This window comes from Convolutriloba macropyga, chromosome 4 (assembly GCF_964194025.1).
Source record: "Convolutriloba macropyga chromosome 4, txConMacr16.3, whole genome shotgun sequence".
Classification (NCBI taxonomy): Eukaryota; Metazoa; Xenacoelomorpha; order Acoela; family Convolutidae; genus Convolutriloba; species Convolutriloba macropyga.
Genome location: NC_134471.1, coordinates 53070751 through 53131698, shown reverse-complemented (window position 1 = coordinate 53131698; position 60948 = coordinate 53070751). Strand labels below are relative to the sequence as shown.

Below are 60948 nucleotides of genomic sequence, written 5' to 3'. Positions count from 1 at the left end.
TATCCCCAACCAAGCGACCACAAAAAATTTGCCAGTGTTTTCCTCTCAAAATTAGAATTGCTCTGTTCGGCTTGTGACAATTTACTGGAGCCTAAAACAACCGGACGTTTTTCTTGTAAGAGTTTTCAGCTATTGGTTTTATGAGGCTTCTGTCGTAACAGTTGCATCTTTTGTCACACTAGACGGCTGAATAAGTGGGTTAGCATATAACTGTTTGTTTTGGTTTTTGTGAAAACATTTTGCTGTTTTTTTCCCATGTACAGTCGTTTTTTTGTATTTCGTTCATAGGTTACATCTTTGTAGCAAAATCTGATTCATTTGACCGTCAAAAATTGATAAGCCACAAAAAATTGATTTGATTTAACTTTTGGTTTTGAATTTTTCAACAAGCTTTGAATCGGGTGCCAATCATTCTATATAAACAGAGTAACCAAAAGGAAGACGCTAGGGATTGGTTTGAATTAGATTTTTGCGTTGATGGTCAAAGTTTGTTCACTTAGACTAGTTTGACTGCACCATTTGCTTCTCGTATTCCTCTTTCTTAGTTCCAAAAACCAGTTTGTCGTCCTCAGAGATGACACACCTGTAACCTCTTCGAGAGTTGACCATCAATACAACTCTGAAAAACTGATGAAAAATGAGTTCTTCAAGCCTTGAGAAAGTCTGCGCATTCTGTACACTCCTGGAGATGAGCTGATTGGGCATGTTATTTTCGCCTTGTCGTCAAATTCAATTTGATAGTATGCGTCTCATTAATCAGTTTTGCCAAAATATGAGGCCCCATGGAGATTTTGAAAAATGGTTTCCTTGTCTGGGATTGGTTAAACCTCATCCAAAACTTTGCCATTAATGATGATTTTAAGATTGACGATCAACCTTAGAGATCCATTTTGTTGCGGCAACACTACTGGTGATGCATTAGTGACAAGACCACGTTGCACGGTCTCCAAGATGCCCTGTTGTATCATTGTCTCAAATTCTCTTAAAGCTGTACTGTAAGGGTAGAGGTATCATTCTGGACTTGCAGAACAATGGTAGTGATCCCGGTATGAAACTCACATGAGCTTGGAACCTTTTTAATGCAAGTAATTTCTCATCGCACATTGTGTTAAAGCATTCTTCGAGTAATTTGACTCTTTCAGGTAGCCCAAATTCTTTGTCATACTGTACATCTGTTAGTTCTTGTTGCTTATAATTACATCCATTCCACTCAACATCACACAACATCACATATTACTGATCAAAAAGCGCCAGTTGATGGCCATTATAGGCCTCGCAAGTAACTGAGGTGTCACTATTTCAGTCCAGATGAATGATGGTATTACGATACTATCATCACCAATATCATTTGCCTTTTTTCTGGTCTCTTACTGTATTGCAATCGCATGTCGTCACGTACATGTTAAACAAATTTATAGTGTATTCACATCACGGTTTTGGAAGATGCTTGACCATCTATTACTTTCTTCCTCGTAGAAATGTTTGTGTGGCTCAGAATTACTTGATAGAGGCGGGGTTTTACTTCAGCACATTTTAACAGAGGCGCCACTTTTTTACAGGAGCTATTTTTCTTGTTCAAAGCCAGACATGGCTGGTAGCCTTGTGGCTTACCTTCAGATCTATTGCACAAATTACCACTGCCTTTATTACCAGTGAACGTTTACTTGGTTTTCAAAAGGTTTTTTTGAAGTTTTATCCAATTTCATCTTATATTTGTGGTTTCTTACTGTTGAAGAACTTGAAAAGCCAATGCCCGACTTCTGAGCTACGACTTCCCTCATTTCAAGAGACCTCGTTGGTCTATTTTTCATGAGGTCTAGTAGTATTCATTTTGCCTCATGGTCTACTGAGATACCATTTAATTTTACCAACTCCTCCATGGGGTTGTTCAGATTTAAGTGTGTCGAAGTTACAGTAGCGCGCTTCGTCTCTAGGGCACGCTAGCAAGTCGTCATTTAACTCTCCTACGCCTTGGGAAACGGCTAGGAGTCTAAATCATTCTGCCGTTATCAATCTCTCTATAGGAGAACTGTACTTTTTGATTGCTATTTGCATCTTTTTAAAAGGAGTAGCTTATAGCTTTTTATTGGTTATAGGGCTTCTAAGTTTTGGAAGTGCGTCTTTGCCACTGATACTATATGAGAGATATGTTACCTGTAAAACTTTCTTCTTTCTTTTCTCTGTGCAATTTTTCGCCACAAATGACATGATTCACGCGGTAAAGATTTAAGTATTCTGCAGATTCAAGATTTTCTTAGTTGGTTTTCTTTTCAAGGTTTTCTTGACTGTTGGGTTGTCTGGTGGACACCCTTGTCGTTATCTTGAGCACGTGTAACAAGAATTTTTACCTTATAAAACTTGAATTCAAAAAGGCTGAATTTACAAAACTTAACAGTTATTAATAGTCTGCATCAGTTTCAAATGTTACAGATCCGTCCGGCTATAGATTTGCTGATATGGGTCTATTTACACATAAAGAATGAACAAGTTTTTCTTTTTTCCGTATATGGCATATACTATTGCAGCTGTAGCACCTAATGCGGGCTTCTCCAGCCTGAGAACGCGTGATTGAAAAATACGGGGAGGATTGCCGAGTTCGGTTTACGATCATCATTAATGAAGGGAAGGCCAAATTCATCAACAATTTTTTGGTCTATGTACACTGATAAATTGAACAAATTTGGAGCAACGATTAGCTTCAAAATAGAAGACCTTATTCAAAAATATCACTTCACCAACATCATGTAGGAAAGTTTTCTTTATATATCGAACTTTCATTTTAAAGTCCTTAGTAGTGAGCTAATTAAAAAAATAGTAAACTTTGGATTAAATTTGATAATTGATAGGCACTTCAACAAAAATCTCAGAATTGTTGGCCTATAGTAACTTATTGGTTGCCTAACGGACGCTATTTGATGATAAAAGTTATTGAAATCTTGTAACTTTCAGAAAAAATTTTTCAATGATTAACGGAGCTGTAAATTTTTGAAACCTTGTGTACAAAGTCGTCATTTATATTCTATATTAAAGGTGATAATCGTTGGCATCATTGCGTACAAAGCGAATAATTTATTGTTTGCGATTTGCTTTTGCCTTGTCTTATTTGAGAAAAACGACTCAGAAGGTAATTTGCTAATAAAAAACTTGTCGATAACAAAGGATACGTTCAAACCGTCAACATCGTCGTTTATACGTTAACATGGATTCGCCTTCAACTCAGGATTTCATCGCAACGGAAACATTTTATAAGTGACACAAGAGCCATGTGAAAAAGTGACCATTAGATTATATATTAGAATGATTACGTAATATGTGGTGCATTTTTCATCAGCAGTAAATCAAAAAGTTCAGCTTGTTTTCAACGCTCAAGAAATGTTCTGAGTTTGTGTTTTGACGTTCAAAGTAATTCAAACATCGTGTGTAATGTAAACTCAAGTCAAATACTTTATCTATATTTATATCTGAAAAAGAAACGAGACAGTCTAAAAAATTACATATACAAGTCGATATTTTGAACGTTCCCTTTTAGAAGCGAAAATTATTAGCTCTCATTTTAAATAGAAAAAAACGATTCTGTAAAGCAAATGGGATCGTCTGGGTCGAAGAAGAAGAAAGTTGAAGCAGTCGGCCAAGTGAGCGCTTCGTACAAACGACACCATCACGAGGACATTGATCACACGGACTCAACATCAACTCAGCCGAAGAAAACAGAAAAACCCGCGAAGCCTAAACCAGAACCTGAACTCGAAATAGTAAAAAAAGATGAGCCAGAGAAACGGCAAAAAAGAGCGAAACCAAAAATAGAGAAAATTGAATATGATCCGGCAGTTGAAGTTGACTTTACGAACACTTCATTAGAAAATGTTTATGTGTTTGTCATGGAAAACGGTAAGGTTTTAACTATTTTTTTGATACATTTGATACATCTTTTTCATCGAAAAGGTCAATTTTAGAAATTGAAGTAAAGAACAAATTATTTAGTTTGTAGTTTATGTTACTGAAAATCAATCTAACTGTTTTTCTACAAAAAAAAGTTTTTTTAAGGCAATGGAAAATCTTCTATGCACAAATTTGGAGATCTGTAGTGAATCATTCTGTTCTGCAATTGACTTTTAAAGATAAAAGTAAATGGCATTAGTTTGCATTGAGAGACCCTTTCTTTTTTGTAACACTGTTTTTTGCGCACTTAACTATATTATTTGAAGAAAAATAAACAAAGGTGACGGAAGTAAAAATAACAACGATAATACATTCAAACAAAAATCAACTACCATTTTTTAAAGAAAATTAAAAAATTAAAAAAGTTGCTTCATAAGCAAATTAAGACTTAAAACAAGATTATTGCTCACTAAAACTCCGATAATGACAATCAAATGATGCTAAAAAGACATATTTCCAGTGAAAAACCATTGAAATAGAGAAAAATTTAGCTTATGTGAGATATGAGAATGGGGATAAACTGGCAGCGCCCAAATTTTTCAGCTTTGTAGAGCTGCAGTTTTTTAGAGCTCTAGACGGATCTTTTCCGTTTGTGCCAGCAGCTTAGTGGGCGAATATTATTTGCACCCCAGGCGCACGTGCCATATTTTCACATGATGATATACTATGTAATCGCACGTGTTCTATAACTTGGGGGTGCATAACGTAAAGGGGGAACAAACGGAAAAGATCCCTCTAGTCTTTAGGGCTCTAGAGTTTCTGAGTGTGCAATTTACAAACAATTTGGAGGAGGCTTAAATTAATTACCTATAAAGTTATTTTCTGGTGGAAGTTCGAAACATTTTCAGTTCCACTTTTTCAAAATCCCTCAAACTTTCTTCATCCTTTTTAGTCCGTGAGGCTATTTTTTTCCTAAGGTTGAGCTTATAATCAGCCAGCGACACCGAGATCAAATCGACAAAATATGGTGGGATATCATTTTAAATATCGTTAAACAGAAAACAACACAAAGTATTATATTGTACCGGATCATTGTCTTAGTACATGACAGCAATGAAACATAGGAAATTCCTTATGTATTTTCAAATTCGCATTCCTATGTTCATGTCATATTTTACACTTTACAATCTGCATTTTGTACCAGATATGACTCACTTCTGAAGTTCTTTTGAGTATGAACCTAGTCATCTCTGCTTTTAAAATGGCTAACGTTGATTTCCGACTGGCCTCTATTTATGTGCGCAATTGGAAATGCAGAAGAAAAAACAAATCGGGAAATTCGAAAGGTTTCTTGGCCAGTCAATCTTGTCATTCATTGCGCAGATGAGCATTTTTTATCACCAAAATCTATTGAATTTCCGATTTTAGACTCCTGCTGTCTGGTACTTGCTTCAATTAGGCTATCAACAGAGAGATGTTGTTCTGTATAGGGTCAGATTTTTGAAAAATTTTGAAATGGTTTTAACTATGTATGTTATGGTTGTATTAATTAAACATTGTACATTCTGTTTAATTAAATGGAACGACTGTTCAGTAATTCTGTATCATGCGCAATGGTTTACATGTGACTCATATTTCTGGTCAAATATTTGGCATTCGGCGTTTGACTATGGCCAGACGAAATGCATTCGGCATTGTTTCTAAGCACTATAAACTACATTTTTACGCTTGACTTAGTATGTTTTAGTTATGTTATATATTGTGATGTTATGAAACAGTAATTATATACATTAAGACGAATGTCCGGAGTGTTTTTTTTGAATTTAAACCTTTTAATATATTTTTCAGTGAACTATGATTCGAAGGTTTTTGACTTGAAACTTCAATTATTGATAAAAAGTCTTTTCAATTGTTTAAGTCTTTTATAGTCACATTATTTGGCTGAAACCATAATGGTACATAAAAAGGGAAAAAACAATATATCTTTTAACGTTTTTTTGGGCCTTAGAAACTAAAATTTAAAACTTTTGCCACATTGCTTGACTCACACATTTGAAACCTTAATTTCTTCGTTTAGTATTTGCATGTTGAGAATGCTATTGGATTGGGAGAAGTTATTAATCCAAAAATTAAATTCAAACTGTTGCGGCTGCTCAAGAATCTCAGCGGAACCGATATATCACAGCCTGGTTCTCGAAATTTACGCCGGCCTGCTTCTTCACTTGGTTCGATAGACTAACGATCTCGCAGATATAATTAGCCGCTCGGACGTATTAAAGGACTGTAACTTTAATTTTGTTGATTGAATTTAAGTGATAATCTATGCTTAAGTTTGTAAGGCTTCAACCAGTGTTAGTAATGTTGCTAACCTCTCGTTAAGTAATTTCAACTAACTTAGAACTCGCAAGATCTTAAGATCTAGCAAAACCTAGCAAAAAAGACTAAAGTTGTTAAAGAATCAAATTTTAGTCAATCTGAGAGCCAACTGCTCTTGGTAACAGTTTCTAATGGTTCTAAATACAATACGCTTTCACTAATCAAACAATTGGGTTAAAGTAAATAATAAAATATTTATCAATTATAACATCATCGCTACTTGTTTCTGATTGGTTGATCAAGAAAATGATTTAGGTCATTGTTTACATAGTAAATGTCAAATTACTGCAATATTTACTTTTGTTGACATAAGCACGGATGGTTATTACGTGGCTCTGAAGGCCTCGAATGTACGGTATTTCACCTTTAATGATCATCTTAAATATCACGAAATAAACAACTTAAGCAATTTAACAATAAATAACAAAATATCGAAAAATGCCAATTTTGCACCAAATAAGTGCTAATAGCCACACTTGTGGGTCTGATGCAATAACGTTCGTTGGGTCCATGAGTAGCTTAGAGGTAACCCTAACCGTCTGCCATAACCTCGGGTTGCTCGGGTTTTGCCTTCTCAAAATCGGGGGGGGGGGTTGTACCGATTTTCGGTCCCTACTTGTAAAATTTTTCATTTTTGACCATTTTTGAGTTTTGACAAATTCTAAGTTTTTTCAGTTTCAAAAGTTATTTCTTGCTGTCTGATGGTTTTTCTAGCTGACCCGAAGTGGCACCAACACAAACAAATAGAAAATTAAACAAGTCGGTCTAAATTAAAAACTAAGATGAAAAATCATGAAAAAACTCTGGTTACAACTTCTCAAACTGACCTTTCTAATTTCCTAAGCTTTATTTTTTTTCTGTATTTTTAAAACAGCACGCATAGTTCGCATCAAATGTTCGTGAATTGTAATTTCTCCTCATATAGCATTTAAGAGGGCTTTAATATATCAATGTTTAACCAATACATGCGATTTTTGAAGTTTGTCTTTTGAGAGCCAAAACGGAAATAAACAAAAGTGACCAAAAATTTCACAGGGGCAAAGAACAAAATTATAGAGTTCCTCAAATATCTGATGTCATTTTTTCTAGTTATTTTTAACGTTTTTAAGAGAATGAGCCTGTATGAGTCTGAATGTTCTATCGGGGTATAGTAAAGAGAGTTGTCCTCTCATTACAGTTGACCAATTTGGAGTCAGACTTTAAAGCTATTGAATAACACTCGTTTCATCAAATCTGATTAAGACTAACAAATTATTGAAGTTGGATCATGTTTCCTGACTAAAAAGCTGAACAAATTAGCACGATGGAAATTGACCTGAAGAAGAGCATTACGTAATGCTGAAATTAAGATGAAAACATTGATGAAGTTCTTTGGGGTTATTGAAATACTATGTTATTGAGACATTTTGTGACTCTGAACGTAATGAAAGTTCATATATTCACAATTTAAAGCCCTCAACAGGGAACTCAAACGTCTCTTATCTCACAGACTAATTCACGTCTCTTGTCAAATTAATGTTCTGCAATTATTGTTAATCATTATCGGATAGTAACGCTGCAATGATGAATATCAAGGTAAAATGGAAAATGGAAAAATGTGGACATTACACGGTCCCGGTTTGAGGCCCCAGAGTGAAGTGACCTCTGGTCAGACCATCTTTCCATCATCAGCAAAAAATCACGAAAGTGTGACTATAGAGTACTTCAATTTGCCAACGGCTGATTTGAGTTCACTTTGGCCCAATATCCCAACATCTCAACACCTAAGGGGGGGGGGGGGGCGAATAGAAAATTCGACCCAATACTCCTATAAGGCATCTATTAAGCGGGGGGGGGGTTGCACAGGGAGTGTTCCAACCTAATGAAGAGCTTTTTGTTTCAAGGCAATCTGAGGGAAGAGGAGGCATGGTCTATGAGAAATAACTTGAAGTGTTCAACAGAAGAAAGTTTACAATATCTCACTCAATTCACAAGAACCGTTAAAAATTGAAAAAAGCTTTTCTTTCCGTTCCCTTAAAAGGCAAAATTGCCAAAAAAACCTTAGATTAGTAAATTGGAATCATAAGTTTTATCATAAGTTTTTTTCAGAATCATCCAGCTGACAACATTTTTTGAAAGGAACAAAAAGGTATCTCTTTTGAAATTGTATGAAGTTTAATTTATAGTTACAAAGCTGTAGGCTGAGTGTAGATAGATTTGCGGTACTCTTGGTTTCCTTTTTTTTCGTGCTCTGACAATTTCGTTTTACTGTGCACAAAGCGGGAATCGAAATTTTTTTGAATAAAAATGGTGTAAAAGACAGTAATCAAAGATTGTAATATAAAAAAGTTGAACAATGTAAATCCATTAGTGAATTGCGAAATGGAAAAATTGACAAAACTAACAAATGAAGGCATGATTCAAAAAATCATATATATGGTTCGGAAGAAACATATCTTGTCAAAGTCAGGAAAAAATTTTAAAACTACTTAATTATTGACATCAAGCTCCTTTTGATGGTCGATTAAACCCGTTTTTGTTGAAAATAAGAGAGGGTACAAAAAAAACAAAAAAAAAACAAACTAAGGGAAAGGCAAGAGAACCAGTCATACAGTCAAAATTAGAAGTTTCAAAAATACTGTATCTAAAACACGTTGAAAACTTCATCGAAACCTTAAGCTATCCAATGGACAATTTGAATGAACTGATTTACGCCTTAATGGCTCATTATTTATGATAGACTTATTGGGTTACTATTTATAAAACTTAAAAAAATTTCAATGATGAGAAAGGTTTTAGAAAAAAAAACAAAATGAATATAGAAAACGTAAACAAATTAAGTTAATGCTTAAATTAGGGCAAATGCAAACTCTCAATAGTGCGAATAAGCATTGAGACAACAAATACGCCCGCAAATGCATGTCATAGGACCAGTCGTTAATGATGTTAAGCACAAAGTGCTCTGCTCAATTCTCCTATAGCTTTAGTTTGTTACTCCGCCGTAGCCGGTCCCCAGCCCGGATGAGAAAGGAGGAGGGAAACACACCCAGAACATACTGGAAAAGTCTCAAAAGTCGGTTTTTCAACGTGACTGGAGCCTTTTCCAACAATTTTCCAGCTATTATTTTACCTTAAAAACCTTATTAGTCTTGGTAAGGCCTTAGTACGGCACCTTATTGATCTTGATACGGCCTTAATACAGTAACTTAGAAAACTTATTACGGCCGTATTACGGACCGTAGTCAACTTTACAAGATCTTAGTACGGTTTTCATTCAAGAATTATACGGTGCGTACTACGGTCGTACCAAGTTTTCCAAGTATGGGTAACCTGGGAGGAACGAAATGTTACCGAGTGACAGATTTTTTTAAAAAAATCATATTATGGACTAAAAAAACACATGTAATACTTTTGTTAGCATTCAGGAATCAGTGAGCAGAAAGAACAACAAAACAGATGTCAAATTCACTTTAAAAATTAGATCAAATGCGAGATCGTTAAAAATATCGATCATGATATTCGAAAAAGCTTTTCAATACAATTTTTTCACTCTAATTTTTTTAGAAGAGAAAACTATTTGCTTGCCACTGTTCGTGGATAACAATCACCACTCTTGTCTGATTTTGGTCACTCCAATTTGGCTACAAAAATATGCGAACAGATCTTTAAAAAAGACAGTGCCCCAATACAATTCAAGCATCATCTACTATTTCATTTCTGCAGAGCTTCTGCTATCGAAGCTACTAAAAAAAGACTGGCAGAGTAAACAATTTAAAGCAGAATTGGAATAATTTGGAGCACTCTGAATGGGGAAAGACGAGGAAAATGAAAAATTGGGCCGCGTTCTTTTTTCTCGAGAAAGCAAAAAAATGGAAATACCTCATTATCAATCGATTATGTTGTTCAATTGCTTTTGAAAGATTCCATTTTTGCATCTGTCCGCAAAAGAATGTCGATCGGCCGAAATTGACTTAACAAAAACGCCGGGGTAGCATAAAGTTTCTAAATCCTAAATTCATTTGGAGGTTGTAACAATTAATTATTAACGAAATCAAAAGATTAACTATGTGTCTCTGAAATATTTTTTAAACAGCTTATTCAAACGGTTTATAAATACTTCACATTTATTGGTTAAAATAGGTCATGTCTTAACAATGTCCCTTGGTGACTTTTTAATGTTTATGAAGGCCAAATTCTCATTATAAAAAATGTTGATAAATTTACTGCCAATCCAAGTGTATCAAGCTATCTATTCTGAGTTGAAATTTGGGCCAAGTGTTTCACAGAAATCTGGGTACAAGTTTCGACCCAGCTTTCATAACCTAGTTGTTCAAAACCAGGTTCAGTTATAATAGTTATTATAAACACAAAAGTGAGCTCAATCTATTACTAAAATTAGCTGATGAAACCAGGAAATTGTTAGCTCAACTCTAAAATGATTATGTAAAGACTTAAACATCTAACGAGCGCACTTGAGATATTTGATAAAATAGCCCCAAGACAAAAAAAGATAGCAATTAAGATATGCACAAATTGAGTATTTTTGTCGTTAAAGTGGCGCAAATTAACCAAATTCCATCGGAAAAGAGGTCTCTTATGAGTAATTAACAGCAGGATATATGTTCTTCATTTTGACGATAAATGATCCTTGAAATACAGATAGAAAAGGCCTCAAATTAATCTTAATTAGACTGACTTTAAGGGAAATGAAAATTTTTGAAATGTCAAATTGATACTATTCCTTCGGGATAATTAACGAAATCAAATTGAATGAATGAGAGAATCAAATCTTTTCAAAATTTTTTCAAAATTTATAAAGTTCATTGCTATATTTATCCCGTCAGTGAAGTTTCATATTGCGCAGTGAAATTTTCATTTGAAGTACAGATTTTAGAATTGCTCCAATTTATTTCTCAATTTCACATCATTTTTCTCCACCTACTTAAACATGCTGAGAGATTTAAGTACCTGAAATACGCGTTGAAGAGCAACGTGTTCTGATTTCGTTTTTATTTCAGTAGGACTGAAATTTCTTTTAAGTTCTTTCAGAGCACATAAAGGAAGCGGTTTCTGTAGATTTGACTGTAGCTCTAAAATTTGGTAGCGAAATATTTTACAGTCTATGAGTGGCACAGAAATTCGAAAGAGAGTACATCCACACAAAAAAAAAAACACACGAAACTCATCAGAAAGTTACCAAATAATCACAGAGTCAGACGAAGCTTTGTCAATCTTGCCAAAATGAATGATGTATCATTTTTCATGACGTATGGCAAACGATGACATGTTTTGATTAAGTCTTGGTAAAATAGATAGTTTTCTTAGTTTTCTTGAAAAACGTTTTCTGGACAAAAATCAAACCAAGATACATCATTTTTTTTGCTGGATATTACAACTCATTGATTTTCAATTTTTTTACAATTCATCTGACAGAGAAAACTACTTGTTAAAAGACAGATATTCTGATTTCTTTGAATTCTGGGCATAGTAAAAAACAAACGAAATGCAATAGTTATGCATCAAGTTTGCAAACATTTCAGAAAACAACAAAGATTTCGTAGAGAGCAAAGTATCAAAGAAAATCACTGAAATAAAACATTTCATAGAAAAAATTTTCTATAGAAAATGGCATCTTCAAATAAAAAATAATTTTCTCAATTTTTATTAGCCAACAAAATATGTCTCATTTCAGTTTTCTCCGTTGATAAGTTTTAGTGCTAGTAAAGGATTAGCATTGATGATTGATGCTTCGTTTTTGATCACTTCAAAGAAATTTAAAAAAGTAAAGTGCTTGAGATCACTCCAGAAGGAAATTGTCAAATGCAGGAAGATCAATTGTTAGATTTTTCCTCTGTCCTATTTTTGAGCGTTTCCTATTCAGTGATCGGAATAGCAGTCAGTTTTTAGGAGATTAAAACATTAAGAGATCAGGTAATTGAATTTGGAAAAATTTACGATGCAGCTGTGTCAAAATGTGTATTTTCCTTTGACCTAGAAATTTTATGATGAACTATTTGTTTAATAGCCGCACAGCGATGGCTGGGGCTATTATTGGCCTTCTCTTGGTTTTTTACAATTCACAGAATTTGAATTGTATTAGGGCGCTGTCTTTTTTTAAGATCTGTTCACACATTTTCATGATTTTTGAAGTCAAATTGGAGCAGTGATTTTGATCACGCCGAAACAGGAAGTGGAGCGAAAAAACGAGTGGTTTTGCGGCGTGAAATTTTTTTGCTCTAAATATAAAGTAGAGTGAGAAAACGGTGTTTGAACAAAAATTCGCTTTCTCGCTAGTGGTTTTTTGTTCACATGTGGCAACTTCACTTTAATTTTAACTGCTTTTTTTATTTTTTGGACCGGATTTTTTCTAAATGGTTTTCCCAATCCATTCAGAGTCCGTTCTAAGTCTAGTTTTCTTTTAGAACAAACACTTCAAATCTGCTTTTTGTTCATTCGTTCATGCAAGTTCAACTGAAGTGCGTGTGTGACGTCATTTTTTGCCCTTAATGGAGCGAGATTTTTTTGTTCATTCGCGTGATTAAATTTTCGGACACACTTGACTTAACTCACTCTCAAAAATGACTTCCTCACTTTGAAATTGACTTTTATTTACTTTAATTCAAAGAGATAAGGTCAAATGAGTGTGTTTCACTCTAAATGAAGGTTATTTGAGAGCAGCTAATAGAGGCAGCAAAAATAAATTTATTCTGATTATTATTCAAAATATAACATATCAGCATTCAATGAAAAGACGAATTTTTTTGGTCTGTCTTTTTTACTATTTTTTTGGGACTGCAGATCCACGAAGCAATTGCGGCTATTTTCTTGCAATCTGTCAGCTATGTTTTCTAAATTGAAAAACCACTGCTAGAGTTTTTTTATTTTATCAGCATTGTTGCGAGGCGCCATTGAAATTATGTACAAAAATTTCAAAAATTCTTTTGTAATTATACAAAAAGGAGGTATCTATTGAGTGTTTTCTTTCTCAATCCACGTTTTTAATCTATTTTTATATTTGGAAAGACTCTTTTTCGCTAACCGATTTTAATAGATTAAAAAGTGTGAAAAAATTTAAAAAAACTACTGGCTTTAAAACCGTTCGAAGGGAGTTCTGATTACTTAATGTCTCCTGAAACTGATTAGTGCACTTTTCCCCAATTTTTTTAACGTGATAAAACCCAAGTGGTGGAAGGTAGCAACTGTCGGATTATGATACTTTCTATAAATTTAGGCTTTTTAAAAATCAAATTACAACTTTCTGGCAGCCTTCTCATGTTAAACCCTAATGCAAAGTGAAAGTTCAATTCTCAACACGTTGTGTTTTTCGGATGGAAATATCTCAATTAGTTGACCTTAACAATAATTGTTGAACAGTTCAGTGAAATTTTTTAAGGTCACGATTCGAGAAAAAATTTCTTTTTCAGTTAGGTCCCCATTTGAAACTCTACTTTCCATCACAAATATGTAAGAATTATAAAATGAACCCAGAATTATAAAATGAACCCAACCTACTAACTAGTCTGAGTAGATCGACTTGACTAACACACATGTGTATACAGACCAGGAATTGGTCTGCTATTGATTGGGAACACGTATATCAGTTTCATAATTTATGTTGATTGTGTATTGTCAAATTTATTATTTACTGACCAACATTATAGCCGAATGCACGTATAAACTTTTTTTGTGCGAAAACAGATTTAAATAACTAATATTTAAATTCTGTAATAAAGAGTCGAGAACCTTATATTAGTTATTTTTATCTGTTTTCGCACAAAAAAGGATTTATACGTGTATCCAGCTCTAATGTTGGTCAGCAAAAAAGATTGACAGTACACAATCAACATAAGTTATGAAGTTGATGCGTGGTCCCAATCAACTGCAGACCAATTCAGCTCTGATATATTTAATTGGGCATCACTGGATTAGTGGCTCTACATTCTTTGAATTAAATCAAATTAATTGGTGTGGAGTAAAAAAAGAAAACGACCCAAAATCAGATTGTCAATTCTCTTTCAGGGCGAGAAAAGCACTGTATACTTGAAGTTGCGGCTGAGCAGAGCTCGATGGCGAAACTTCCGAAAGACTCCGAGTTTCAGATCCGAGATATTTACAATTCAGTTTATTTCGAATCAGTCGCTGATAAACACAAAGTTTGTTTCATTCCCTGCGCACCTGTTACAAACGAGCACGAGAAAACAGCAATTCGAATCTTCAACAGATCTGAAACGCATGCAACTGTCCGAATGATACCAATCTCTTCAGTTAGCCGAAAATTGAATGTTGGAGTTTTATCCGAAATCTGTTTTGTTGGTGCAAAAGCAGATGTTTTTGCGGAGCCTAAACAGTACTGTTTAATTAAAGTTATGTCCGAAAAAGACGAAACAAAATTTGAACTAATGTCGGCGAATTCTAGTCAGCATTATCAAATTAATGAAGACTTTACTGATATTATTTGCATGGTTCCGCCTTACAAACCTTACCACGAGGCATCATTTATGGGGTTTTTATTAATGCTTCCTGAAAATCTTCTGAACAAGAAGCAAAACGAGCAGCTATACAAAGCTTTGAAGGAAGATTTCGGGGAAATCATTCGACTTATGCCAAGAGAAACAGTCGGCTTAATCAGACGGGTGGCGCTTTTTATTAATGAAGAGAGTGATCCGTGTGTGAATGGATTATGTTTTCACAGGGACAGAAGTTGGCTAGGTGAGTTTCCACTCGTTTTGCAATATAAATTAAATGTTTTCTTTAAAACGTCCTGTTGCATCCCAGTGGTTTGAAGATTTTCATCCATTAAGTTTTTCACATTGCTTGCCAACTTGTCTTATCAGCTCTTATCAAATTATGAGATAGATATGCTCTTCTCCCGAGCATTGGGAGATAATATCCCTGGAGAGCCACATAATCGCTCATACTAATACCAAAATTTGCAGGATATTTAGGGCAGGGTATCCCAACAAAACCGATGGGGCAAAACGAGTTATGCCACGTTAGAGTTTGAAGCTGTTTAAGCTCAATGAAATCAGAGAGAATGAGATTATTCGAATAGGATCAGCTTATCTTAGGAGATTCAAAAAGATTGAAAAATTAACAAACAATAGTAAAATATAGAAACCGAAAAAACATAAATTTTCTTAGGTTGTTTGGGAAAAAAAGACTACGTATTTGAAGAAGAGATTACTCTTTGCTTTGGTCCTGAAGGCGTGAATAGCTGCACTCATCATATTTGATATTTCTCGAAGGAAAATTTGTCTTGTTTGTACTGTTTTGTAGCTTATACGCTGGGTTGTTATCTGAATAGCCAATAAGAAAGCAATTTTAAGGCTTTCGCCAGGAACAGAGCATAGCCATTTTTAAGTGATCGCTTCTCGGTCCTGCTTGAGCTCAGTGGAATAAGAGAAAATAAGATTTTCAGAACAATATCAATTAACGTTAGCAGGTGCAAAAGCAGTGAAACCGAAAAGACATAATTTTTCTTAGGTTACTTTTGAAAAAGAGTTATCACATCACAAAGCAGGCAAAGTTGGGGCGTATCACGTGATCCCATTCCCAATTTATATGCAAAAAATGTATTCGCTTGAAATGGTTATAAAAGCTCTGTGGGTCAGCATATATTGGGAGATAAATATGTAACAAATATACAGCTCAAATGCGGTTCGCAGTCATTTTCTAAATTTTTAGCCGCAGTTGTCGTTAAAAACTGTAAACTTTGTTCTTTTTGTGAGTTTAAAAACAAAATTTAAGTTTGCAAGCACCAAGATTTCTCCTCAGCTCTTTTCAATGCTCCAACACTTGCACTAAAATTGTTGCCGCTAGGTAAGAATCGATCGGCCCAAAAGTTTTGTTAGATGTTATATCACTTATATAAGTTATATCACTAATATATAAGTTATGATATTGCTTTTCTCAGAAGATCAGTTAATATCGCATTTGTTGGTGTAAATTAAGCTGACATCTACACTTCCTCTGATGAAGTTATAATTTGCGTCAATGAACTTCTATCGATTGTGAAACACAGGATAAGTTGCAACATTTTCACAACTTTTGTTGTCCTCTCCGATAGATATGGGCGAACAGAGCTCGTACCCTAGCTTTCCGTGATGGCATCGCATGAAGAGTTCTCACTGATCAGCAGGTGGTAGTCCCTTGTACTCGGCCGGAGAGTATAAGTGACACGGTCCGTGGGTTTCTCATTTTCGAACTGATTGATCCTTTGATGTCGACCAGTTTGAATAAATTGCATCTCGTCAAACGTTTATGATCCATATTTTGCCTGAACTAGTTGCTGAGCAAGGTTAAATATCGAAAATAGAAGTTTTCATTTGTGTCTACTGAGTCCTATAAAGTTTACAAGCCAGCATTCTAAGCTCTTATACCGTTTTTTTGTATGCGTTTCTTGATATTTTCCTTCATTTGTTTGTAAACTTCTCATCGATAGAAACAATTCAAGTACTGGCCTGTCACCCAGTTTGACTGACCTTAATGATTTTTATAACTCATTAAGGATATTTTCCGTGTATGCCCCCCAGTAGGTTATGCAGCCGCAGTTACAGAGCTGTTGGTTGCTTTTGGTTACTATTAGTTAATTTTGGTATTTGAGTTTGAATATTGTTTTGCTAGTTCAACTTTTTGTTCAGCTTCAGTATTTGAAAATTTCGGACATTTCTCAAAATTTTCTGTTTCATTTTAGTCTATCTTTAAATTTAACTCACTTCGGTCACCTGTAATCTGACGCTCTTCTTTTACTTCGTAGAAGCCAGTGAGTAAGAAACTTCTGTTTCTTTGCAGTGGTCTTGAAGGCCTGAAGAGCTGCACTCATCATATTTGATATTTTTCGAAGGAAAATTTGTCTTGTTTGTAATGTTTTTTAGTTTATAGGCTGGGTTTATGTCTGAACAACCGATAAAAAAAGCATTTTTAAGGTTTTCGCTAGGAACTTAGATTTTTTGACTGGCATCACTATTTTTCCAAGATCGCTTTGTGGTTTGGTTTTGTAATAAAAATTTTTTAGAGGCTCTCTTGTATTTTGTTTTCTTAGTTTGAACGTTTTGAAAGTAAACTGTTTTGTCGACTACTTTGATCCAAAAATTTTTCGAGAACCTAGAGTCTATGAAAATGCATTTACTGCTCTTCAGCAACATCATTGTCCCCATGTGTTTTAGAAAAAGTAAACTCGGCAGCTGGTTGCTGGATTATGCAAAAAGTTTTTTAAGTATTCCAAAGTTGTGTTCTGATCCAATAGTAGTTGTCGAAATTTTGGTCTGCCATATTGGACAACATATTCTTTGAATTCTCGCAAATGTTGATTTTTGTACGATGGCTATTTAGGATAATTAGGATACGGTAATGCAACTATCCCAATGAGGTGGTACTGCAAGATGGAGGTTGAAACTGCTTAAGCTCAGAGGAATAGGAGAAAACAAGATTTCCAAAACAATATCAATTAACGTTAGGAGATTAAAAAGCAGTGAAAAAATCTCAAAGATTGGCCTTTTTTATATTCCAAATAAAAAACATAATTTTTACCGATTGAATTTAAAAACGCTTCGGACACTAAAAGTTAGGAGGTTTTGAGGTGCATCAGGTGATGCCCTTTAACATTGACATACAAAAATTTCAGTTGAAGCAGTAATTAAATTCCCATTGACCAACCAATATGAGAAAATAATTATGTTTACTTGACAGATATACATCTCAAACTTCATTCACATTTTTTTTTCTAAATTGTTAGCTGAATTTTTGTGATAAACTGGTACTCTATGTTTGCAAGCTCTAATAGTTTTTTTATGCTCCAATAACTAATGTTTCAGAATTAGATTTGAAGTTATGTACGCTCAATTTTTCTGATCATAATATGCATTGCTTGTCAGCCTGAGTTGATTTTTCTAATTGACCAACAATTGCCGGTGCGTAAATTATCTGTAACGTTGGAGGGAGGATTATTGAACGAAAAAAATTGCTGAGCGTAAGTAGATTTGAAAGGATGTTAATAAAAGTGACAGCAGCAAGTTTGAGGTAACTCTGAACGCTCAACAGTAATTGTCTATTTTTGTTGGTTCTCGCTTCATACCAGTTTATTACCCGGCTCGATAACCGTTTTGTTTGTTCTATATTTCTGTGTCTTCTCGTTTTGACCCCATCTATGTCCCGTTTTGCGACCAATATCTGCATCCTTATTGCACTTCTCCAAAAGTTGGTTTGCCAACTTGGTTCTTATTTTTCAGTGCTAATTCAATTGGCCTCTTTCAATTGAACTCTAGGAAGTTCAAGATTATCTGGGTTGGTGCCTATTTTTTGAACTAGTTTTGGTAACTGTTTTTCTATCCAAAATTTTTAATGGTGAAACTTATAAACTCTCAATTCCGTGTTTCAGAAATTGCCCTCATTAAATTAAAACAAAGAATCTTTATGATGTCAACCTTAACTCTGCTCAGAGAAACCCAAGACTTGGCCTCTGGAAAATCTCTGAATCAGGCCTGATGGGCTCTGGGGGTTCGGTACGGGCTTTGAGTCGCTCTTTCCTTTTTTTAAAATTTTCCCATGAAGTTCAAAAAGGATGATAGTTACAGATTGAACTAAATTCTTTTTATTTTTAGTGCTCCAAAACTACGATACACAATTTTTCTCGCAATGTAAATGTTTTAATAATGTTTTGCTAATTTATAAATAGGTTGCGATCTATTTCGGGGAACAGGATTAAGATTACTGAGAATATTTTTTCTTTATAAAAAGATTTGAAGCGATCTTGTGTTTGATAGTTTATATAATTAGAATCGTGACATTTAATTATTTGTTTATATTGATAGCGGTATGCTTACGTGTTGATAATCTATACTGTCACTTTTATCTCAACAACACTACCCTAAAAGGTACCCAAATTAGTATAGATAGTAAAATATAGTATCCCGAAGGATGAAACGATTTTTAACACAATTTTGAGGAAGTTAACGCTAGTTTAAGTTGATTTTGCGCTTTGCCAATCAATTCAGCTCAATAATTTCAAACTACTCCAAGCTGATTAAAGCCAAAATGCAAATTAGTACAAATTTTCTATTATTATCTCGAGAGCTTGAAATTAACAAGAAAAAATGAAATAGTCAAGAAGCTCTGCGCAATATTTCAATGTCACCTTTTCGATTTGATGAAAATGTTGATTTTAAGCAAGTTTTTTGGTGCCAATTTTGATGTTCCTAAGCTCGAATATTGATTTGGAGTTAATTTGTACTCTCCTGTAAATATCAACACACAAACCTAAATTGGCAAAAGTTGACACAAAAAAACTCAATTGAAGCGCCTTTATTCTGAAATATTTGACATATTGAAAAATAAAGTGATTGTTTGAAACAATTGTTTGCTTAAGTTTCTGTATAGTGTCCTCTGTCTGGTCGTATTTGGCCGGCCGTCTATGTTTCCCATCTTTTTTTAAATGATAATCCGCTCCGATACACTGTTTAAGTCATTGACTAATTTATCCAGTTAGCTCCTCTTGCAAATTTCGAAAAGGGCGGAATTCATCAGAATGGCTTGACACAAAAATGAACGCTAGGAATATTAAACTGAAAAAGAACAATGAATTCCAGGCTACACCAGAAAGTGAATACTTGGAACAATAACACGATGGAGTGCAAGTCAACAAATCATATTCAATAATGATTAGCGTTACAAAAATCATAGAACGAATCAAGAAAAAAATAGCATGATCAAATAATTTTTTGTTCCCATTGATTTGCTCGAGATCCAGGTAATTAAGCGACCTCCAAATTAACGATGTTGATGGGTGGACCAATTCCTTCACTTCATCTTCCAGCAAAATTGAAATTTTGACAGAAATTGATGGGGGTAAAATCGGATTGTACTGAGTGGTTTTTTTGAAGAGAGACGTATTTTTGGGGGATCAAATCTTTTCTCAGTTATTTGAAATATGGCTGATAAGTAATAGCAGTGACACTAACAAAAAATTCAACAAATGATTTCCCAGTGGACTAAAACTTGGGACACCTTGATAAGACATGTATGTTCTTGACACTTCTTGCATAACTTGAAACAAGTTGCCAAGATCTTGAAATACCAACATTTCATGCTAAATCTTGATAAGATCCTTGTAAGATCGTATAATGATAGACCAAGAAAAATTCTTGACAGCTCTTGACAAAAAAGGTATTAATGTTTCGTTATTTTTAAATTTATGCATAATAACCAATAGTGGCTGAGCTGGTTTAAAAACAAATGCCAGAATGACGGTTGGATTGATTGCACAAACATGATATGGCTCGGCTCATTTTTGAAGCTTCTTATTTTCATAAGTGCAAAATTTTCTAACCGTAAGCGTGTAGATAGTCGACTGTTTTCTCAGAGATTGCCAGTTTTTATAGATGAAGAAAATCTGGTAATCGATATGAACGTCGCTGTGTTGTTTTTACCGCAGCGATTGACCCAGAGTTTCTAAACAAACGGCATTCTAACATCAACAATTGCTCCAAGACTCTCACTTAACCAAATCTAGTGAGTTGCTAAATAGCTTTAACCTAAAATCGTGGACGATTTTAAGTTAAAGCTATTTAGCAGTTCACTAGATTGGGTTAAGTGAGAGTCCTGGAGCAATTCTTGATGTTAGAATGCCGTTTGTTTAGAAACTCTGGGTCAATCGCTGCGGTAAAAACAACACAGCGACGTTCATATCGATTACCAGATTTTCTTCATCTATAAAAACTGGCAATCTCCGTTTGTTGGTCTCCTGAAAACTGTGTGATAATTCTAGCTGTGTAATGTTTCCGACTAAATACCAGCAGCAAATGCTATCCTTAGGAGAGCTAATTTAGTTATTGTTCCAATCAAGCGGTTGCTTGCGTCAGACTTAGTTGAAGATATCGTTGTTTTACTGAATACGATCAAGCACGTTACCTAAAGCATATTGAGTTATTCCGCAGAAATTTGGATTATATTTAAAATATTTAAACAATCACACATAACGACATCTAAGTGCAATGTACGGAAATCTTTAATTAAGAAGAAAAAGAATCAGCAAACTAAATCCTTAGAATTGTTAAATTGAGCACTTTTGTTTTCTTTTGATAGGCTGGCCACCAACTTCAGGGGCTGACAAGGTTTTTTTAAAAATCCAAGCTAAAATAAGTGTTGCGAACTTTTTTACTGAGGCAATCTGTTGAATAAACCGCCGCATACTATAAGCTCACCAAAACAAAAATCAAGAGAATTGATAGGCACAAAAAAAATTGTTATGAGCATATTGTTCATTCATTTATCCTTGAAATTAAAAATTTTTTGCTAAATATGCAAAAATTACACCCTCGACAACTTACGTTCTTAAGGCGAAATAAAGCGTTCTTTTATAGAAAATTGTCCATCAAATCAAGACAATCCATGCTTTACTATATTCTAATTCTTAATATGTACTAATTAGAACAAATTGAGGAACGGTCTATAGCATAGAATGAATCATTTTAATATGATGGACAATTTTTAATAAAAAAGTTTTTTTTCGCCTTTAGACATAGGTTGCTGTGAAAGCAAATGGTGTAAAGTTGTATATTTTCCACAGATTTTTCAATTTCTAGGATCACTTTAAGAACAATAAACTCATAAAATTTTTTGTCATCCATCCGTTACATTAACTTTTGTTTCTGATGAGCTGACAGTATGCAGTTATCTATTCAAGAGATTGTCTCAAGGAAAAAAAATGGATTACATATTTTAGTTTTAGTTAAAAAAAATCCTGTATCTGTTAACCTATTGTCCATTGTAAGATTCTAAACTTTTTGACCAGCCTATCAAAAGAAAACCAAAATGCTCAGATAGCACAATTCAAAAGATTTAATTTGCTCAATTTCGCACAATAACTCAATAAGCATCAGGTAACATGCTTTATTGTCTTCAACAAAACAACGATAACTTCAACTAAGTCTGACGCAAACACCCGAAAAATTGGAAAAAGATTAAAAACACCTTGTAAGCCTCTGAACTTGTTGGCCAGCCTATCAAAAGAGAACAAAAGTGCTCAATTTAACAGTTCAAAGGATTTAGTTTGCTGATTCTTTTTCTTCTTAATTGAAGATTTCCCGTACATTGCTCATAGATGTCGTTACGTGTGATTGTTTAAACACTTTAACTATAATCCAAATTTCTGCGGAATAACTCAATATGCATTAGGTAACGTGCTTGATTATATTCAGTAAAACAACGATAACTTCAACTAAGTCTGACGCAAACAACAGCTTGATTGGAACAATAATTAATTTAGCTCTCCTAAGGATAGCAGTTGCGGATGGTACTTAATCTGAAATTATAAAAAACTGAAATTATCACACCGATAATAAGAAATCAACAAACTGCATTTTGAAATCAACAATTGCTTCAAGACTTCCACTTAACCAAATCAACTAAACTGCTAAAAAACATTAACTTAATATCATCCACAATTCAGAAACCCGCGCTCAACTGTTTCGGCGATAACAACAGGGCGACTATTCACATTGATTATCAGACTTTCTTCATCTACAAAACTCACAAACACTGTGAAAACATTCAACTATCTACTTGCCCACCTATAGAAAATTCCGCATTGTGCTTATTAAAAAAGAGGCTTCAAAAGTGAGCCAAACAATACTTTGTTTGTACAAACAAAACAACCGTCTTACTAGCATAAGTTTTTAAATCTTCTCAGTAATTTTTAGTTATTTTGCATCAATTCAAGAATGACAAAACCTTAAGACCATAGAGTGTTGAATATCAACAAGTTGTTTGTGAATGCTGATCAAGGTGGCCAAAAATCTCTGTTATACTAATAAAAAAAATACTAGGCGCATTTCCGCATTTCTGGGGTTCTGGTTTACACAGTGTATATCAAGTGGTAGGTCCTGTTGCCCAATTAATCAGTGACTGGTTTATGGCCCAATTTCATACTACAATCACTGGTATACAAAAGATTCAAATTGAGCTCTTTTCATTACTACCCCAAAATTATCTTTTTTACCTCTCATCAGGTGCCCCAACCACAACCATTTTAGATGTACACATATCTTAGCAATTTTTTGGCTGGACTGTAATCTTCTTTTGATGCGAGAGCTTTGGATCCGCAAAATGAGGCGTGTACAAAACGATGTTCCAAATCGTAAAAATTTTACATTTGACCAAACAAAGGTGCAACTCAAAACACTTAGTTTTTCACTACGGTTTTAGTTAGCACAAAAAATAACATTGCGCAAAACACCAGCTTTTCTTAACTGCTAACCCACATAGAACGCAATCAATTAACAGGGCAGCAATGCTAAAATCATTGATAACAAAATCCAAATTTGTTAAATTTCTTTGTCGAAATTTTAGCTTTTTATCCGATCTTATTACCAATTCTTAGGAATTCTCAGTAATTGGTTCTCTTATTGATTTATTTTATTTAACGTTTTTGCCTGATTTTTTTGAATCATACCCAAACTCTTATTTGCAAATCGCTAAAAGCTACAGGTTCAAAATGAATAACAGAAATCACTGGCCAAACTATTAAAAATGAATCCTCCTTGTGGCTTTTTTTAATGACAATATTTCGTTAAGGCAGGAGTTCTATTATAGAGATGGTCATGATCGCAGTCAGTTTTGTTACAATGTTATTTATAACAGTTTGCATCAGATCTCCAAAGCATCAGTTTGCAAAAATCACCAATTCCAACTCTGAACCCTTATTAAGCTTCTGAATAAATCGAATTATTTTCAAAAGCAAAGAGAATTAGCTGTGGAGAAAATCACTCTCCACAACATAGTAGAGAATCAACATGGGAGTTTTTTTCGAATTAATGCTGCCCTTACCGAGCATTCGAGCATTTGGTTATCACGCGGATACTGACGATTCCTAGACTGATTTCCAAAATTTTGGAGAGGCAAGAATATTACATCGGTAGTTGTCGACATCCTCAAGGTCATTTTCTTTGCACTATTTACAGTTCAGCCTGCCTCCCTCTTACAGTTAGGTTGTCTTGCGACTAAAGTAACTCCTCCTTATGGCGTTTTTATGACAATATCTCGTTAAAACAAGAGTTCTAGAAAAAAAGATGTTGATGATCACAGTCAACTTTATAGCAATGTTAGTAATAATAACAGTTTGCGCCAAACATCTTCCAAATACCACCAAGTTCCAATTGTGAACTCCTATTAAGCCTCTGAATAAATCGAATTATTTTCAAAAACAAAGAGAATTAGCTGTGGAGAAAATCAAGTGGACTTCAGACGAACTATCTAGTCCACGCCATAGTAGAGAATCAAAGTGGCCGGGTTTAGTACAAACTTTACCACTTATACCCGCTGACAGCTCAACCCGGTAGTAGATTTTGGTTTCTTGAGTACCAGTTAATTTTATTGTGAGCGTAATTCGTTTGTACAGGTTATAACAACGAGCCCTTTGAGAAGTACTGTGCAGTTGAGATCAGAAGCGTGGCAGAGTACCTTCAGATGAGGTCACGTGACTCTGCCAGTGGGGGAGGGGGAGCAGGATGTCTGATGCACGAATACGCCCACGCTTTCTATTTCTTCACTCAGGTTGTCATTCTCAGTAGTTTCCTCCTATTGATTTAGCAAAATATAATCTAAAGAAGAAAAAGTAAAATTAGTGACTTTATTCATATGCAAACAAAAACTTGTGAAGCTTAACAAATGAACTTTGTTGATGGTTCACCTCTGAGGATACTAACATCTATAGTAACGGCTGGAAAATTTGCAAAAGTTTACTTTAAAGCATTGAAACTGAAAGTTATTAATCGAGAATAAATTGATGGCATCTAACAAACAAAGTTTTTATAATCTTAGACCACACACTCGCGGAAGGTCATATATGGTCAGACTATTGGTCGTTGAAGGTCACTGCCGACTAAACGGGGGCTCTGTCGGTTGTTCATAACCAGATCAGTCTCAATGAAGATCAATCGTGATCAGACTTTTGCTCGGTAAAGATTTTTTTTGATTAAACATTGGCTTGCTTGAAATCGGGCATGATCACATTTCGGCCTGGCTTCGACACTGGGCTATGATGAGGCTTGAGGTGAACGTTGGTTCCATTACTACGCATCGCAATGACCACGTCGGTGGTCATATTGTGTGATGATGGCCTTCTGAACTAATCGGATGGTCAGGACCAAACAGGCAATTGACAATTGACAGGACCGACTTAGGCAGATAAGAGGATCGGATCGATAAGGCTGAAAATTAGTGAAAGTGGACTGTTGAATTTATTCAAGACCACCGCTCGATGAAGTTGTAACTTTCATTTTTAAACATTATCTCCAAAATTCAGACAAATTTTTGCAATGTTTTGCGATCATAAGTTTTGTAAGATCAACGCTTAATTCTGACCAACGTAAACCGAGCAAAAAAAAATCGGTAAACCGAGCAAAAAAGAAAATTGTAATACCTCCCCCCCCGCCTGCGGGTCTTATCCAAATGGTTGTTGTCAATGCCTGTATTGGGTCTGAGACCCCGTCCTGGGCAATGTCATCTAAACTAGCGTATTTGAAAAAGTATCCTTTTGGAATTGCTAATTTGTTCAGGATACAAATGGTGCTCTCATTCAATACAGTTATGAAGAGACACTGGAAAAGGGCAACTACATGAGTCTGTCCAGTAAGAGCAGACCACACTACGCCATCACTGGTAGGAAAATCAATTGACAATCTTCAGTTTAGAAAACTTTTATTCTGGCAAAATTTTAATCAAGTCTAACTTTCAAATTCAAATCTCTGCAAGTCGCTGTTGAAAAAATAGTTATATTCATATAAATTTGATTTGTGTTTATTGTAGATTGTGAGGAATACTTCGCCGAGTGCACTGTAGCTTTCTTCAGCAGTAAAACTGTTCGAGCCTCCAAATACCCACAAGTAAGATACCGCTTAAAATATTTGAAAATTTATGAACGTTTATCAAGGGAAGTAAAGCTTAGGAGCTGAAGCTGATACTCGCTCTCTCAATTAGTCACAGAAATCATTAATGCAAAATGATTTCATTATTTGAACATAAAAACGACATACGTACTCCCATGATCAAAAAAGTTAATTTTTTTTACAATAACGTCAATTATGTTTTAGAGGTATACTTACAAACGCTGAAATCAAATCAGCAGCAGATAGTCAGTCTATTGTTCCGGCCCACAATAATTTTTGTCTTGTCTGAGAATTTATCAAATTTCAAAGCTTTTTGAACAATTGGTTGATTTTTGATCACTTTTAGAGCACATTTTCTTAAAATTTAGACAACTTTTCGATACAAAACTGCTCATTGCCGTTCTTGGTATGATTTAAAGCAGATAATATAAGGTTGTAGAATTGTTTTGTCGTTACTATCTACAAAAACATCAGCCAATTTAGCAGCAGCATAGCTTTTTTCAACCTTAGTAAAAATTTCCACCAGATCAGATAAAAATATAGCTTCAATTAGTTCAATTCTGCCAAGTGTAGCGCTTAATCGATGACTAATTATTATCAAATTAAAACGAGGATGTTTCTTCTTATGTCTTCTATGTTTTTTCTTTTGAATTTGAGATAATTTTTCTCATTTTGCGTCATTTTCTCTTCTCATTGGACTTTTTCTTGAATTCAAAAATGATCAATTTCACTGGTTTTGTTTTAAAGCTGGACGAAAACAAATTTTGATGTTTTCACGCAGAGCTGACAATGCAATTTCTTTGGTCTGAAAAGTAAATTTCTAGTGACTACTGTTGCCATAGTATAAAATCAACCTAGCAGTATGCTTTGTCTTCGAAAAACTGGGATATTTGTTCGATTTACTTTATTTTCGAGAAAATAACTCTCAAATTTTCTCGAATTTTGTTTACAACATAAAATCCATGAAAGCTAATTCTATTTATGATTTTTTCTTCCGCTGATCTATTCCAATTATCTTCGAGATCTTTGAGTTCGTTTTCTGAGAATGAAAAATCTGACTTTTTCAAAAATTTTTCTGCATTATCAGTTATTTTTATAAAACTAGCCAAACCTTATTTCCTATTTCAACCCAATAACTTTATCGATTTCAATATTACTTAAAAATAAACGCATGAATTGTAACATTATTCAAGCATTTAAAAGGAATCAGAATTCTTATGTTATTTTGAAATTCAGTTTTTTTTTTCGTGGTAACATGCATTTTGTAAAACGATATTTTGTAAAAAATACGCCAATCAGGGCTCTATGTCCCATACCATTTCTAAACACTTGGGAGTATTTGCAACTTTTGCACTGAAATTTGTAAGCTCAATTTGGCGTAATTTATTACAATTTTCTCTCTCTCCCTCTCTTTATCTTTATAGAAGAATGTTCGTAATTTTTGGCAACGAAAAACAGAAAACTTCTCGCCGATGCCTTAAAAGGCTTCCGAGATTATGGCATCACACAATTCCATCATGGTCTTAAGTTTGGCTACATTTTAATTCTATCTTGAGTTATGTCTGAACTACGAGATATGAACCAAGGTCATATGAACACCGATTTAATTTGAAATGCTTTAACCGATTTTTTGTTTTAATCAAAATTTCCAAAATGTATCTAAAGTTATGTCGACACAAATCATTTCTTTTCAATAACTTTGCTGTTTTAACTGGTTTGGGATATTCTAAACGTTTTATATTTTCTGTGCATCAAATAATTGGACAAATTGTTGAGTCCAGGAGACTTTGGGGCACTGTTCAACCAAGTTTCAGTTTTTGTTTGCCTTAATGTCATTTTTTAATATGTAATCTATAAACTTAACTTTTTGGCAAAACATTTTTCAGCACTTGTAAATGTTGCAAATAAAAACATACCCCGGCAGATTGCCGGAAAACAGCCGCCATTGATTCCCATAACTCTATTGGGATTGAAAGAAAAGAAAATATCAACAAAAATTGATTTTTGTATAAAAACATTTTTAAGTGCGATTTATTTTGTTGTCATGTCGTAATTGAACAAACTCCTGTCTCTCAGTGAGAGGCTACAGGGTCCAGTATCAATACCAATAAGCATTATAGATAGTAACTAAAACTGAGAACAAAGTTCAAGTACTGGGCTTCTAAAAATGGGCTTTATGGGTTTATCCCGTTTCTATTTCTGACTTTGATTTTTTAATGCTGACTCTCTTCATTTTGACTTGCTTTGCTGAGCAGCTGCTGTTTAAAAAGACTTTGAGCAGAATGACAGAAGACTGAAACTAGCGTGGAGAAGTCAAAAAGATTTCACGAAAAATGTCGAAAAAGCGGCAAAATGGGTAAAGCGAAAAAAAGTTCGACGAAGTAAAAAAAAAACATAGCTGGAAGAATTCCGGAAACGACTCGAAGAAAAAATTGCCAATACTTATGACTAAACAACTAGAACAAACATTGTCAACCCTGAAACTCCACAAATGCCATAAAAAATTTAAGGAAGAATAGAAACAGCATTCAAACAAATTGAACAAAAAAAGACTAGAAAAACTTAATGAGTTTTCTTTAATAGTCACAGGAAACATAAAACCGATTAAAGATCCTTTTGCAATTAGAGCAATGAAAAGCTTGAAAAACAATGCACAAGTCATAATAGGCTAAGAAACATGGTTTAGGAATAAGAAAAATGGTTTAAAATTTCTCAATTTTTCTCTCAATTTTCCTTTGAAAAAATTGATTTATACCGAGAAAACTTTTGTAAATTGGTATCTGAATATTCCGTAAGTAACAGGCTCCTATTCAAATCCCACTTAAATCATTAAAACAAAAAAAACAGGCAAAAAATCATTAAATTTCGTCTAAAAATCAGCAAAACTGATCAAAAACCTCAAAATTAGCATTAAATTAACTACTTGAAACCTTCAATTCCTATCAAAACAAGCCTGAAACTAATACAATATCATAATCAAACCTCATAACCATCAAAAGTTGCAAAAAACAGCATTTAAAAGCCGCACGTGAACAAAATTTCGCTCGCTTACAGAAGTTTTTTCACACCTCAATTTCTCGCTCTAGAAAACAGCGATATGAACAAAAAACCACCCTCTTTTCGCTCCGCTCTTCACTTTTGTTCAGCACCAAAATCACTCCAAATTTTTTCCCGCGTTTCATTTCCCGCTTCAAAAATCACTCCAATAAAATTGATTTTAAAAAAGGACTTCTCCAATACTCCTCTTCGAGTCGTAAAAGTAGGAGCGCTATAATAGCCGTAGAAGATGAGGGCGGCTATTAATTATAATGATATAAATTTTCCAAAAGATCAGCTCGTTTCAGGTTAACTTTTAGATAATTTCAGAGCATTTCTTGCGTAGTCAACATAAAAATCTTATTCAATAATGCGGTGCAGTAATCAGCGAGTTTCTTAAATCAATTTAGGATCAAATTGACATTTTCTCTTCAAATTTAGAGTGGATTAGTATTTTACTATTCTTTACCAGGACTGCCTTCAACTGAGAGCATTTGACCCTGTTGGATTTGAAATGTGTGAGAAGGTGTACAACGTACTGGGACACGAGAGACAGAACCAGTTTCTAGATGAAACCAGAGAACAGTACAAAAAACAGCAGTACTGATTAAATTGAAGTAAATTTGAGCTCCTTCCGGCCATTTTATTGAGCATTTTTAAGGAAAGTTTTTTTTTGTATTGTTATTTTCTTTTCTTGTAAATTTAAATATTATAATATTTACAACATTATTTTGTCAACTGCGAAGGCAGACATGGCTATAGCATGTTTAGACTTAAAATCCCCCCCCCCCACCACCAGCACCACCACCGCTGCAACCACCACCGCCGCCAGCAGCAGCAGCACTTGCTGTTTTGACATCTGACATCGAACCGCCTGGTCTGAGCTGTTTAAAAAAGTTTGAGATATTTATAATTTCATAAACACTAATATATGAATAGCTTCAAAAGTTTGAGTGGCGTCACAAAGTTTATCCACACTGGTAGTTAATGAAGGGAAACCTTTCGCTCCTCTTGTCTGAAACAAAATAAAATAACTTTCACCACCAATTTATTTGATAAATTTGTGTTATGCTTCATGTGATTAAATTTAAGTTATCTGATTTCCCATGAGTAAGAAAAACTGCTGCCCTGTATCTTGTACAACTGCAGAAAAGGAGAGAAAATGGGGGTCTTTGTATCCCACTGCTAGAGTATACACTCTTGTAAATAAGTTGTGATCATAAGATGGAGCTTGAAATGATAGCTCAATATAAGAGAGCATAGTAAGACTCTCGCAATGTGGAGCAGTTGGCTCAGTGGAGAGCACAGGATTGCAATCAATTAAGAGATTGTGGGGTCGCAACCCGCAAAGGTCCCAAACTTTACTCTCACTATAATGGTGTTGACATTGAATCAACATAACGAGCAAAAGGTGCTCTAATACCAACTAATGTATATCTCCATCAAAAATTTTTGTCAACCTGGCTTTAAGATTTTTTGCTATAATTAGATATATTTTCAAATTTCAAAATTAAGTGAAAAACGTTTTTGGATTTTGATCCTCCAACCTCTGAAAAAGAGCATACATTTGCTGAAAAAAAACGCCATTATTTTGCCAATAAGAGCTTTGCTCCACGGACCATAAAACATTCAGAATGGTTGCAAGCAAATTTTTGAAACGTTCGTGATGGAATTCATCTACAGGACTTTCAATTCCTTCAAAAATGGGTGAACTGGTGACCCTTATTTGATAAAATTTACTTTTTTTGCGTGCTGAAATTTACGCCAAAATAATTTTATAAAATAACAATTAATCTGCTAGGATGTGAACAAAAATCACCAACCTGAAAACACATAGAGAATGAAATTTGTTAACCGCAAAATAATGAAGAAAGCGATTAGTTTCTACAAAGGGAAAACTTTCAGAACGAAGAAAACCATAAAAAACAACTATCTCTCACAAAAAAGTTTTTCCATTTTTCGTTCTTAACCCAAGGCATGGACATCGGAAAGTTAAAGCGAAATAGTAGAAAAAAACCAACCCGCTGTCTCTAATAGATTTCTTTTGAGTGTGAACTTGGTGTGAACAGACTGGTTGATGACGTAATTGAGTACACCTATGTCCCACTCACTGTCTGCCCACTCTCCACTATTGTCACGTGTGATGTTGGCCATGAAGAACATCATACCGCCCCTCAAATCCCTTAAATATGAACACATGTGAATTTCGACACCGAGGGCGTATGATTCGAAAGAACGCGACAAAAAGTATGGTCCAGATCATCTGTATTTATAGTTAATTTATTATAATAATTGTCAAATCATATTTCCCGGGTCGAGGTGTCACCGCTAAAAATTGCTAAAAGATGTAAGATTTGCAATGAATTTGAGTAAAAAGTGTAAGATTTGCGCTTAATGCGACGAATGCGGTGAATAAAAAATTTTAAGCGGTGAAAAATTTATTTTCAGCGCTACCAGCAGAATGGGGCTAAAAAACTTTTCAGCGCTACCAGCAGAATGGGGCTAAAAAACTTTTCATCGCTACCAGTAGAATGCGGTGAAAAAAATTTCATCCCTAAAATTGCAAACCTTACAAATATTCACCGCTAATTTCAACGCTTATCTTATATTCACAGGAAATAGGATAGAAGTAAGTGGAAGATAGCGCAGTGGAATAGGAAGTTGGTGACATGCAGGTGTGGTTCAAACCCCTGCACAGCAGTTTCTTTTGTTGTAAGAAATCCGGTGAATGCGGTGAAAAAAAATTTCACCGCTAAAAACCGCAAGTCTTACAAAAATTCACCGCATTCAACGCTAAAAAACGGTGAAAAAAAAAGATTTTTTTTTCACCGCTATTCACCGATTTCTTACTAAACAGAAACTGCCGTGAAGGGGTTCGAACTACTCACCCCCTGCATGTCACCAATTTCCTATTCCACTGCGCCATCTTCCACATACTTTTATCATATTTCCTGTGAATATAAGATAAGCGTTGAAATTAGCGGTGAATATTTGTAAAGTTCGCAATTTTAGCGGTGAAAAAAATTTTTTCACCGCATTCTGCTGGTAGCGGTGAAAAAATTTTTTAGCTGCATTCTGCTGGTAGCGCTGAATTTTTTTTCCACCTGCTGGTAGCGGTGAAAAATTTTCATTCACCGCTTAAGCGGTGAAAATAAATTTTTCACCGCTTAAAATTTTTTATTCACCGCATTCGTCGCATCGTGCGCACACTTTACTAGCGGTGACACCTCGAATAGCAGTGACAACTCGATTTTTAGCGGTGACAGCTCGACCCGGGAAATACGCTTTGACAATTATTATAATAAACTAACTCATTTTCAGTCATTCCGCCGCAAAACGTACACGAAGCAAGCAAATTTGCGGGTTTGCCGAGCTTGTCGTGGTTTTTCACGACCCAATTTTTAAGATTGGAGTTATAAGCGAGCGTGAAAGAATGACAGTAAGGCGAATTTAGTTAAAAAAAATTGAAAACTCCAGCTGTAAACTAATTCATTGCAAATAATACCTTGGAAAGTAGTGACATAAATCGTGGACAAAAATGACAAGGTATTTTCCCATTTGTCCATGATTTGGTCAAATCGGCCGAAGGAGGCCAAATATACGTTTTGCAGCATCATGGTTTTGATTTTGTTTGCAAGATTCTCTCATGTTCAGCACTTTGATAATTCAAGATTTGGCAAGTTGTCAAAATTTGAAAGTTCGCTTCTTAAATCTGTGATTTATTTTCCTGTTAAGAGATACCAAATTTGTTGTAAAAGAAGTCCAAAGTTGCCGTGGTTGTTCTCCAAAATATTCAATGGTTTATTGGACTTTTACTACTGACTGAAAAAAATGATTTTCATTTTTTTAAATAGTTGCAAAAAAGTTGATTATCATACTTTGGTTTACTTTTTTCTTCAAATCAAATATCTGATGTTTGGATTTCAATAAGTTGGATTTCAAATGGAGAGTTCTTTTTTAGTGACTGTCGAAAACCTGAAAATTAAGTTGCAATAAAATTTCGTGTCTTTGTTTGATATCTCTACTACTCTAGACTCTCATAATATCTCTCCATTTCACACAAAATTAACCCAAAATTGATCCCAAAATTTGTCAACATTTCATCCAAATTTGATCTCCTTTTCAACCAAAGGTAACTCAAAAATTGATCTCCGTTTCACCCAAAACACCCAAAATTGGCCTCAAAATATGTCTCCATTTTCACTTACATGTTGAAGTGATCTTTGCAAGTTGAAGATTTGAGTGGACATTCTTCCTTGCAAATGAAGGGACACTGGCTCCCCACCCGTTTGGTTCCAAACTCGATGAACTTCGTGTCTGCGGGTTCCAACGGAGGATCGATTTTCAATCTGATTATGACACAATACGTTCCGTCACGTTGCAGTATTGCCACGGGGTACGGTGCCTGAACGAAAAAAACTATACGCGCTACGGTTGACGAGGAAAAAAATGAAAGGTGAAAAAAGGGGCGAAAACGTTGGACAACACTTAACAATACAGATGTAGACTTAATTTCAAATTTGGCTTTCTGGATTTTAAATACATTTTTTTATGAAAATGAAATTGTTATGCTATAGCAAGATGCGGTTGTCATAGTGAATTCAGCGCTTATTTTTATGTGAAGAGAGCTTGAAGTTGCTAATAAGAGAGAAAATCTGCAAAGTGCTGCAAATTTCCGAAAAGTTACTCTGAGTTTTGAAAAATAAGATTGAAGTCAACGCTTTTCTCACAACGTTTTCAGCACTAACTCTCTAACAATTTCCCTTCATTTTTTTCAGCGGTAATTGAGCGTTTTTCCAAACTAGTTCCTTGGCACTTTCTAGCACTTGACTCTGTTTATCTTACAGTAATGTATTTGTTGTGTACACTTTGTAGAATGCAACTGCGTTCAAAATTGGCAAAAGGTAATTAAGATTTTGTTTCAAAAAATATGCCTAATACCTAAATTTTTCGTCAATCGAATAATTCTGTTAGTAAGGACTCCTTAATACATTAAAACGCAAACAATGTTGAATTGTCGGTATCACTGGTATGTAAGCAGTGAGTGCAATTCAGACCAAAAACGTGTTGCCCTTTTTAAATCTTATATTTATTTTCTATGCAGTAATTTTAGTCATTAAGTTGTCAAAATTTGAAAGTTCGCTTCTTAAATCTGTGATTTATTTTCCTGTTAAGAGATACCAAATTTGTTGTAAAAGAAGTCCAAAGTTGCCGTGGTTGTTCTCCAAAATATTCAATGGTTTATTGGACTTTTACTACTGACTGAAAAAAATGATTTTCATTTTTTTAAATAGTTGCAAAAAAGTTGATTATCATACTTTGGTTTACTTTTTTCTTCAAATCAAATATCTGATGTTTGGATTTCAATAAGTTGGATTTCAAATGGAGAGTTCTTTTTTAGTGACTGTCGAAAACCTGAAAATTAAGTTGCAATAAAATTTCGTGTCTTTGTTTGATATCTCTACTACTCTAGACTCTCATAATATCTCTCCATTTCACACAAAATTAACCCAAAATTGATCCCAAAATTTGTCAACATTTCATCCAAATTTGATCTCCTTTTCAACCAAAGGTAACTCAAAAATTGATCTCCGTTTCACCCAAAACACCCAAAATTGGCCTCAAAATATGTCTCCATTTTCACTTACATGTTGAAGTGATCTTTGCAAGTTGAAGATTTGAGTGGACATTCTTCCTTGCAAATGAAGGGACACTGGCTCCCCACCCGTTTGGTTCCAAACTCGATGAACTTCGTGTCTGCGGGTTCCAACGGAGGATCGATTTTCAATCTGATTATGACACAATACGTTCCGTCACGTTGCAGTATTGCCACGGGGTACGGTGCCTGAACGAAAAAAACTATACGCGCTACGGTTGACGAGGAAAAAAATGAAAGGTGAAAAAAGGGGCGAAAACGTTGGACAACACTTAACAATACAGATGTAGACTTAATTTCAAATTTGGCTTTCTGGATTTTAAATACATTTTTTTATGAAAATGAAATTGTTATGCTATAGCAAGATGCGGTTGTCATAGTGAATTCAGCGCTTATTTTTATGTGAAGAGAGCTTGAAGTTGCTAAAAAGAGAGAAAATCTGCAAAGTGCTGCAAATTTCCGAAAAGTTACTCTGAGTTTTGAAAAATAAGATTGAAGTCAACGCTTTTCTCACAACGTTTTCAGCACTAACTCTCTAACAATTTCCCTTCATTTTTTTCAGCGGTAATTGAGCGTTTTTCCAAACTAGTTCCTTGGCACTTTCTAGCACTTGACTCTGTTTATCTTACAGTAATGTATTTGTTGTGTACACTTTGTAGAATGCAACTGCGTTCAAAATTGGCAAAAGGTAATTAAGATTTTGTTTCAAAAAATATGCCTAATACCTAAATTTTTCGTCAATCGAATAATTCTGTTAGTAAGGACTCCTTAATACATTAAAACGCAAACAATGTTGAATTGTCGGTATCACTGGTATGTAAGCAGTGAGTGCAATTCAGACCAAAAACGTGTTGCCCTTTTTAAATCTTATATTTATTTTCTATGCAGTAATTTTAGTCATTATTAGAAAAATTTCTCCGTAATCACTTTCATGGTTTCGTAAGTGATGACAAGCAATGGTCAAATGTGAAAAAAAACCATTGCAATGTCAAAATTTTGATTTTGAGACAAAGTTTCTGTTAAGACTTTTTTTTAAACAAAATTAATCTTCAATGGTGTTAAAAATTGTTGGTCAAAAAACAAGGTTTTGTCTACTCTTTCATGATTCATAAAAATGGTCACCACTGTACATCAAGTTAAGTTATAAAAAACAAGACAAAAAGTAGTTTAATGATTGTTAAGAAAGACAGTAAAGGAAGTTATGCAGAAGCTATGTGCGCGTTTGAATATTTCTGAGAGGTGAAAGAAAGAAAACACCACAGAGAAGGAAAAAAATTGCACCTGGCAGTTTGAATATAGTGAAAATTAAGTAAACAGCATGCTTGCTGTTTCTCTGTATTAACATCAAGTGTCAAAGAGGCCACTGTCACTATGAAAAAATAGAATCTGATTGTTCATTGGATCAAAATTGATCTAAGAGTGTAAGTCCGCCATACAAAAAAAAAATATAAAAACTTGACAAATGACAACTGGTGTCAACCTTGCGGGTCAGGCATATCCAAATAGGTACTTATATAGCCCCCCCCCAGCCCTATATAGCCGTTATTTTAGCACTCCCAAAATCTAAGTTTTCGCGAATTTTAAAAGCTATATTTGCATTTCATTGAAACAATAATGTATAGGTAGATTGAAGGCACTTTTAGAATGGTTCCCTGAAAAGTTTTTTAAATCGAGCCCATTTGCAAACGATGACACCAAGAAATAATATAACACAACAATTTTTATTGATGCTTACATTATATGCAAAATTTTGTTGAAATACGTAAAACTTTCAAAGCATATCTCTGCTAGATTTTAATAAATGCATATTGTTCATATATGTTTATGTATAAACTTACTTAATTTTAACAGAACCTTTATCCATGTATAAATAGGGGTGCGAAACTACGCGGGGGAAGAATAGGAAGACCACTGTATTTTAATTTTTCAAAAACAAAAACAGCGCAACAAAGATAGGTGCAATAATTTGCAAAGCGGTTAATAAGTAGAGCTAGTCAAATGTCTTCCTCCATTATACGACTTATTTTTGATCTGAAATCGAGATACGATTAATCTTTTTTGAGAGGGTATAAATAAATGAGGATTTTAAGAAACTGTATAAGCAATGAACGGTGTTTAAATAAGAACTCAAGCAATCATTCGTCACAAAAGGAATTGAATCAGCAAAATAAAAATCTTTTAAAACTAGGTGGCGTAACACATGAATTGCAAGCGAATATCAGAACAGCATTTGCTCGCAAATTTAAAATAATGCCATACAAAAAATTTTTGGATGGTAATGACTTAATTTCATCCACTAGAACACAAATTTTCAGTTTTGATATCGGCTTTTAATAGATAAACAAGCGTATAACTTACGGTACATATGGTTTTGGCCAAAAAGTTTGACCCGAATCTCAAATTTAAAATTATTTGTCTTTGTGTGCGTCAGAGTTAATTAGCTAATTATCCGCGTGACAAAAAGTTTGAAGATTGTTATACCTCAACTTGAATTGCCTTTAGTCATCAGTTAAAAGATAGAAAAATAAGGACATTCTGTTATTTGTTCATCAAGAACGACACAAATGAAGAATTACCTGAAATTTCATTGTAGCTTGCCTTGGTCCACATTCGACTTGAGAAAAAATACAAATTGCAAACACTAATAACAATGAGATGGTAGAGCTGGACATAATGCTTATAACCCAGTCGATAATTAATTCAAGAATTTATTATAATTATGATAAGTTTTTACCAAATTTCTTAGCGCAAAAATTAAATAAAGCCTTATTTCGATATAAATTGCAAGAAAGAACTCGGAAATTTAGCGGGGGTACAAAATTTTGTTTCTAAATTGGCAACAATAAAATATGGCTACTTGGTACAACTTAGTAAAACGTGTTCAGCAGTCCTGCTTAAACATGTACTTTTGTTTAATTTGGTGGGTATTTGGAGTTACTTTGTGACGCACCCTGTTAGCTTTTGATTTAAAGCTTGAATGACTTCAAAGCCTGATAAGAAATTCGAGAGCAGCAAAGTTTAATCACACGCATTTAGCCTTAAAACATGCAACTAAATATAATGTTTCAAGGGAGGTCAAATTAGGGCAATTGCTATTGCCAATTAGTGATCTACACAACCGCAAATCTCGGGCAGAAACTTGTTTTCTTAGTTTTTTTTTGTTCTTGAATCAGCTTTGATTGGATTTGACTATTTACCACCAGCGCGCACGTACTATATTTACATAGTAACGTGCTATAACCACATTTGTCAATGATGCTCATAATCAGCACTGGGATGGGAGGGGGTCACAACCGTCACTTAAAATGTGGGAGGAGTGTCAGGAGAGAATAAATCAAATAATTCTGATAAATTCGAAGCTGTTGCATTGCTGTTTGCATTTGAGCGATGTCTATCACAGAGAACGAGATTTTTAAGCTCTCCATTTTTCAGACTCACTGGATAGATCCATTTTATTCTTTGAGGCCTTTTGTTATTTTATTTAATTTACACGGTTTCACACAAGAAAGTACACAAAAAAAACAATTTTAGGAAGGAGAATTAAAATTACAATTGCTAAAAACTATTTGATGGCAAGTTGGAACAAAACAAACCGCAATCATTCATTAATGGCGACATTGTCTTCATGATAACATCTAATCAAATTACCTAATAAATTATTCTGCACAATTCTAATAACATCATAGTTTATTGATCACCCCCGAGCTGAAGTTTCTTTGATTTACTATCTTTATAAATGATTTTATCCTGCCACGTTTGATATCTTATTGCGATAAAACCAAAGAAATCATATGTGATCTTTTTATGAGTAATAATTTCTACATTGACTGCAGGTATCTTTGACGTCGAAATCAATTGAATCCTTTTGCGAATCAGACTGCAGTTGAGTGATTCCATAAAGTGATAAAGTGATATAGTTATCAACACTAACCACGAGTTTTATAACCAAGTAATTTGTCATTTCAATGAAAGATCAACGACGAAAAAAAATATCAGGTACTTAAAAAAATAAGTTCTACATATGTCCAAGAAAAGGAAACATTCAAAATGAGGACTGGAAGTATCTCAAGTTTCACTATGCAAAAGTTCTAGGCATTACTGCACATCAGTTTGACCATTTTCTCTCACAAGCCATGTTTTTTAAGTCCATGTGATTTCAACACATCTTTTCGGTTGCAAACAAAATCACACATCTCACATCGGAAGTTTTTAGTCATATGTATTGAGTTGAAGTGTCTATTCGCGTTTGACTTCTCAGTAAATCTTTTTTGACAGATGGGACATATAAGATTACCGCAGCCATCGTTACCGAAAGTCACAGCACCTGAAACAAGAATTTGAACTTGCTTAGCGCAACATTTGCGAAACAATTAAGATTTCAACTAGCTTTAAAAAATGCGTACAATCACTAATAAAACTTGCTCTCTTCATTCGGTAATTTTTTCAATTAAATTTTGCCTATATCTAATTCAGGACAACAGAAATTTTCCTTTAAAGATAAGATCTTAGCTTGATACAGATCGAGATGAAAAGAGCTGTATTACAGATCCTACCGTTGATGCAACGGCGACTTTAGATCGTCCCGTTGATACTCCTTTTTGTGTTCTACTTTTTCTGTCATTTTTGTGAGCTACAAAAATGAGGGAATCACTAGATTATGAACTTCTGTTAGTAACGTAAGTAGCGGTAATTACGATTTGGAAAAGATTTCACGATATTCACAAAGTCATAGTCAATCATAGTCATAGTAACTAAGAGCCTTTAAAAATTACTGTAATTGGATCTTCTCTCCGGTACTGCGTCACCTAATATGCGATGTAGCACTCACTAACCCACATGCCTCTCAAATTAAACAAGAGCTATTGTTATATATGTAACTTTATTGTTTTGATTTTAACCAAGTTTGATTCCTTAAATTACGATGCTTTACTTGTGCTAGTTTTCAGAGTAGAAAGGATGAGTTATTAAGTGAAAGAGAAAATTTAATTACTATGAATTTTTAATCTGTTTCCTATTGACAACTAGTTGAAGTAGAGTGATCCGGTTTCTTAGATTTATCAACGGGGGCTCGCTGCTAAATTGCATCTTAAAAGAGATAAAACAAGGAGAATCGGTAATGTGCGTTCGCACATAATTTTTTCAAACCCGCTTATTCCTATATTGACTTAATTGTCTACCATATGAGGAAGAGATATGAAAGGTTTTGTCACATAAGTTATTCTGTTCCCTAATATAAAAAAAGCCAGAGCGGCTTGAGTTTTACGTCAGAGCAGGGCCGACAGCTAAAAGAGTTTTCTGTTTGAAGAAAAAATTTCAACCTAAGACTGAATTCTTAGGCGGCTGATTTTTAGCTTGACAATTTTGGTTGTCTTTTCTTCAGATTAATACTTTTTCAAGACCCGGGGGCCGTATTTACATTTGAGTAATCATTGCACAAATACATCAAGATTAACTCAAGATAAATAGAACTTCTGGCGCGTGCTGGCACGTGCCGGACAAATAAAGTGAGCATAGGGAAGTGTACAATGTTAATATAAATACCGGTTAGCACTATCACAAATTCTTGCGTTATGGGTAAATCAAATAACAAAAGATAACTAAGTGGTTTTTATAGCATATATACTTGAGAAAGTTTACAGGATATTCATAAAAAAATTAAACATTTACTCATCTCAATAGGGCAGAAAAATCAAGTCCATATATGGCCTTTAGATTATAGCAAATATAGCACGAAGATGATCAGTAAAAAGAGGGAAAAATATATCCATTATTACAACGAGCGTACTTTAGGACGCTACAGTCACTGGACTACAAAATAGATAAACAGCAAACTTAATTATCTAGAATACTAATTACGGGAAAAACTGATATAATTTTGTTGAAAAGAAAACCAGAAAATATCACTTAAAAACCTAAACTTAAAGAAATTATCGTGTACTTCACTACAAAGCAGATAAAACAGATTGGCAATGACACTAGGTAACAAGTCGACAAAAAGGAGAAAAAAGGGGAAAAATCACAAGAATCTATTGATTTCTCTAAAACCAAATAATTTCAAAAGTCATAACAATCATCAACTCAAAAACAAAAAATTGTAGCTAGATTTAAATATAACTCCCTGAGATTTAACTTTTAATTAGTGAGACAAAGTGATGAAACTACAAAATCACAAACACACGCAAAATACAGGCAAATTGAAGTACAAGCACACAAAGTGATGAAAGTAATAAAACCATTTTATCTGTTCACTTGAGCCTTTTTTGAGCATCAAGACCGACGGTTTTTAAAGAGGTATTGTAAAAAGACAAAAAAGAATCAGAATTATTGATCAGCATCAACACTTCAAAAAAATGATAATGGAAACTCAAAGAGTCAGGGTCAAAAAACGGTCGTTTGAAAAATAAAACAAGTAGAAACTAATGCTTAAGTCGATGGGTCCCGTTATGAATCAGACAAAATTGCAGGAAAGGAAGGAAAAAAAGAAACCAAAATCTATTGGAAACGAGCTTTTAAAAATACCGTTACTCGATCTCTTCCGGTACTGCGTCACCTAATATACAATGTAACACTAGCGTGCCCACATGCTGCCTAAATTAAAGACGTGCTATAGTTATATATGTAACTTTATTGTTTACAATTTAACCAAGTTAGATTCCTTAAATTACGATGCTTTCCATGTAATAATTTTCAGTGTATAAAAGATAATTTGTGTGAAAAAGAAAATTCAATTAGTAAGTGCTTTTCTAATCTGCGTTTCTTATTGAAAACTGGTTGAAGTAGAGTGGTCCAGTTTCTTACATTTATATGTACTGATCAGCGAAGGTCGCCCCTAAATTGCATTTTAAAAGAGATAGAACGAGGCGGCCCGGTAATATGCGTTCGCGCATAATGTTTCACCCTTACTCTAATGTATAAATGCGACAAGACATTAGAAGAACAAGAACAATCGGCAAATATCCAGAAAATTATTTAAAAAATTCTGAAAACTCAAAGCCATAAAAACATAAGCTGAAACCTAAAACCACTAAAGATATAAACTTTCATTTCATTTGAAAGATGGGACTTCTCACTAGGTAGTTTAAGGTACAAGTTGACAAAAACAAGGTTGAAAAAGTGATATAGTTCAAAAAGTCAGAGATAAATTTTTGAAACACAAAAATTCAAAGTCAAAAAAGCCGTTACGTATCATTTGAAAGCACTAGGTAGCTTGTTCACCCCCAGCTCTTTAAAAAGAATCATGATTGATGAGACTAAGTCAAAACAATAAACCTCAAGAATTCGTGAAAAATTTATGAAAATACTTTGTAGGAGCCATAAAAACCAATATTTATTCAAACAGAAGAATTTTTGTTTGTTGGGCCTCATTTTAACGTAAAGGGCATCTCAATAACTGAATCTCTAATTATAGTTTTTACACAACCGCAAATCTCGGGCAGAAACTTGTTTTCTTAGTTTTTTTGTTCTTGAATCAGCTTTGATTGGATTTGACTATTTACCACCAGCTCGCACGTACTATATTTACATAGTAACGTGCTATAGCAACATTGGTCACTGAGGGTCCTAATCAGCACTGGGATAGGAGGGGGTCATAACCGTCACTTAAAATTTGATAGGAGTGTCTGGAGAGAATAAATCAAATAGTTTTGATAAATTCGAAGCCGTTGCATCGCCGTTTGTATTTGAGCGATGTCTATCACAGAGAAAGAGCTTTTTAAGCTCTCCATTTTTCAGACTCACTGGATAGATCCATTTTATTCTTTGAGGTTTTTTGTTATTTTATTTAATTTACCGGTTTCACACACGAAAGTACCCAAAAAAACAATTTTAGGAAGGAGAATTAGAATTACAATTGCTAAGAACTAACTGATGACAAGTTGGCACAAAACAAACCGCAATCATTCATTAATGGCAACATTGTCTGCATGATAACATCTAATCAAATCACCTAATAAATCATTCTGCACAATTCTAATAACATCATAGTTTATTGATCACCCCCGAGCTGAAGTTTCTTTGACTTCATACAGTCTTTATAAATGATTTTATCCTGCCACGTTTGATATCTTATTGCGATAAAACCAAAGAAATCATATGTGATCTTTTTATGAGTAATAATTTCTACATTGACTGCAGGTATCTTTGACGTCGAAATTAATTGAATCCTTTTGCGAATCAGACTGCAGTTGAGTGATTCCATAAAGTGATAAAGTGATATAGTTATCAACACTAACCACGAGTTTTATAACCAAGTAATTTGTCATTTCAATGAAAGATCAACGACGAAAAAAATATCAGGTACTTAAAAAATAAGCTCTACAGATGTCCAAGAATAGGAAACATTCAAAATGAGGACTGGAAGTATCTCAAGTTCAACTATGCAAATGTTCTAGGCATTACTGCACATCAGTTTGACCATTTTCTCTGTCAAGCCATGTTTTTTAAGTCCATGTGATTTCAACACATCTTTTTGGTTGCAAACAAAATCACACATCTCACATCTGAAGTTTTTAGTCAAATGTATTGAGGTGAAGTGTCTATTCGCGTTTGACTTATCAGTAAATCTTTTTTGACAGATTGGACATATAAGATTACCGCAGCCATCGTTACCGAAAGTCACCGCACCTGAAACAAGATTTTGAACTTGCTTAGCGCAACATTTGCGAAACAATTAAGATTTCAACTAGCTTTAAAAAATGCGTACAATCACTAATAAAACGTGCTCTCTTCATTCGGTAATTTTTTCAATTAAATTTTGCCTATATCTAATTCAGGACAACAGAAATTTTCCTTTAAAGATAAGATCTTAGCTTGATACAGATCGAGATGAAAAGAGCTGTATTACAGATCCTACCGTTGATGCAACGGCGACTTTAGATCGTCCCGTTGATACTCCTTTTTGTGTTCTACTTTTTCTGTCATTTTTGTGAGCTACAAAAATGAGGGAATCACTAGATTATGAACTTCTGTTAGTAACGTAAGTAGCGGTAATTACGATTTGGAAAAGATTTCACGATATTCACAAAGTCATAGTCAATCATAGTCATAGTAACTAAGAGCCTTTAAAAATTACTGTAATTGGATCTTCTCTCCGGTACTGCGTCACCTAATATGCGATGTAGCACTCACTAACCCACATGCCTCTCAAATTAAACAAGAGCTATTGTTATATATGTAACTTTATTGTTTTGATTTTAACCAAGTTTGATTCCTTAAATTACGATGCTTTACTTGTGCTAGTTTTCAGAGTAGAAAGGATGAGTTATTAAGTGAAAGAGAAAATTTAATTACTATGAATTTTTAATCTGTTTCCTATTGACAACTAGTTGAAGTAGAGTGATCCGGTTTCTTAGATTTATCAACGGGGGCTCGCTGCTAAATTGCATCTTAAAAGAGATAAAACAAGGAGAATCGGTAATGTGCGTTCGCACATAATTTTTTCAAACCCGCTTATTCCTATATTGACTTAATTGTCTACCATATGAGGAAGAGATATGAAAGGTTTTGTCACATAAGTTATTCTGTTCCCTAATATAAAAAAAGCCAGAGCGGCTTGAGTTTTACGTCAGAGCAGGGCCGACAGCTAAAAGAGTTCTCTGTTTGAAGAAAAAATTTCAACCTAAGACTGAATTCTTAGGCGGCTGATTTTTAGCTTGACAATTTTGGTTGTCTTTTCTTCAGATTAATACTTTTTCAAGACAGGGGGCCGTATTTACATTTGAGTAATCATTGCACAAATACATCAAGATTAACTCAAGATAAATAGAACTTTTGGCGCGTGCTGGCACGTGCCGGACAAATAAAGTGAGCATAGGGAAGTGTACAATGTTAATATAAATACCGGTTAGCACTATCACAAATTCTTGCGTTATGGGTAAATCAAATAACAAAAGATAACTAAGTGGTTTCTAGAGCAAATATACTTGAGAAAGTTTACAGGATATTCATAAAAAAATTGAACATTTACTCATCTCAATAGGGCAGAAAAATCAAGTCCATATATGGCCTTTAGATTATAGCAAATATAGCACGAAGATGATCAGTAAAAAGAGGGGGAAAATATATCCATTATTACAACGAGCGTACTTTAGGACGCTACAGTCACTGGACTACAAAAATAGATAAACAGCAAACTTAATTATCTAGAATATTAATTACGGGAAAAACTGATATAATTTTGTTGAAAAGAAAATATCACTTGAAAACCTAAACTTAAAGAAATTATCGTGTACTTCACTACAAAGCAGATAAAACAGATTGGCAATGACACTAGGTAACAAGTCGACAAAAAGGGGAAAAAAAGGGGAAAACCACAAAAATCTATTGATTTCTCTAAAACTAAATAATCTCAAAAGTCATAACAATCATCAACTCAAAAACAAAAAATTGTAGCTAGATTTAAATATAACTCCCTGAGATTTAACTTTTAATTAGTGAGACAAAGTGATGAAACTACAAAATCACAAACACACGCAAAATACAGGCAAATTGAAGTACAAGCACACAAAGTGATGAAAGTAATAAAACCATTTTATCTGTTCACTTGAGCCTTTTTTGAGCATCAAGACCGACGGTTTTTAAAGAGGTATTGTAAAAAGACAAAAAAGAATCAGAATTATTGATCAGCATCAACACTTCAAAAAAATGATAATGGAAACTCAAAGAGTCAGGGTTAAAAAACGGTCGTTTGAAAAATAAAACAAGTAGAAACTAATGCTTAAGTCGATGGGTCCCGTTATGAATCAGACAAAATTGCAGGAAAGGAAGGGAAAAAAGAAATCAAAATTTATTGGAAACGAGCTTTTAAAAATACTGTAACTCGATCTCTTCCGGTACTGCGTCACCTAATATACAATGTAACACTAGCGTGCCCACATGCTGCCTAAATTAAAGACGTGCTATAGTTATATATGTAACTTTATTGTTTTCAATTTAACCAAGTTAGATTCCTTAAATTACGATGCTTTCCATGTAATAATTTTCAGAGTATAAAAGATAATTTGTGTGAAAAAGAAAATTCAATTAGTAAGTACTTTTCTAATCTGTGTTTCTTATTGAAAACTGGTTGAAGTAGAGTGGTCCAGTTTCTTATATTTATATGTAGTGATCAGCGAAGGTCGCTCCTAAATTGCGTTTTAAAAGAGATAGAACGAGGCGGCCCGGTAATATGCGTTCGCGCATAATGTTTGACCCTTACTCTAATGTATTAATGCGACAAGACATTAGAAGAACAAGAAGAATCGGCAAATATCCAGAAAATTATAAAAAATTTCTGAAAACTCAAAGCCATAAAAACAAATATCCAGAAAATTATAGAAAAAAAATTCGGAAAACTCAAAGCCATAAAAACATAAGCTGAAACCTAAAACCACTAAAGATATTAAACTTTCATTTCATTCGAAAGATGGGACTTCTCACTAGGTAGTTTAAGGTACAAGTTGACAGAAACAAGGTTGAAAAAGTGATATAGTTCAAAAAATCAGAGATAAATTTTTGAAACACAAAAATTCAAAGTCATAAAAGCCGTTACGTATCAACTGAAAGCACTAGGTAGCTTGTTCACCCCCAGCTCTTTAGAAAAAAAAGAATATTGATTGATGAGACTAAGTCAAAACAATATAACTCAAGAATTCGTGAAAAATTTATGAAAATACTTTGTAGGAGCCATAAAAACCAATACTTATTCAAACAGAAGAATTTTTGTTTGTTGGGCCTCATTTTAACGTAAAGGGCATACCAATAACTGAATCTCTAATTGAAAACAGACTTGTCTGTCATTAGCATAAAAACAATTAAACGAAAAAACTGAGGATAGCCTCGCAATAGAATCCGAGCACCTTTTAAAACTGTCCTTGCTATTGCTGGTGCCTATAAATCCCGTAAATGTTTCGAATCGTAGCGTAATATATTCAATTAAAGTAGCGAAATTTTTAATTGAAGAACAATTTCTTAGGACTCCGAAGTAAAATATAGCGCTTATCTGAGAAAACGGTGATTATGTCCGCCGTTTTTAGGTCTGTGTTCCAGGCTACTTGTGACATAGCGGGCTAGAGAAGCATATTACGTGCCATTATGCCGCAAAAAATGCAAAATTTAGCCAAAATTTTAGGCAGAAAGTCGGATCAAACAGCTTTCTTCCACCCGTCTATTTTAAAAAAACAAACAACACTATCGTTAACAATTGCAACATCATGCTAGCAAAATTCATCAAAATGTGATGAAAATTTAGGGAAAACTTGAACAAAACAACAAAATCAAGCAAATGTTGACAATTTAAACCTCAATAACTGCTCGGAAAAAAATGAAATTGGAAAAAAAAATCTGTTTATTTTGATATTCTACGCTTGACTCGTTTCCTAATAAAACCACGCACAACTTTATACGATGAGAAAATCGATCGGCCAAAACTGACTGAACAAAATAGCAACTACCCCTCCCCCCACTGAGGCGTGGTCAGAAAAAAAATTTGAAAGTTTTTTTGAAATTGAAGTATCAATTGAGCTTCCTTTTATTCTAACAAATCACAATACAATAATTTTTTCATGCCTTCCACCTATATTCTTCGATTATTTCAATACTTATGGACAACACATTTTCTATAGAAAAAAATGACACGGAGAGCGCAATTATACACAACACAGACTGTTTTCAATTGGCAACTTGAAGAAATCTGCCAGCTTGCCACAAAATATTAAAAAAAATAAGTTTGGACCAAAAGTAAGCACCGATACCAAAGACTAATAATGTCTGCAGGAAAAGAAGGAATCTGATTTTTAATTAAATTAAAATTTTATATCAAACTTCAACCATTAGCATTTGAAGGGTCCAATAGAACCAAAATCAGAGTTCTGTTGAAGACAATCTTTAATTACACAATGTCTTGTAATGTCAAAGTTTTAAAGTATGTACAGCAGTCAATTTGTCACGATTTCTGGTAGGTCGGTTAGGATCACGTGCAACGCAGATAAAAACTCACGCCGCAAAATACTATTTAACGAAGGGAACAGTTCTTGAGCCGCACTGAACAAGAAAGTTATTTGGAAGCTACGATGCGAAACCTAAAAATCGCAATCAAATTTTATTGAGACAACGAATTAATAGAAAATAAAAGAACACGTGCAAAATTACAATTGAAGAAAACCGAAAAAGTCAAATACCTGACTATGATACCTTCAACATAAACAGGCTGGAAACAAGAAGCAACAAGTTTCTCAGATCACACTGAATCGAGCTCATAGGAAACGACGGAGTTTTGGCACTTTATGCCCAAAAACTAAAAAGAATACAAAAATGAGGATACAAGGGATTAGTCGGTAAATAGGCCAATTTTTGAACTGGAATTAGTGACTGTTCAAAACAGCTTTGTATTTGCTCTGACCCCTCTAGTGGGAAGAAGGACCTATATACACTATTTACTCAATGGGTTTTTTTCGTACATTCAATTTTGGCCGACCGATCAATTCATCGTAGACAGCTGTGTATGGATATCATTTAAAAACCTGTCCAGCGAAGAATATCTAAATCAGAAGATTTTTTTGAATAGACAAGTTTTGCGTATAGCAGACCAATTTTCGTTGCTTTTGTTCACATTCAGTAATTTCAGCCCAAATTTTCGTTGATTTTGCTAAATTCTGTTAAAAATGTCAACAATAGTGTTATTGGTTTCACCTCTAACGATACAGGAGGGTTGCTGAATGGTTTGATCCAAGTTTTTGTGCTAATTTTTTTTCAAATGTCAAAGACTTTCTCATCAAAACTGGTGCCAAATATGCATTTTTCAGCCAACTTTGTTTAAATTTACCAAAAGTAGAGACCTGAAATCTACTAAAACAATCATTTTACACACCATGAGAAGACTATTTTTTTCACTTCCCATCAAGATTGTTCCAGATCACTTCCTAATCTTCTTGAATTAAAATGTTGGCCGTGTTTTTCTAACTCGATATGTATCCAAAAAGCAACATATACTTACGATATATTCAAATATAATCTATTTCGCAAATGTTTTGGAACAATTAGGAAATTTAGTTCGACGTGCAGCTATATCAAGGCTAGTTTTGTTCTCTTCGTTGACTCTTACAATAAAAAACTGTTCAGATTGTCTTGAACTCGATTTTTTAAAAACTATTTTTGTAATTTTTGTTTTTTTTTATGTTAAATACTGACAAAATGATTTCAAATCAGTGTTCAATTAATTAAGTCTAATTAACGTAAAAATGAGCTGCAATGACGATAGCATAATAGCGCCGGAGTATAAGTTCATGGCCTTTAAGGCTTTGACAATGAGTTCTGAAAACTTAAATTGAATTTGTGTATTTTGCCCGCACTTTTTATTCTTTTTGAAGTCTCATGAACTAGTCTCACTATAACCAATTGGCCTCTTTAATTCGTACGAGTAAAACTATTCCATCTTTCCGAATGGCCCTAATGGCCCTTATGACTTTGTATATATTTGTTTTAAGACATTATCAGTAAAGTTTTCAACTGGTGAATATCTTATGGTTTTGACGGCTGCGACACCGTTCTCTCTCAAAATTTTTACCAGTACTTGATTATATTTTTTAAAATTAAGACCAGTGTTTGGTGTTTGTTCAGTAGTAATCGTTAAAATTATTCCAGATAATGAATCATCTCAATGTCCTCTATAAAAAATGAATGAGCGAATTCATTAATTTCATACAAAGGCTAATGGTTTTAATTATTTTCAGATGATATATTTTGAAAAAAAACTCAATTTTTGATCCCTCCTTTTTTCTTACATTTTACGTCAATTAGTCAAGTAACAAAATCAAATTAGTGATAAGCATCATTTTTTGCTGAAACAAACATTATTTTTGCAGTTGGTTATATCCTCTGACTGATGTCTTCAGAGCTCGGACATTTTCATCTTTCTATAACGGTGAATATTTTACCTTCTTTGTGCTCTTCACATAAAAACTTTAAAAGATGACCCATTGACAATCAAACGAGAGCCAAATGCAGAAACAAAATATTTCCAGGTTACCATAGTTTTTAATGATTTTTAAGTTCTGTCTATAGTTTTTGAGTTCTATCGTATTCAATTTTCATAGTCTTATGAGTTATTTTTACTAAAAACAAGCCCCATTGAATTACTAGGGAGTTGAAAATTAATCTGCTTTTGTTTTTATTTGACAACTTACTGCTTGAAAGTTATTTTTAGAGCTTTGTCACTTTTTGTCTTATTTCTGTCAATAGGTAGCTTTCTTTGTAAGAGTAGGCCGTATCTTCTTTCGAGGGAACCAAATCCAATTTTTAAAACTAATGTTTTCAATTAACGCTTTCATGGCTTTGATACTACAAATTTTCAATTGAAATGATGCGATTTTTGATAGCTGCGAAATTTTTAGGCTGTTCTTTGTTTCCTTGCTACAAAATCACACGAATGTGGAGGTGCCATTTCCTTTGGAAGATTGCAATTACGAACCTCTTTAATGTTTTCCGAGAACCAATTATCGTTTTAGCGGCTGCGACACCGTTTTCTAGCTAAATTATTTCATTTTTTAAAAAATTTTCGCCTATTTTTGTTGTTATTTTTGTAGTCGTATGACAAAATCGGGATAATGACAGGTCGGAATTACATCTTTACGAAGTATGAATTAAAAAAGTTTTAATTGCTTCCTCAATTATACATAAGGAGGTTTAAATGAATCTTTTTAATAATTTCAGTTAATACCTAATGGTTTGAATCACATAGAAAAAAAATGCATTTAGAAAAAGGAAACTTAGCTTTGAATTTATTTATACTTAATTTTTATGTCAACTGACACAGTTAAATTTGTGATATGCATCTTCATTTTTTTTGCTGAACTAAAAATTGTTTTTTCTGTTGGTTATATCATTTGACTGATGTTATCGAGGCTTGGACAAAGTTTTCATAAGAAATTGTATGAGGTTTCCATACCGGTCAATATTTCTTTCTTTCTCTTCGCAAAAACCCTCTACAATGATGACCCATTGACTATAAAATGAGAGCCAAAAGCAGAACAAAAAAACTTCCAGTTAACCATATAGTTACTAAGTGTTTTTAGGTTTTCTCGATTTAATTTTTGAGTTCTGTCTTGTTCATTGTTAAATCTGTTTTTGCTTAACTTATTATTTGAAAGACTTTTGATTGGAGCTTTGCCAATTTATGTCTTCCTTCTGTCAATAGGTAGCGTTCTTTTTAAGGACAGGCCGTATCTTCTTTCGAGGGAGTCAAATCCAATCATTAAAACTAATATTTTCAATAAACGGTTTCTTAGGCTTTGATAATACAAATTTATATTCAAAACGATGCGCTTTTGGATAGCTGCAAAAATATTAGACAGTTCTTTGATTTCTTGCCACAAAATCACACTAATGGGGAGGTGCCATTGGCGTTGAAAGATTGCACATATCAACCTATTTAATAATTTCAGAATCAATTATCGTTTTAGCGGCTGCGACACCATTTTGTTACCAAATTATTTCATTTTTAAAGAAAGTTTTTGCCTACTTTTGTGGCTCTCTTTGTAGTTGTATGATAAAATCTGGATACTGACACGTCCGAAATGCAACTTTGAGAAGTATGAATTAACAGGTTTCAATTGCTTCTTCAATTATACATCAGGAGGTTTTAATGAATCTATAACTTCCGTTTATACCTAATGGTTTTAATCACTTAGAAAATAAAAGAATTTGAAAAATGAACCTTTCTTTGAAGTTATATGTAATTAATTTTTATCTCGATTAACACATTAAAAATAGCGATAGGCATCATCATTTTTGTTGCTGAACCAAACATTAATGTTTCTGTTGGTTATATCCTTTGACTGATGTCTTCGGGGCTTGGACAAATTTTTCATAAGAAATGTTATGAGCTTTCTATACCGGTCAATATTTCACCTTTGTCTTCCTCACATAAAACCTTTACTATGATGACCCATTGATAATCAAATGAGAGCCAAATAGGCAACCAGAATACTTCCAGCTAAGTTCTGTCTCTTTGATTTTTGAGTTCCGCCGCGTTCATTGTTTTTTATAGTCTTATGAGTTATTCTCACTAATAACCAGCTCGATTGGATTAATAGGGAATTGTATATTAATCTGTTCTTGTTTTTAATTGACAACTTATTGTTTGAGACTTTTCAAGTTTTTTTAGGGCTTTGTCACTTTTTGTCTTTTTTCTGTCAATAGGTAGCTTTCTTTGTAAGAGTAGGCCGTATCTTCTTTCGAGGGAATCAAATCCAATTTTTAAAACTAATGTTTTCAATTAACGCTTTCATGGCTTTGATACTACAAATTTTCAATTGAAATGATGCGATTTTTGATAGCTGCGAAATTTTTAGGCTGTTCTTTGTTTCCTTGCTACAAAATCACACGAATGTGGAGGTGCCATTTCCTTTGGAAGATTGCAATTACGAACCTCTTTAATGTTTTCAGAGAACCAATTATCGTTTTAGCGGCTGCGACACCGTTTTCTAGCTAAATTATTTCTTTTTAAAAAATTTTCGCCTATTTTTGTAGTCGTATGACAAAATCGGGATAATGACAGGTCGGAATTATATCTTTAAGAAGTATGAATTAAAAAGTTTTAATTGCTTCCTCAATTATACATAAGGAGGTTTAAATGAATCTTTTTAATTATTTCAGTTTATACCTAATGGTTTTAATCACTTAGAAAATAATGGTTTTCGAAAAAGGAAATTTATTTTTGAAATTTGACCTATCTGCTGTCTTTTTCTGAATTGTTTTGGCGTCTCAATAAGGACAAGTCTCGCATTTTTAGTAATGTACAGGTCAATTTATTTCTTTTAGTTGTTATCTGATGCCATTTTGATTGTTAATTTGTTTTCTTTCAAATATAGACATCGAGTTTTGAGTGTAATAATTACGGTTTCTTTTAATTTGACTTTTACGTTAGTCTTGTCTTTTAGTCTCATTAATGGCAGGTTTTATCGATTCTCTAATGCGCCATTACTTATTCATTTAGTGATATGATGAAAGACTTTGAATTTTTGAAAGTTTTCTCTCCCTTTCTCACAAGCTTATAAGTCAGTTAATGCAAGCTTATAAGTCCGAATATCCCCTGAAGATGCGCAAAAAACACATAAATCCGGTACTTTTGAGTTCAAAGAGCGTAAGATGGCTACACTTGCGTTTTCAAAATAAAACCGTTAACGAAACAATCTCACATTTTTAGAAAATAATAACACTTTAATAGCCAGGATATCTATCAGGTCTACAACATTCAGGATCATATGCCAGAGGATAGGCATTATAATTGTTAATGCAATACCACTTTCTCTAGTGTGGGACGTAATACCGCATTCACATTGAAGGTCACATGCAAACGAAACTTACATGAAAATATTAAATCTCACGCTGAAATCAAATAGAAATGAAACTTTCTGACACATTACGAATCAGAAAATATTTAGAGGATACGTTTTTAGAACGTAAAAAGTAAAATGTTTTTGTTCAAAATAAATTTGTGTTCCAGGTTCCGAGAAAAGCAAAAAAAACTAGCTCACCAACAGATCCACCGCCAGAAATTGATGGATTTTGAGCTGTAAACGGCACCAATTTAGGTATCTTGGCTGTACTCTGGGTGTTAACCTTGCTCAAACTGCTCCAAAAAGTTCTTTTGGTTGGAGACTGTTTAACAGCGCTTTTTGACATCGAAGGATTAAGTTGTGGTTGTTGGATCTCTACAAAACTTATTTGCCCACATCTAACACCCAGGTTGTCTTCATTGAATAAAGCAAATTGTTTTCGCTCAGAAAAGTCAAAAATGTATTCTTCCGTATGCTGAAATAGGCTCAGCGAAACTTGAACTGTCATCGCCAGATCTAAAAACTAAAACAATTGCATCGTATGTTTGGCGCATTAATCATTAATAAAGATATGTTAAGCTCAAGTGATGTTAACTTTCAGTCAGTATTGGTTCTTTATAGTAAACACGATCTTATATGTAATTCAAATCCATGAAATTGATGAATAACGGCATCTCTGTAAGTATAGCGGTGAGTATCCCAGACTGTCACTCTGGGCACCTGGGTTCGATTCCCCGACAGAGATTTTTTTTACCAAAAAGATTACGGCTAAAAGTTTCTTTCTCCTTTTGTAAGTGCTCAGTGAATTTCTATCCCAATAAACTGAAAACTAAAGCATAGATCTTGATGGTTACATGACAATTTACCCGATGCCGTTATACCCAATGTCATTATACCGAATGCAATTATACACAATGCACTTTGATATTTTCGTTCAATAATCCGAATACCAATAAACAGGAGCTATTTAACGTATGTTTAACAAAGTCAAGGCCGGCTGGTGCATGGCCATCGCCATTAAGTAGGTTAAAACATAGGTATATTAGCGACCGCTAATTTGTAGTCGGATTAATAAACAAAAAATCCCTAATTGCATTGGGTAGAATGGCATTGGTTATAATGACATTGGGTATATTGTCCTGACAACGTTCTAGATACTACAGTTAATGAAATCGAAGAAATGTAAGTATCTTCAGCTTCCGGTACCAATATGCCATTAATGGTCAGTTGTTTGAAGCTGTAATCGAAACCCTCACGTATAAGTTTTTAATTTCAGATATCTGCTGTGCCAAATCCTATAATGCTTGATTTTTCTATTAAGTATCAGATACCATGATTTGAAAACTAACAAAGTGCGCGTTTCAAACAACGGTACGTGACTCATTTTAAATCACTTTTAATTCTAGCTTGTCTCAAACCCATACGCATCTCGATTAAAGACAGATTTTCTTAGTGAATTTATCAGAGTCACGTATGAGCTGAATTTAGCTAAGGCACAATTCGGAAAATCAGAGGCAAAAAAATTAAATCGGAAGTTTCCATTAAGTAAAATAATTGTATCAGACAACCACTGCAACTGCTCAAACTCATTTTGATAGCAATTTTCTCGGACGAAAGCAAAAAAAACTGCGCAAATGTTGCAACGCAACAGCTACAACAATTGTGCGAAAACACAGATGAGACGCAGCTGCACTCTCAGGGCTGGGCTTCACAATTAAGGAAATCTCTCAAGGCTAAATCAAGCGGTGACGCTACAATAGCATGACAAGCAAATTGAAAACTACACAATATCGATGCCATATTGATTTGTTCACTTTTGTCAATATACATATTCATTAGCTATTATTAGTACGTGATCATCATACATGAAGCAAAACTGAAACTCAAATTCAAATAACCTCACCAACAACAAATCCCCACTATTACATGTTCTTGAATTATGAAATTGAATTTATTATTACAGCGAATTGAGCAGAAAGGCAGTACAAGATGCCGAATCCACACCCACTCAGTGAGCACGGGGTACCGCATAAGGTATCCCTAAACCCGACATCAGTATATTCAGAGAATCTGAGAAGATGGTTATCTTTATCCAACCAGCGGTTCAGAATTGACGAGTAAAGCAGTTGAAAAAGATTTTGAAAAACTACCTAAAATTAGTTGAATTTTTAAATTTTGGTCATATTAAACTGGCTCACAGTGCGTATGGGAGCCACATTCCTTGAGCGGTAAAGTTATTGTTACAGCCTGGTTTCTCTAAATCATCTTCGTGATTGTACAGTTTCAACTAACTTCTGAAAAGAGAATTATTTTGATATTCTCAAATTCTCCTTCTGCGGAAGAAAGTTCCTAAGTAAGAGAAACTTTGTGCACAGCATAGAATCCTTCTCGTACTGGCGCTAAAAAACATAGCATAGTTTCGGTGTCGGCATTTTTGAAGCCAACTTAGAAAATTGTCTTTGGTTTTCAGTACTATTATTATTGTTGGATTTACGAATTTTAAGGAAACATGTTTAACAACCGCTAACTGTAGCATATTGAAACTTGGCACAGTTATAGCCCAGTTATAGGGCTAAAGTGTGTAGTAACAGGAATTCCTATATTCTAATTAAAAACGAGTTCTAATTAAAAGTGAGTTCTAATTAAAAATGAGTGTATTAATGAACACTCAATCAAAAAACTTTTGAAATATTTTGTTATTCTGAGGAAAATAATTTTGTTGAACAGCTCCTTTCGAGCTTAAAAGTTATGTAATGGGACTTTATTTTTGCAGGGGTAGCTTTTGTTCTGTGCTAATTGTTCAATTATGTAAGCAAATGCATAAAACTGACACATTAATTCAGAGCATATGATTAAATGATCACACTATAATGATGCTAGGAATTAGAGCCGAACAGGCGCAGAGCCGAATGAGAAGAATGGGAATCAAAGCGGTTTCAATTTGATTGTCAAAATAATCTGACTGGTTCAAAATAAAGTTCTTCTCATTGGCCTCTGCGACCGATCGGCAATAATTTCTAGCTCCCAAAAGCACACAAAAACATGCGCAAACACAAAAATGCCCGCCAGAAACGTAGATACCCCGTTTTTGAGAAAAAACCAACCATTTCCCATCATAGCCCCCCGCTTAGTGGTCTTATAGCCTATATCCCCCATAATGAGGAATGGGGGATATAATTTGGTGCGGGGGCTTATAATGGGAAAAACCTGCAAAATCAAACCCCCCTTAGTCGAAGCGAAATTGCATCTGGTTCAATTCGTCTATTTTTTTGCTTTTGTGCGCTTTAAACCATTGACTTCTCTCCATACGTTTGCTTATCCATGTTGTTCAATGCGTTTTCCCAAATGCGCTCCGAACATGCAAAAATGCGTTTTAGAGAGCTCACATTTCTATAAAATTTTATAGGAATTCAATCGAAACTGATAGGACAACATAACCGACTAACGTCGGGCAAATTGCTCTCAATGGACCGGCGAGAGGTTGGCGTCGTCAGTACCTAGCCACGGTTTAGTGAGGCTAGCTTTAGCTTAATTGAAGGGGGCGTGAGGTGAGCGCAGCTGGGGGGGGGGGCACCGGTAGGAGGGGGTTTTTAGCTGCACGTGCCTTACGGCCTGAATGATGTGCAGGGGTGGATATTGGGTTCAGATGAGAGGGGGCTGATGTGGAGGGGGGGGGGGGGGTGTGTGTGTGTGTGTGTGTGTGTGTGTGTGTGTGTGTGTGTGTGTGTGTGTGTGTGTGTGTGTGGTGCTCAACTTGTAAGAACCGCCGTTCACATCATAAGTATAAGTCTCCAAAACAGTTTCTGTGAATCGCATACTTGGATACCAGTGAGCTGAAAGGATCTAAGAGTACTTAATGCTCGCTGGACACTACTTGTTTATCCCGTTTTTGTGGACGAAAAGTCAAATGGGTCAGACGAAAAATCGGTCAGGCAAAATATCGTATAAAAACAGACCGACAGGACTAATATAATTGCTACCAACTTCGCTTGAGGGCAATTAATAACTTTTAAGACAATATAATTAGCGCACATTCCATCTCGCTTGACACAATGGTTACCTGACAACATCTGAAATGGTAAAAAATTGGGGTTTTTTTCCTATTTTACCCCCCCCCCCCATCGGCTGAGTGGCCATATAACCTATAGACCCCCAATCATGGTGTTAATACCATAATTGGGGGATTATAAACGGAAAGACCCAAAATTTGTATACTCAAGGAACTCCCTTTCTCCATGAGCTGTATATAAGGGGGAAGCTGGGAGGAGATGAGCAAATGAACCCAAGTCCTAACTATAATAACACACGATAGAAATATCTAGTTCTACAAATTTGAACTAATAGAATACGATATGACAACTATAGCAAAACGGAAACTAATAAAATCTAGAACACTGAATTAATATTTAATTTACTTTGTAGAAGGATTGTAATTAATTTCAATATTTCAACCTTTGACTTCAAACTGAACTAAGTAAACGCCATTCAATGTTTGCATGAAAAGTAGAAAAAATCAGAATTTCAATTTCGGACAAAACTTGTTGATACTATTTGTCAGCCAACACTTTGGCGTACTCCTTCGACATGCCATGTTTGTTCATCAGGTGGTCTTTCAACTTGTCCTTCCTCTTGTGTTCACTCCCACACATTTCACATTTGAACACTTTGCCGGAGTGGACGGAATTGAAATGACGATTAGCATTACCGTTGTCTGTGACACGAGGAACCGTTTTCTACCATGTGAAAATTAGTTGAACTGAAATTACGCCAATTTGTCGGCAAGACCTCTAGGATTTTGTGAAAAGAAAAAGGAAGTATTTCCCTTTAACGCCTATGACTTGGCTGCACTTTGCAAAACAATCAAATGAGGTTCCAAACATAATGTTAGAATCTTTCGACTTCCAAGCTCAAATAATCGTACCTGTATATGTTAAATATTTTATATTAATTGTTCCGACCCTCTTGAGGGGGGAGGAACTATATACTCAACTGGGGTTTTTTTTTTGTTCCGTGAATTTTCGCCGCTCGATATATTCATCGTAGAGAGCTGAGACTGGTATCATTAGAAAGCTCGTCCAGCGTAGAATATGGAATTAAAAAGATTTTTTTAATTTTCGTTTTCTACAGGGAGTTATCGAGGTTTAAACTTCTGAGAAAAGAAGAGTGAATTCACGTTGTTTTTATTCACATTTTCCGGAATTTTTGCCTAAATTTTCGTCAATTTTGCTAAAATTTGTTATAATTTTTAAGAATAGTGTCGTTGATTTTATTTTTGAAGACGAACAAGCATTGTTGATTGTTTTGATTTAATTTTTTTTGGTCAAAAAATCTGGATAAACATTTCAAAATTTAGCCTTTTTCATCAAAAACAGCACGAAATAAGCTAATTTAGTCCACTTTGATTAAATTTGCCGACAGGACACCACCAAACAACACTCATACAATCTTTGTAGACTCAGAGGGGGGCTATTTGTACTTCAGAGTCCGCTGAGAGTGCATTGTAGTTAAAACCTTGCCGTTTTTTGCTAACTTTACTCGTTGATTATCAAAAATGCAGAATTTATTTAATTTATTTTGAGTTTTCAACTAACAAATTATCAATATCTACAACATTCGAAAAATCAATTGTACTTAACGGACAATAAGTATTACCAGGGCTAGTTTTGGGCCATTCTTGGACTGGTACAATCCAAAAAAAATCGGGTTGAAATCAGCCGCTCTTTTTTTTTTTAAAAAAAGATTTTTTTAAATAATAAAGAACAGAACATATCAAATCAAAGCTCAGGAGTGATAGGTCCAACCAATTCGCTTGTTAAGCAGCTCCAAGCTAATGCATTTAGTTTTTTAATTGAAAGTTTATGGTCGTTTCTTTTTTAAAAAATAATTGACTTTTCAATAAATAATGGCTTAATTAACTTTTCTTCTAATTTTTTCTTAATTTGTTCAACTTCCAGCTTAATGTCAGCAAAGAAAGACTGCTTCTTCTTTTTACTGATTTAACATTAATTCTCGGTTGCAGTTTTAAGCCTGAAGTTATTGTTTTCTGGCTTTGATACCACAAGATTTCAGATTTTTGTTTGTTTTGATATTTGCCAGTTTTTCACGTTTTCTAATTTTGTCACATCATCACATTATTGATGGTTCTCATGTCACCTTATTAGCATTCAGAATAAGGCACAATTGAACATATTAAAATCCTGAAACATATACATCATCGTTTTAACGGGCTCGACGCCTCTTTCTTGAAGAAATCAATTGAATTTTTTAATTTTGTCTCTAACTGTCATTAATACTTTGTCGTTTCGGTCTTATGAAATTTCCTGTATAGTGACAGCTTTTATTGGCTTTTCATGGAAGAATAGAAGAACCGATATTCTGATATTAAGAGATAGCTGCTGGCTTTCATGACTTTGAAAACAATCGTTTTCCAAAATTAAAAAAAAAACTTTTTAACTTCCCAATTTTGTTCTTTTTATGTTTCTTTTTGTTACCTAATCTCGTTAGTTAATTACAGGTCAAATATGACATTATGGGTGTCAAGGGAATAAGAGGGATTGGTGTCCCAAAATCTTTTAGAGAATTTGTTTTGACCTTGCTGGCTTCGACACCGTTTTTTCACAAAACAAAAGTAAATTAATGTGATTTTTGTCATATTTGACGTTCTTTTTAAAGATGCAAGAAATATTCTGGATAATTACAGGTCTCGAGGGCTTCCTTTTTATGAATAAACGACCCTATTTAAATAGCTCTTTTTGTAATTAATGCCTTTCATGACATTAAATGTAATTTTGTATCGAAATTTCGTTTGTTCTTTGGTGTTCTTTTTAGCCGCTTTAAAAAATGAATAAGGACAGGTCCTAATGCCCTTCTATAGAAACAGTGGTAATCGTAAGTTTGTGGTAATATTAATTGATTCCTAATGGTATTTATTACTTTGAAGTTAACTGTTTCAAAAAAATAAGTTAATTTTTTTACTTTACTGTTTTTGTTCTTTTTTGTATAATTGTTACCAAACCTTTTTATGGACTGGTCGCATAGGTTTTCTGGTGATTTATAAGTTATTTTTGTTTAGTGTTGGGTTTATCTGACGGTATGTTGACTTTGTTATTAAATTTAGTTTTTAAGAGGGACATAAATTTTTTGATGTAATCAATGTTTGTTGTTGTTTGATTTTGCTGTTCGTCTTGACTCGCTTTCTTAATATTGACATAATACAGCAATCTAATGCATCAATTTTTACTCCACTGAGTTATTTGCTTTGGGGGCTATCTTATCGTTCATACAGAATTTTTTGAAAAAGACTTGGGCTTTTTTGGGAATCGCAAAAAATAATTTTTGGGTTCTTCTATCTGTTCCTCATTTGGTAGACAATTATGCCAAAATTGTGGATGGGCGGGGTCGGAACCTTATGTGCCATCGCACATTACCGAGTCGCCTTGTTAATATATGTATTATTTTCCTAAATATTTTTGTAATAATTTAAAAGGGCTATTTGGTTTTAAAGATGTACCAGAATTCTAAGGGATCGGCTGTTGCTGTGTGCAAACTAATGAAAACTTTTTTATTCTTAAAAAGATCTGAATCTAGTAAAGAAAACAGTTTCCCTGATAGAGTAAGATTGCATATAGGACAAATAGGTCTTCCATCTGGCATACGTCCAAATTGAGCTGTCACGGTTCCCCTCTGTTGAACACTTTCGGAGGTAGCGTTGCTGAACGTACCACTAGTCCTTACCGAGGAGCTGTTTTGCTTCCTCGGTGACTTAAAAATAAAACTGTAAAGAAGTTGAAAGTACAGCCAAATGTAAAGTGTGCATTAGAGAGCTAGACAA

General features: G+C 34.2%; 1 protein-coding gene and 1 long non-coding RNA gene across 2 annotated transcripts; one reads left to right on the top strand and one right to left on the bottom strand.

Annotated features, from left to right (window-relative positions):
• The first annotated feature begins 3365 nt into the window (after nt 1–3365).
• On the top strand, nt 3366–29874 carry LOC142338506 (uncharacterized). The gene is made up of 6 exons (XM_075388289.1): nt 3366–3888; nt 14254–14943; nt 24626–24780; nt 25785–25887; nt 26035–26111; nt 29623–29874. The coding sequence occupies exons 1-6, from the start codon at nt 3585–3587 to the stop codon at nt 29755–29757; spliced, it is 1464 nt and encodes a 487-aa protein (XP_075244404.1). The 5' UTR covers nt 3366–3584; the 3' UTR covers nt 29758–29874.
• Nucleotides 29875–38331: 8457 nt separating this feature from the next.
• Nucleotides 38332–53780, bottom strand: LOC142338505 (uncharacterized). The gene is made up of 2 exons (XR_012758987.1): nt 53316–53780; nt 38332–39130 (listed from the first exon to the last, which is right to left on the bottom strand). It is a non-coding gene; the product is annotated as an uncharacterized LOC142338505 (long non-coding RNA).
• Between the last annotated feature and the right edge of the window lie 7168 nt (nt 53781–60948).

What these genes read in the sequence shown, in the direction of transcription:
- LOC142338506 (XM_075388289.1), top strand. Translation starts at nt 3,585, where the DNA reads ATGGGATCGTCTGGGTCGAAGAAGAAGAAAGTTGAAGCAGTCGGCCAA. An exon ending in CTTTCTATTTCTTCACTCAG is followed by an intron (nt 24,781 to 25,784) that starts GTTGTCATTCTC and finishes TAATTTGTTCAG; the next exon opens with GATACAAATGGTGCTCTCAT. An exon ending in GAGCCTCCAAATACCCACAA is followed by an intron (nt 26,112 to 29,622) that starts GTAAGATACCGC and finishes ATTCTTTACCAG; the next exon opens with GACTGCCTTCAACTGAGAGC.